Genomic DNA, 72,089 nt, shown 5'->3' on the forward strand with positions numbered 1-72,089 from the left:
GTAAACTACGTAAGTGGACAGAAAGTACAAATACAAATATTAACAAATAATACAAGCAGGGTAAAATTAATTATCACGATATAATATAAATATAAGGAAGAGAACATTGCTAGCTCAGGGGTCCAGAAATAATTTTCAACAGCATCATAGAAACCTTCTTTAAACAAAATATTGAGATACATATAAATGTGCAAAAAAAAAAAAAAACTTAGAGAGGAGTGTACAAACTGTATCAGGAAATGAATTGCTTCTGCACAATAATAATCAAACCCTAAATGTACAAAATGAAGACAGAATATAAAGGATACAAGGGGGAAACACCGAGTAAGATATAAAGACAGACCTGTGAAAATAATTCCTACTTATCAGCAAATAACCTAAAAGCCAGAAAGGCCTGGACAAATGTATTGCAGACTCAGACTCAGAAAGAGTACAGATCACATCCTAGACTATTAAACCCAGCAATTTTAAATCACCATAGATGGTCAAAACAAGATACTCCACAAAAAAAAAAACAAAAAAAACAAAACAAAACAAAAAAAACAGAATTTAAAATGCCTCTATCCACAATCTAACCCAAAAGACTAAAAAAACTCAAGACTAAGAAAAACTCAAAATCAATGAGGTTAACTGCACTCAATATAAAACAAGAAATAAATAATTGAACTATATCAAATCCAAACAAAAGAAAGCAAACACACACACACACAACACACACACACTTGCATACATGTACACACACACACACACACACAAACACACACATACACACACACACAAGTTGCCAACACATACATCAAAATAGCAGGGATTATCAATCATTCGTCATTATGTCTTTCAACATCCATTAATTCAATTTCCCAATTAATAAAAAAAAACAATAACCATCACAGCAGACCACAAACTAACAGAATGAATTCAAAAAGGACCATCAAAATGCTTCTTACAAAAATCATACCTCAGCATCAAGAATATACATTACAACAGAGTAAAGTGCTAGAAAAAGATTTTCCTAACAAATGGATACAAAAAGCACGCTGGTATAACCACTGTAATATCTAACAAATACACTTTCACTCAAAGTTAATCAATATTGGTGGCGTACAGACATCAGATATTCTTCAAGAGAAAAATCTACCAATATAGCATTTCAATTATGAACATGTATTTTCCAAAGACATTGGCATGTACATTCATCAAATTATCATTACTAAATCTTACATCACACATTCAACTCCACAAATTATAGTGAGAGACTTCATCAACCTCACACTCACCAAAAGACATTTCATTCAGGAAATAAGGCAGGGAATTAGTGAAACTGGCAGATCAGAAAAGAGGGAGGGCATAGTAACAATTATCAAAAAAATCACTTCGTCATATTTAAAATACTAATACTGAATGGAGGGAGGAAGCCAGATGTGATAGTCAGGGGAATCTATCAGATGCATTGCTGTCAACCAGGCCTCTTCTGTCCTCTGACTTGCTATCAATTGGATGGCTCTTTATTCATAAAAGTTTCACAGAACGAAGAAAATCTAATGATTGTCCAAATGGTACAGAATATATATCTTACTTGAATTTATGTGTCCAGATTTATAAGCTGAGTTATAATTATGAATTACAAATAGAAGAGAATAATCTTATTTTTATTAAACCTAAATTAAAATTTAAAGAATCTAAGTAATGCCACCTCCAAATCAAACAAATTTAATGAATGACAGCCTGCTTTTAAGGTTGGCAATTTTTGTTGTTTGAAAACACGCCAGACAAAGAGAAAATATCTGATCCAGATTTTTTATGAATAGCAAACAGTAAAAATGACATTCTTTTACTATATACGTTATCATTTACACTATGAATCTGGAGAAGTATATTTTAGTCATTCTTTCTTATTTACTAAATTCTATTCTTACAGAGGTATATGCTGTATGAACTCCTATTTTTAAAGTACATTTTTAGAGACCTCTAAACCTATAATAAAAGAAGACCTTGAATCTGTAACAGATTTTTTTGACCAGTCCGAGTTTTCCATTTTTTTCTATTTAACCTTATTCAGTTATAGTGTTTCAGTTTGCTCAAGGGCAGATACACAGAGAAGAAGCCTGTAGTAATGGCCTGAATTAGGTATGTGCTTTTCTCTCTTTAATGATCTGCAGGGCAAAAGGTAGACTTCAAAGGAATAGACAGATAAAGTTCATGTTAGGATTTCCTAAGCATGATCAGACATAATCTTTCTCAAGTAAAGACAAAAATTTTATCACAAAGCATAAAGTTTTCAATATTATAAAACACCAAAACCCAAAAGTTAGAGAAAGAGTGAGGATGACTGTAACAATCTGCTTGGCTTCAGGAAAACTGTGTCAAAAATTAATGCTAGATTCATGATTTTCACACTTTGCAGTGGATATGATTTTGATAATACAGAAAGAAACAAATACATAGAAACCTCATATATACACAAAAGAGAACATTATAATACATACAAAAAAGATATATGAGGGGTGGAGCCCATACAAAACTTCATGAGAGAGTGTAGTGAGGTCGTATGGTGTTCCTTAGATTCTAAGGCTACTTCTTATTTGTTTCTGAAAATACAGTTGCCCGAAAGAGCAGATTGTCACACACTCAATGTGATGCTATGTGGACCTTTTCAATGGTGTAACTGGTCAATAAACATCTAGATATTCTTATTGGGCAGGGAAGTGAGAAAGCTGGAACTAGAGCTTTGAGTTAGGGTGTTGCAGGTACAGAGAGGAGGGAGGAATCCTGAGGTGAAAGAAGCTGCCCTGTCCAAAAATCCATGTCCAGGAGAAATAACAAGGGCTGTGTAGCTGGAGATTGGTAAGTACAGCTCTAGACCTGCCCAATCTAGAATTATGGTTTTTGAATAAAATAATTGGATACTGTGTCTTTTATATGGGTTTGTTAGAATTAGAGTCTTCCTTACAAATATCTTTTAACAGTACATTGAATTTATTTTGTATTTGTCATCTACTGAAAGATATGGGTCTGCTCGGAATAGTTTTTGTATATCCAGTGAAACTCAATTGGACAAATCTAATTTCCTTTTTGAGAATTTTTCAGTGGGTGATAGCTTCCAGGATAGGGATGGGGTCTTGTGTCTCAACACTAAACCCCATGTGGCTCAGGGCAGAAATACAGTATAATAGGCAAAAAAAGGCACAAAAGTTTTCCAAGGCAGAACAAGGAAAGAAAAAAAAAGCCACAAAAACAGGTAAAAATGAGATACCCATTTGTCTATACACTTAGGATTCTAATAAAAATAAATTAAAATAAATAAAGAATCCCCTGCACGTCCTTATGCAGCTACTGAGATCTTTGAATATGAATCTCTAAGTGTAAAACCTCCAAATATTCCCAGCCATTAGATCGCAGGGAAACCCACAGCAGATGGGACTGAAAGAGGGTAAGAGCCAGAGTATAAGGAGGACACCAGAAATGAGAGACCACCTAAATCACTGAACAGAGGTCATATGCACTCACAGAGACTGAAGCAGCAAACTGAACTGATATGGATCAGCACCAGATCCTCGTTGTATATATTATAGCTTTCATTTTAGGACTACATTTCTCTTTCCTTTCTTTACATTGAGGCTCTCTAGGCTATTTAATATTTTGGTTAATATAAATGGAGCAGAAATGAATATGATTGAGCTAGTATCTCTAATAGGATGGATAGTCCTTTGGGTATATATTCCAAGATGGTATAGAATATTGAGGTAGATCAGCAACATTAATTTTTAAACCATTTTAAATAATGGTTTTAAATGCTTTGACCTCTATTGTAGCCCACCACCCAACAGAGGTCGTGGAAAAGAAAGGATACTGGGAGTTGGGAGATGTGAACCTGTTTTGAATGGTTCTGTTGAGCAACTGTTGTTGGTATTGTCTGGAAATAGTTTAGTTTAGAGTTTAGCAGGCGATGAATGATAGCTCTTTCTACTCACAAACACTTTACAGATACATCAGTAGCCTAATTTCATAGAGGCAGGTTAGTAGCAATGGTCACACAATCTAGAAGAGGCAGCCAGGACTCTGACTCAGGTGGTTTAAGCAGGAAGGGACCAGTAGTAACAACACTAGAAATTTTTGGCTATGACTCTTTCAGGAAAGCAAAGGCCAACAATGATTCAGACCCACAAGTGTTGTACAACTAGCTCTATAACAAGTCTAGCTCAGCCTCTGTCACTCTGTAGAGTCCTATTTGTTCCCTACAAACATCATTTATTCTCTACATGTCAAGCCACAAAACATGTATCTCATGAGCCTGAGTCCAAGGAGTGCTGACCAACGTAGCTTAACAATGTAATGTAAGACAGAGAAATATCCGTATGTGTTTAGCAAAGACTCTTTATCACATGCCCTTTCCTGTGTTTGCTTTAGTGATATACCCTCTCTCCTGTGTCTCTTTTAGTGTAACTTTCTGTCATGAGTCTGTATTAGTCAATCAGCTGTGTCCACTTCAGTAAAGCACTCCTTAAATTGTTTGCCCCAGAAAAATTCCATCCAACACAATTGACTTTTCAAAGAATCCTTAACTTTCTACTTCATAAGTCCATCCCCAGATTCAAGTGAAACAGCCATACCGGCCTCCATAGTGTTCCCCACAGTGGAGTGAGGTGTCTGGGCACTTCATAGCAATTTGTGCAACATGTAACAGACAATTCCTTGAATTCAAATATTACAAGCACTGGACAGAAATCTCCTGGTTTGTTGGAAAGTTACGTTCAATTCAGGATCCAAAAGAGAAGATTTCCTTGATTTCTTATCATTCTTTTGTTTTATAAGTGGAGGAGACATTAGGTTGTTGTAGGAAGTAATTTGTATTTCAAACAGAACTTTAAGTTCAACATAGTTTTGGATCATGTCTAACATAGAATTGACTAAGGGGATTCCTGTCACAATGTATTCACCATGAGTCCTCTTTCATATAAAGCACATGACATACATTTTTTGGGGGGAATGCCTGCTAAAGAAAAAAGCAAAATTAATGTACTGATACACAGAAATATTACTAAATAAAATCCAAAGATTATCAAATACCACCACGTGCCAGTTAAGAGTCAACCATGTATCCAAAGTCGAGTGCTCTACAGAGCAAGTGTGGCCCTATTACCTGTGTGTGACCATGAGAGAAGATGCTTTGTTCTGTATTGGGACTAGGAAGGAAGTAAATATGAAATGATATTGTATGAACTCATTCATAAGTGGATATAAGCCCAAATGTTCGAATTACCCAAGATGCACAGACCATATTAAACTCAAGAAGAATGAATGAAATGCAGATGCTTCATTCCTTCTTTAAAAGGGGAACAAGAATACACATATGAGGGTAAAGGGAGGCAAAGTTTAGAGCAGAGCCTGAAGGAACGCCCATTCAGAGCCTGGCCACATCTGGCCCATACATACACAGCCACCAAACTAGATAAGATGGAAAAAGCTAAGAAGTGCGGGCTGACAGGAACCATATATAGATCTCTCCTGAGAGACATAGCCAGAATATGGTGAATATATAGGCGAATGCCAACAGCAAACCACTGAACTGAGTACGGGACCTCCGTTGAAGGAATCAGAGAAAGGACTGAAAGAGGTGAAGGGTCTTAAGACCCCATATGAACAACAATGCCAACCAACTAGAGCTTACAGGGGCTAAACCAATACCCAAAGACTATACATGGACTCCTGAGCTCCTAATTCATAGGTAGCAATGAATAGCCTAGTTGGGGCGCCAGTGGAAGGGGACGCCCTGTGTCCTGCCAAGGCTGGACCCACAATTAGTGGGATTGTTAGGGTGAAGGCAATAATGGGGGGTGGATGAGAAGGGTAACACCCATATAGAAGGGGAGGGGGAGGGTTAAGGGGTCTGTTGGCCTGGAAACTGGGAAAGGGAATAACATTTGAAATGTAAATAAGAAATACCCAATTTAATAAAGATGGAAGGGAAAATATTTATGTATAATCTCAGACCCTAACTCAATTAACATGTTCATATATTGAGTTGATTAATGGTTTCTATCAGATGTGATTTGATCATCTTATAGAAATTATACTTATGTTACTGTGTACTCTTCTATACATATTTTACATTCTAAAAGACTAGAACTTCTAATAGAAAACACAACCAGAGTTTACAACACTCTTTCAGGTGACTTAAAAATATTAGACAAATTTTATTTGATTAAGTGTTATTTATACAAATTTTAATAGTAAAATCATATTATATTTTATTCAAATCAATTACAACAAAAGTTTCATTACTTGGAATCCAGAGAACTTTTTGTCTGTATATTTTCAGGTTCTGGCAGAGCTCCTCAGGAGACAGCAATATCAATTAAGTGTCAGCATTCAATACTTGGCATCCACAATAGTCTCTGGGTATGGTGGCTGCATATGTGATGGATCCCAAAGTCACCAGTCTCTAAATGGCCTTGCCATCAGTACAGGCTCCACCACTTTATGTTGCTGTAGTTCATCCTGTGAGCATTGTTTCATCTTCTAAAGAAGGATTGAAGCATTCATATTTTGGCTTACCTTCTTCTTGAGCTCCATTTGGAATGTAGATTGTATTGTGGGTATTCCAAATTTTTGAGCAAATATCCACTCATCAGTGAGTGCATACCATGTGTGTGTGTGTGTGTGTGTGTGTGTGTGTGTGTGTGTGTGTGTGTGAGTTTTGATGTGTTTAGCTCACACAGAATATTACCTAGTTCCATCCATTTACTGGAAATTTAATGTAGCCATAGTTGTAATAGATCCATTGTGTAAATGCACCATATTTTCTGTGTCCATTCCTTTGTGGAAAAACATCTGGTTTCTTTCCAGCACATCGCTATTGAAATAAGGCTGGAGCCTATTTTCATGTAATATGTTGGAGCATCATTTGGGTGTATGCTCAGGAGGGGTATAGCTGGGTCCTCAGGAAGCACTGTGTCCACTTTTTGATGAATCAGTGTAATGGTTTCCAGAGTGGTTGTACCAGTTTGCAATACCCTAGACCAACCTGGAGGAGTTTTCCTCTTTATTCACATCCTCACTTGCTTCTGCTGTAAACTGAGATTTTACCCATTCTGATTGTTGTGAAGGGTAATCACAGTGTGGTTTTGATTTGCATTTTCCTAATGACTAAGGGTTTTGAAATTTTGTTTGGGTTGTGCAAAGTCATTCATTATTCCTCAGTTGACAATTCTTTGTTTAGCTCTATACCCCATTTTAATTGGGCTATTTGACTATAGGGCAGTCTAAATATTTACTTCTTTGAATGTATTAGAAATTTATCAGATATTGGGTTGGTGAAGATCTTTTCCAAATCAATTAGTTGCCCTTTTGTACTATTGACAACAGCATTTGACATAAAGAAATTTTGAAATTTCATGATATCCCTTATGTCAACACTTAATCTTAAAGAAAAAGTTATTGGTGTTCTGTACAGGAAATTTTCTCTCATGTCCATGTTGGGAGGATGGATTTCCATATATCAGAACATCCCTACATCACTGGGATTAAACTTTCTTGACCATAATTGATGATCGTTTTTATTTATTCTTGGATTCTGTTTGTGTGAATTTTATTGAGTAAGTTTCATCAATATTTGTAATTAAAATAGGTCTGAAATCCTCTTCCTATATTCATTCTTTGTGTGGTTTACATATAAGCATAATTGTGACTTCATAGAATGAATTGGTGTAGTGTTCAATCTGTTTCTATTTTGTGGAAGAGTTTCATGGGTATTGCTATTAGGAATTCTTTGAAGGTCTCATAGAATTCTGCACTAAACACATCTGGTAATGGGATATATTTTTGGGTTGGGAGGATTTTAATTAATTTACAGGATATGGAACTGTTTAGATGGTACAGGATATGGGACTGTATAGATGGTTTATCTGAACGTGCTTTAACTTTAGTTCCTGTATTTGTCTATAAAACTCCATTTAATCCAGATTTCTAGTTTTGTTGAGTATAGCTTATGTAAGAGGATCTGGTGATTTTTTGAATTACCCAAATTTCTGTTATTATGTCTAATTGTTCATTTCTGATTATGTTAATTTGGATACTAATTCCTGTGCTCTCTTGATAGTCTGGCTAATGCAATATTTATATTCTTGAATTTCTCAAAGAACAAGCTATTGCTTTAGTTGATTCTTTATATTCTTCTTTATATTTCGATATATTAGATTTCAGCTTTAAGTTTGATTATTTCCTATTGTCTACTGCTCTGTGGTCTTTTTAATTCATTTTGTTCTCGAGTTTTCAGTTTTGCTGTCAAGCTGCTAGTAAATACTCTCTGAAGTTTCTCTTTGGAATCCCTCAGACCTATGACTCTTTTACTTAACACTGCTTTTTTTGTGTTCCCTAAGTTTGGGTATGTTGTGCCTTCATTTTCATTGACTTTGAAAAAGTCTTTAATTTCTGTGATTTTTCAGTGATTAAGTTATCACTGAGTAGAGCATTGTTCAGCTTATGTTCATAAGTGGTATTTCTGTCATTTTGTTGCTATTGAAGACAAGTATTAGTTCGTGGTTATATGATAAGATACAGGGGATTTGGTTAATCTTCTTGTGTCTATTGGGTCTTGTTTTATGACCAATTATTTGGGCAGTTTTGGAGAAGGTACCATGAGGTGCTGAGAAGAAGCTACATTCTATTGTTTTGGGATGCAATATTCTATAGATATCTGTTTCATACATTTGGTTCATAACCTTTAGCTTCACTGTATTTATTTTATTTTCTACTTCCACGATCTGTCCATGGCTGAGAGTGGGATGTTGAAGTATCCCATTATTATTGTGTGAGGTGCTTTGAATTTTAGTAAAGTTTCTTTTTATGAATATATGTTTCCTTACATTTGGAGCATAGTAGTTCATAATTGAGAGGGTTTTTTTTTTTAGATTTTTCCTGTATTTTCAATGTCCTTACCTTTTTTTGATAACTTCAGGTTGAACGGTGATTTTATTCAATATTAGGATGGCTATTTGACCTTGTTTTTAGGCACCATATGCTTTGAAATTTTTATCAGCCTTTTACTCTGAGCTTATACCTGTTTTTGTCACTAAGGTGCATCTCATTCATGAGAAAAATACTGGGTCCTGTTTACATATTCAGTCAGTTAGTTTACCTGTCTTTGCTGGGGAACTGATTCCATCGATTTTCAGAGATATTAGAGGGCAATGATTGTTAGTTACTGTTATATTTGTTGTTAGATGTGGAATTACATTTGTGTATTTATCTTCTTTTGAGTTTGTTGAAAGAAGTATTTTTCTTGCTTTTTCCAGGATGTACTTTCTATGCTTTTATTGGAATCTTCCACATATTACCCTTTGTAGGACTGGATTTGTGGAAAGATATTGTGCAATATTTTTGTCATGGAATATTTTGTTTTCTTCGTGTATCTTAATTGCGAGTTTTGCTGGATATTATAGCCTAGGCTGGCATTTGTGTTCTCTTAGGGTCTCTGTGTAGGGTTTGTATGACATTTGCTCAGGATCATCTGACTTTTTCAGTCTCTGTTTCGAAGTCTAGTGTAATTCTGATTGGATTTCCGTTATATTTTACTTAACCGTTTTTCCTCACTTCTTTTAATATTCTTTCATTATTTTAGGCTTTGGGTATTTTGATTTTGATGTGATGGGAGGAATTTCTCTTTATGTGCAGTGTATGTGACGTTCTATAGGCTTTTTTGTATATTCATTGGCATCTTGCACTTTAGATTAGAGAAATTTTCTTCTATAATATTTTGATGTTATTTACTGGCTCTTCCAGTTGGAATTCTTTGCTCTCTTCTGTACCAATTATCCTTGGTTTGTTCTTTTTGAGTCCTGAATTTCCTGGATGTTTTGGGTTAGGAGGTTTTTGCTTTTGACATATTCTGTGACAATAGTGTGAATAATTTCTGTGGTATCTTCCTCCTCTAAGATTTCTCTTCAATTTCTTGTATTATCTTGGTGATAATTGTATACATGAGTCCTGATGCTTTTTTTCTGTTTCTATACAGGGTTATCTGTCTTTGTGATTTATTTGTAGTTTCTATTTCGTTTTCAGATTACTGAGAGCTTTCTTCAATTCCCCCTACCCCTTGTCTCCTCTTTGGTGGAATTTTCCTTTAACTCTTTAAGGGATTTTGGTGTCTCCTGTTTAAGGGATTCTTCCTGATTTCCTGTGTTCTCCTTTATTTGTCTAAGGGACATATTTAATTCCTCCATAAAGACTGTGTTCATCATCATGAGATGTGACTTTACATCTAAATATAGGCTTTCAGATGTTTTGGGATATCCAATAATTGCTATTGTGAGGGAACTCCGTTCTGATGATGCCAAGAAGAGTTGCTTATGTTCTTGAACGTGTCTCTTGACATGTGGTTATATCTGATGTTAGTTGGTCTTGCTATCTCTGATTGGTACTTGTACCTTCTGTGGGCCTCTGGGCCTGTGATCTTAGAAGTGAAAGCACTCTTTAAAGTCCAGCTCTTTATTCCAGATTTTGGGTCTGGAGGGTTCTGGGAAAACCTTAGCTCTGTGTACAATAAGATATTGGAAGGAAGAGTCCTGTACCAGGTCACACAGTACCTCCTACATGCTGCATGCTTATGGTGGGTCTCTCCTTGGAAAGTCGGGAGAGTGAAAGTAGAGTGTCACCTGTGCTCTTAGGGGCAGAGCACTCCAGGGATACCAGGTCTCTCTGGGTACGATTTTCCCAGAGTGCTGCGTGAATGCCTGAGCTCTGGGTACAGACAGATACTGGAAGTGTCCCATTCTAGGCTCCTACATCATCCTGTCCCCTGTGAACTCCAGGCAGGCTCCTCTGTTTTCAAATAGAAAGGTGTGGTGATATATTTGTTTTAAAATTTGACACTCAAAATAGTGAACTCTAAACTTTATTTCTTGAAACATGTTCAATTCTTAGAGCTTATACTTGTAAACTTGAACAACCAACAAAAAGACAACAGAAAGGTAGTTCAGATACAACTGTAAAATATCAAATATTTGTGCATGTAAATCACTACTGACCTGTGATCTGTGTGCACTGAGTGCCTCCTGCAGGTTATGGGTATCTGAACTGGAGGACTTTGTTTATGTTCACAATAAAGATTTCTCACTGTGCTGGTGGACAGTATTATATGGCTGTGTCCTCAGTTTTCAAGTTATCCATTTGCAGGTAGACCATGCTTTGTGAATTATCTCTCGAGGTGGTGAATCTGCCTTTCACTGAATCAGCATAATATGTTGCATAATTGTTACTTTTACTTCTTATGCCAGCAACCCATTCCAGACCCTTTCCTGGAGCCTGGCGAACCCAGTGCATGGCGTAGCTTTCGAAGGTGAATCCAGAGGCTGCACAGGAGAGTTTCAATGACCCTTTAGGCTGCACCAATCCTCCACCAGACTCAACAAGCTGCACCCCACAATGCACACCTGTAAACAAAAAGAATAATGATCAAAGATCAGTGCCCACTGTCATTCTCACATTGACAACTCATGCATGCACTATTGTTTGTTATCTATAATTACCTTGAAAAGAGCAATCACCAAAACCAACTTCAGGACCAACATTCTGCTTAAGGTTCTGTTGTCAGTGCTGAACGGTGAATGGGAAGACAGGACTTGAGTTTCCTGCGAGGATTTCAGGGTCAGGGTTGGGCTAATTTTAATTAGCAGGGAAGGAACATATTTGCATATCTTTCTGCTATATCATTTTTCTGCTGTGTGAGCCTTAGGGATAGCAATATACAGAACAGAATATACAGCAATATCTCAGAATGTCTGAGAGAAAATGAAGTGACTTTACCATGAATTCATTAAAATATCCATTATGTATTTAAAATAATATTACTTATTCCTTAATAATTAATTAATATTTGTCCTTTTCTAAATTAATTAATCTCTGAAATTTCATGTGCGTTTTTATTTTGATTATTGTGAGGATTTTATATTTCTTAGAGGAGACTTAGAGTGGCAGAGATTTGCAAGCTTTGATGTGGATGATAGGAATTGACCATGGGTCCTCTGGAAGATCAGGCATTACCTTAACCATTTCTTCTATCATGTGTACATCATAGGATTGCCACACAGCCCCTTCATACAATGACTCAATTCATAAATGCTTATTTAAAATTGTCAATCTTTCCATAGTAAATAGCTTACTGAAAGTGAACATTACAATTTATTTGAATGTGTTGTTAAGAAAATTTTAGGACAAAGAGATTGTATCCATTTCTCTGAACACCATTGTTAGAGAAGAGACACCTTTAATTAAAAAAAGATTGTTATTCATAAAAAAGTTTTAAAAGAGGCTTTTGTTATATAAAAGAAGCCAGAGCTCTGAAGCCAAAAGTAAGTAGGAAACCCCAAAGGTCAGTAGGAAATGTGTGATACCTCCAAACCTTCTGATTTCTAAGAGGAAAGCACAGTGCTGAGAACCACACTGAAATACTGTATAGCTGAAAACCAAGGCAGTGTCAATATGCACTTCTAGAAGAGTAATAAGTGGTGGTATCTATACTATCCACTCTGTTTCTCTTGTAGGAATGTCTGATTATTGAAGCTGTTTGGGGAAATTGTTAGCCAGTTTTTCATGGAAGGGTTGAATTTTATTAAAGTTTGACTTTAAGAATATGTGTTTCCTTACACTTTGAGCATATATGTTCTTCTGTAAATGTAATTTCGTTAGATTTTTTCCTTTGTTTTTAGTGTCCTTAACTTTTTTGATAAGTTTTGATTGCACGTTGATTTCATTCAATATTTGAATGGCTACTTGACATTGTTTCTTGTTTCATTAGCTTGAAAATGTATTCCTTCCTTTGATTCTGAGGTAGTACCCTCTATTTGTCACTAAGGTGTGTTTGTGTCATGCAGCAAAACACTGGGTCCTGTTTACATATCCAGTCAGTGAGTGTATTTGTTTTTATTGGAGAATTGATTCCATTGATATTGAGAGTTTCTTGGGACCAACAATTGTTGTTTCCTATTATTTTTGCTGTTAGAGGTGCAGTTATATTTGTGTGGCCAACTTCTTTTGGGTTCGCGGAAAGAAGATTATTTTCTTGCTGTTTCTAAAATGTAGTTTCCCTCCTTGTGTTGGAATTTTCCGTCTCTTTCCATTTGTAGGTCTAGATATACAGAAAGACAGTGTGCAAATTTGTTTTTGTGATGGAATATCATATTTTCTTCCGATATCTTAACTGAGAGTTTAGGTGGGCATAGTATCCTGGGCTAGCATTTGTGTTCTCTTACGGTCTATTATTAGGGTCTGTATGACATTTGCCCAGGATCTTCTGACATTGACAGTCCGTGGTGAGAAGTCTAGTGTAATTCTGATTGTTTTTCCTTCATATGTTATTTGAACTTTTTCCCGCATTGTACTTAATATTCATTCCTTTTTTTTTCGTGCATTTGGTGCTTTGATATTTATGTGAGAAAATGAGTTTCAATTTATGTCCAGTCTATTTAAAACTCTATAGTTTTTTCACTTTGTTCATTGGGATCTCTTTCTTTAGGTTCGGGAAGTTTTCTCCAATAATTTTATTGAAGATATTTACGGCCATTAAAGTTGTAATTCTTTTCTCTCTTTTATACCTATTAACTTTGATTTGGTCTTCTCACTGGATCCTAAATTTCTTGGATGTTACGTGTTAGGAGCATTTTGCTTTTTTGCATTTTCTTTGATTATTGTGTCAGTATTTTCTATAGTATCTTCTGTCCCTGAGATTCTCTCTTCAATCTCTTACATTCTCTTGGAGGTACTTGCACGTATACCTCCTGATCTTTTATCTATGTTTCTATCTGAAGGGTTGTCTCCCCCTTGTGATTACTTTATAGTATCTATTTCTATTCTTAGATCCTGGATGGTTTTCTTCAATTCCCTCCCCAGTTCGCTGCGTTTTTCTCCAACACTTTAAGGGATTTTTATGTTTCCTATTTAAGGGTTTCAATCTGATTTCCGGTGTTCTTCCATATTTCTCTAAAAGACCTATTTAATTCCTCCTTAAAGTCCCTTCTCATCATCATGAGATGTGATTTTAAGTATAAATCTTGCCTTTCAGGTGCATTGGGATATCAAATATTTGCAAATATATCAAATATTGCAGTTGTTGGTAACTGAGTTATGATGATGCCAAGTAGTGTTGCATATGTTCTTGTACTTGCCTCTTGATATCTTGTTATATCTGATCTTATTGTTCTTCCTGTCTCTTACTGGAGCCTTCTGGGCCTGTGAGTCTGTGATCTTAGAAGTGAGAGCACACCTGGAAGATAATCTCTTCTGTACAAATGTGAGTCTGGAGGTTTGTGGAACAGCCTTAGATCTAGGACACTGGAAGGAATTGTCCTGTCCAAATCCATCCAGTGGTTCCTGGATGCTGCATGCTTCAGGGGTTCTCCTCTTGGGCAGTCAATGGAGTCAGAGTGGGGTCCCACCTGTTGGCTTAGGAGTGAGACCTTTCCTGGGAGTCCAGGTCTCCGTGGGTTGGTTTCTTGCCAGAAGGATGTCGGACAGGCCCACCGCTGAGTGCAAGTATGTAACAGTGGTGTCACATCCCAGGTTGCTCCAAGGCGCATGTGCCCTCTGAATTCCTGGAGGTCTCTCTGTTTTCTAATAAAAGGGTTTGGTGATATATTTGTTAAAATTTTTTGTCTTAAAAAGTAGTGAACTCTATACTTTATTTCTTGAGATATGCTCAATTTCTAGAGTCTTTAGTTATAAAGTTGAACATCTCCCAAAAAGTCATCAAATAGAGAGTCCAAATACAACAGTAAGGCATCAATTATGTGTGCACGTAAATAGGTACTGGCCTGAGATCTGTGTGTACTGAGTGCCTCTTGCAGGTCATGCGTATCAGAACTGGAGGTTTTTGTCTACGTTCACAATAAATACTTCTCACTTGGTACAGTAATACATGGCAGTTCCCTCAGTTTTCAGGTTATTCATGTGCAGGTAGACCTTGCTTTATGAATCATCACTGGAGATGGTGACTTGGTCTTACACTGAATCAGCATAATATGTTGCATAATTATTACTTTTACTTCTTATGCAATCAACCCATTCCAGGCCATTTCATGGAGCCTGGCAGACCCAGTACATGACAAAGTTATTGAAGGTGAATCCAGAGGCTGCACATGAGATTTTCAATGACCCTTTAGGCTTCACCAATCCTCCACCAGACTCAAAAACCTGTACTTCACAATGTGTCCTTGCAAACATAAAGAATCCCGATTTAAAAAAAAAAAAAAAAACAAATACTAGGAGTTGGGGATTTAGCTCAGTGGTAGAGCACAAGGACCTGGGTTCGGTACTCAGCTCCAACAAAAAAACATAACAGACAAAAAAACAAAACAAAAACAAAAACAAAAAAACAAAACAAAACAAACAAAAAAACTGTCACACATGCCCATTGTCACTCTCACATCTGACAACTCATGCATGCATTATTGTTTGTTATCCATAATTACCTTTAAAAGCAATCACAGAAACGAACTTCAGCACCAACATTATGCTTAATGATCTGTTATCAATGTTGAATGCTTAATGGGAAAGCAGGGCTTGAGTTTTCTGTCAGGGCTTCATTGTCTGGGTTGGGCAGATTTTAAAGAGCTGGGGAGGGACTTTTTCCATATCTTTCTGCTATAACTTTGCTCTGCTCTGTGAGCCTTAGGGATAACAACAGACAGTGCAATTGTCTCAGATAAAACGACGTAAAATAAGAGTGATTTCATTAAAATGTTCATTATGTGTTCAGAATAATATTTCTAGAGCCTTAATTATTATTTGTACTTTTTAAACATTAATTTACTTTTCAAAACTTACATGTACTTTTATTTTGCCTGTATGTGTGAACATTTCACATTTCTTAGAGTGGACTTAGAGTGGCAGATTTGAAAGCTTTGAAGTGAACAATGGGGATTGAACATGCATCCTATGAATGGCAAGTTTGTACTCTCATCATTTCTTCTATAATATATACCTAGTAGTCTTACCATACAACCCCTTCACCAAGGATTCAATTTATGAATGCTTATTCTAAATGGTCAAGCTAGCCATTGTTAATTGTACACTGAAAGTAAGCATTACAATAATTTAGAATCTTCTGTTATGAAAATATTAGTCCAAAGACAGTATATCCATCTTTCTGAACACCCTGGTTAGAGAACAGAAAACCGTAATTTAAAAGAAAAAGAGTGTTATTCTTCAACAAAATTTAAAGAAGGTTTTGTTATATAGCAGGAAGGCAGAACTCTGAAGCTAAGAGTGAAAAGGAAACCCCAAAGGCAACCAGGAAATGGTTGCTACCTCCCAGGCTTATGAATGATAAAAGGAAAGCACATTGGTGAGAACCATCCTAAAATACTGTATAGCTGAAAACTAAGACAGTGTCAAAATGCTCTTCAAGGACAGTAGTATGTGACAGTATCCAGGGTATCCACACTGGTGATCTTGAAGTAATGTTTGTTTCTTGAAGCTGTTTTGGGAAATTTTGAGCCACCATTTCAAGGATGGGATGTAGTTATTGCCATCAGCCCTGCAAATGTATATCAGATAGTCCAGAACCTTTTCTGAGAGCTTACAGAATCAGGTCACACCATGCTAATTACACTTAGTGATAACTCAGAGAAAATAAAGGTCAAGTTATATAATGACTGCAACATCCCATAGTTAGATTACTGCAAGGTAACCAAAGACAAGACAATTGTGTAAGAAAAATAAAGCAGAAGATAAGAATGAAATAGCAGAAGAATATAAAAACTCATCCCTTAAGAAGCATTCAAATGGAGGGACAATAAGCAGGTTGAATATAGAAGTAAGTCTGTCCATGGCTGCACACCAATGATTGTCCAGGCCCAGCTTTTTCTTTCAAACACAGGTTTGGATGAAACCATCAGAGAAATGCATTTCCTTGTCAGTATTAAGATTTATATTTCATGAGGATTCAGTCTTTAATAGGAAAGACAGGAGCTCTCAGGAAAGTTCACTTTTGCTTCCTACGGAAAGTAGCTGTACAATGCAAGACCTAGGTAATTAGTATGCATCAAATCTCACAAGTAGTATATAAATATACCAAGGAAGAAGGAAGAAAGTGATATTTCATGAACTTTACTAATCTGTCAATTTTCTGTCTCATATATTTGAAATTTTATTTTTTCTTCAATCTTTATTAAATTATGTATTAATTTCTCCATTTTATTAAACTGGGTATTTCTTATTTACATTTCAATTGTTATTACCTTTCCCAGTTTCCAGGCAAATATCCCCTAACAGCTCCTCCTCCTCTTCTAAATGTGTGTTCCCCTCCCCATCCTCCTCCCATTATCGCCCTCCCCCAACAATCCCATTCACTGGGAGTCCAGCCTTGACAGGACAAAGGTCTTCCACTTCCATTTGTGCTCCAATTAGGCTATTCATTGCTACCAATGTATTTGGAGCCCAGGAGTCCATGAGTAGTGTTTGGGTAGTGACTTAGTCCATGGAAGCTCTGGTAGGTTGGCATTGTTGTTCATATTTGGTCTCAAGACCCTTCAATCTCTTTCAGTCCTTTCTCTGATTCCTTCACCAGGGATCCCGTTCTCAGTTCAGTGGTTTGCTGCTGGCATTCGCCTATATATTTGCCATATTCTGGCTGTGTCTCTCAGGAGAGATCTACTTATTCCTGTCTGCCTGCACTTATTTGCTTCATCCACCTTATCTAGTTTGGTGGATGTATATGTAAGGAACACATGTGGGGCAGGCTCTGAATGGGTGTTCCTTCAGCCTCTGTTCTAAACTTTGGCTCCCTATTCCTTCCCAAGGGTATTCTTGTTCCCTTTTAAAGGAGTAATGAAGCACTCAAATTTTGATCATCCGTCTTGAGTTTCATGTGTTCTGTGCATCTAGGGTAATTCGAGCATTTGGGCTAATATCCACTTATCAATGATTGCATACCATATGTGTTTTTCTGTGACTGGGTTGTCTCACTCAGGATGATATTTTCTAGTTCCATCCATTTGCTTATGAATTTCATAAAGTCATTGTTTTTGATAGCTGAGTAATATTCCATTGTGAAGATGTACCACATTTTCTGTATCCATTATTCTATTGAGGGGCATCTGGGCTCTTTCCAGCTTCTGGGTATTGTAAATAGAACTGCTATGACTGCTATGAGCATGTTTCTTTGTTATATGTTGAGCATATTTTGGATATATGCCCAAGAGAGTTATAGCTGGGTCCTCAGGTAGTGCACTGTCCAATTTTCCTTTTTTCTTCAATCTTTATTAAATTGTGTATTTCATATTTACATTTCAGATGTTACTCCCTTTCCCGGTTTGCTGTCCATTATTCCCTAATATTTGAAATTTATATTTGTTCTGTATCGTTAGCTTCAACCTTAAAGTGCCCTCAGGTTCTGACAACTTTTTTTTTTCTTTTTTTTTTTCGGGGCTGGGGACCGAACCCAGGGCCTTGCTCTTGCTGCGCAAGCTCTCTACCACTGAGCTAAATCCCCAACCCCTGGTTCTGAAAACTTTATAAACAATATCAGAACACAAAAATTCTGGGCAGAGTGAAATTATTTTTCTGCCCTGTTCTCACAGTTGTTGAGCATCGCAGATGAGAGCATTGTGGGCAGAGGATGCCAGAAGTCTCCCCTTCCTGGCAATTTTCTTCACTGCTAGATAGATATTAATGTACAGAGCATTCTTCTTTCTTCTTGGTAATATGTGTGTTCTATAACTTGGGAGGAATATGAATTGCCTATCTTTGGACAACTTTCGATGTATGTTTTTGAGATAAGTATGATTGAACATAGGGATAGAAGTTTTACTAAAGTACTGAATTCATTAAACAGAGTAACACCCTCCCAAAAAAATCAACTGAATTTTATGATCAAAACATCTTCATATTATTTTCAAACCATTAAAAGATAATGATATCAAGATATTTCTAAAACATGAACATGCATGTAGGACAACATTATAGCAACATTGTAAAGGAGTAATCTAAACATAGACTGGCTAGATGAGAAAGGAGAAATAGATTTCTTTAGGATACTAACTTTCCTGTTGATAAAGAGTGTAAGGTTCCTTGCAGCAAGTCCAATATTCTTATTTATGATATTTTCTTCACTAGTCTCATGGCTCACTATTATTTGACAAACATCAAGTAAAGCAACCGGGAGCAGCAGGGAACAGTAGCAGCTCAAGGAGAACAACCTGCCACCTCAGGACTCTGAAATTTATTCTCTTTCAGCATTGCAATAGTTATAATATCTACAGCTGTATTAAAAATATCAAAAAAAGAAAAAAATGGTCCTCTTATTGCACAAAACAATCGTTGAAAATGGCTTTAAACAAACTTATGCAGCATCATATCCCAAATTTGTGATTAAAAGAAAGCATATTCATATAACAGCGATCAATTAAGCAACTAAAATTCTTTTTTTAATTTTGTTATTAGATATTTTTTTACTTCCATTTCAAATGTTATTCCCTTTCCCACTTTCCTGTCCATAAACTCCCATCCCCACGACCTCCTCCATGTGGGTGTTCCCGACAGAAACACCCCTTGCAGCCCCTCCCACCTTCCCCTGCACTCAGGATCCAATCTTGTCAGGACCAAGGGCTTCCCCTACCACTGGTGCCCCAATAAAGCTATTCCCTGCTACACATGCAGTTGGAGCCCTGGGTCAGTGCATTTATAGTCTTTAGGTAGTGATTTAATCCCTGGAAGCTCTGGTTGTTTGACATTGTTGTTCATATGGGGTTGCAAATACTTTCAGCTCTTTCAAGCCTTCCTCTATTTCCCCCCAAGGGGGTCCTGTTCTCAGTTCTGTACAAACCAAAATTCTTATTACAGGATAATACAGGCCTGAATTGCAGATTTAGATGAAGAGGCCAGAAGGCCAGTGTTGTATGCAATGTGGTTCCTGCATATGGGAAAGGAGGTCCTCAAACTCTTCTGAGACAGAAATTTATCTCTAACCAGGAACAGAGATGTTGCTTTTCAGATGCTTTGTCCATGGAGTATATAAATGGATGGAGGTGTTTTAAGTCTTGACAGAAGATGCAGTGAATGAAGTCATGTTTCCTGAACTCTTTTCAGAAGTCCCTGAGTACCAATCTGGAAGTATGTAAAATGTGATTCTAAAATTACACATATAAATTTAATCCAACAAAATTTTAGACAAAGCTATATACTAAGCACCCTGCCAACATAGGCCAAAAAATATAAAATATTACTGTAAGTTTTGACAAAAATAACACAGCATTTCAAAACAATCCACTGAACAGCTTAATAGTGTTCCAAACTGCAGATCTCCTTTACCAGTAATACACAGATGTAGAAGTTTGGTATATTTTGCTCCCAGGCACTTGATGCCTGAGGGCTCTACAAGACTAACCCTACCAATAGCTTGGGCATTGTTGGAGAGATGGCCCTGGTGGTGCTTTCCAAGAAGGCGATTCATTGGTCAACATCTACAATTCAACTTTCTTTCCTAGATTGGTTGTGATGGAATCATTAATCTGCTCCATTAGCAATGTGTGAAAGCAAACAATCACTCTATTTTAAGTGGCAGTGAAACTGCCCAGTGAGGGTGGGAAAGAGCTCTTAGAATTTCAATAAAATTCTTAGATCAGAAAAGATATAAAATTGTGAATACAACAACAGAGGACTGATTCATCACAGCATGAAGTCTGAAGGGCAGGTAGTCTTCTGTGCTCCCTATTTTTTGTATTTCCTGTACAAGATAATAATTATTTTTAAATTGTCCCTTAAAATGACAGCACATCTATAATTTATAAAGTAACCAAAACTATTCACCCCAGTGTAAGTAATTAGAACCACAGTCTTTTCTTCTTTTTTTTTTATTAACTTGAGTATTTATTTATATTTTGAATGTTGTTCCCTTTCCCGCTTTCCGGGCAAATATCCCCCTAATCCCCCTTCCCCTTCTCTATGGGTGTTCCCTTTCCCACCCTCCCCCTAATGCCACCCTCCCCCCAACAATCACGTTCACTGGGGGTTCAGTCTTAGCAGAACCCAGGGCTTCCCCTTCCACTGGTGCTCTTACTAGGATATTCATTGCTGCCTATGAGGTCAGAGTCCAGGGTCAGTCCATGTATAGTCTTTAGATAGTGGCTTAGTCCCTGGAATCTCTGGTTGGTTGGCACTGTTGTTCATATGAGGTCTCGAGCCCCTTCAAGCTGTTCTAGTCCTTTCTCTGATTCCTTCAATGGGGGTCCTGTTCTCAGTTCAGTGGTTTACTGCTGGCATTCGCCTCTGTATTTGCTGTATTCTGGCTGTGTCTCTCAGGAGAGATCTACATCCAGCTCCTGTTGGCCTGCACTTCTTTGCTTCATCCATCTTGTCTAATTGGGTGGCTGTATAAGTATGGGCCACATGTGGGGCAGGCTCTGAATGGGTGTTCCTTCTGTCTGTTTTAATCTCTGCCTCTCTATTCCCTGCCAAGGATATTCTTGTTCCCCCTTTTAAAGAAGGAGTGAAGCATTCAGGTTTTGATCATCCGTCTTCAGTTTCATGTGTTCTGTGCATCTAGGGTAATTCAAGCATTTGGGCTAATAGCCACTTATCAATGAGTGCATAACATGTATGTTTTTCTGTGATTGGGTTATCTCACTCAGGATGATATTTTCCAGTTCCAAACATTTGTCTATGAATTTCATAAAGTCATTGTTTTTGATAGCTGAGTAATATTCCATTGTGTAGATGTACCACATTTTCTGTATCCATTCCTCTGTTGAAGGGCATCTGGGTTCTTTCCAGCTTCTGGCTATTACAAATAAGACTGCTATGAACATAGTGGAGCACGTGTCTTTTTTTATATGTTGGGGCATCTTTTGGGTATATGCCCAAGAGAGGTATAGCTGGATCCTCAGGTAGTTCAATGTCCAATTTTCTGAGGAACCTCCAGACTGATTTCCAAAATGGTTTTACCAGTCTGCAATCCCACCAACAATGGAGGAGTGTTCCTCTTTCTCCACATCCTTGCCAGCATTTGTTTTCACCTGAGTTTTTGATCTTAGCCATTCTCACTGGTGTGAGATGAAATCTCAGGGTTGCTTTGATTTGCATTTCCCTTATGACTAAAGATGTTGAAGATTTCTGTAGGTGTTTCTCAGCTATTCGGCATTCCTCAGCTGTGAATTCTTTGTTTAGTTCTGAACCCCATTTTTATTAGGGTTATTTGTCTCCCTGCGGTCTAACTTCTTGAGTTCTTTGTATATTTTGGATATAAGCCCTCTATCTGTTGTAGGATTGGAAGAACCACAGTCTTGTTAAAATTGCTTCCTCCTGAATTGCTGTGAAAAATTACTGTGTGGGGCCCAAAAGGAAATTGGAAAATGGTAAGTCAAAATAAAACTGTTTGGCATTCATTATTTGTTCTCTAGTCATAAGGTGTTAAGAAATTACATTGCTTAACTAAAGTCCTGACAAGAAGGCTCTGAATGGCTGGATGATCCATGGTCATCAGAATTTAGCATCCTTTTCTGAAACTGTTCTCAAAGCAAGTCACTGGAAACCACATTGCATGAGACAGAATCATGCAAGGAGCTGGAGCAACAGATCATCGTAGCATCTCCAGTGATAAATTCTGCCTCTTCTGCCTTCTTGGGGTTTCATTCTCTGATATGTAAACCTTACAAGTAATGTTTAGTTCTAGAAAGTTATTTGCATGAACTGTCTAAGCTGCAGACATCAGTTAAGGATGAACATTTGCTGCTTGTTTCAGTGGACAAAAAACTTATTTAAAATTAGTTTGATCATTACGCAAATGGTAAAATAAATCTTCAATAACGTTGTATGAGAGAACGAAGTGAATCTTTAGGATGCTGGGGCCAACAAGGTCCATAGGCTATGCAAATCAGAAGTCGTGGAGAGATATTTTAGGTCTCAGCCAGTTTCAGGACTGTTTCCATAGAGATGAATCATCAAATCATGTTACTGGTAATGTGCGTCTTTTTAATTTTTTTCTTCCTGTCTGCAACTATTTTTTTCAGATGGTCTTTCCCTCTCCCATATATATTTCTACTTCCTAGGTAGCCCAACATGACCCACTACAGCTCCAAGTCCTTTACTTTTTACATATATACTTACAGTATTTGTTTGTTCTGGGTCTGAGTTACCTCACTTAGCATGATGTTCTTTTTCTGGTTCTATTCATTTACCTAAAATATTCATGATTTCACTTTATTTGTTTTCTTTTACTGAATTTTTTCCTTAACTACCTTTTATAATAAGGACATCACTTTTATCGCTTCGATATATTTATGTACAGAATGGAAAACACGAATTAAAATCACATAGAATGAAAAAAAATGTCAGTTATTGGTGTAGGCTTGAATGTGAGATTGGCTCTCTGACTCAGAGACAAATAGCCATCACCAGCATAGAGTTTAGGGAAATTTCATATTGTATCCCCTTTCTCAGATTCCCCTCTGGAAACCCATGATCCCTTCACTCTCCCCTGCTTCTCTGACTGGGCTGCACACACAATGAATTATTCTGTCCTCACTCACTTCCATGGCATTCCCCTACAATGAGTCATAAAGTCTTCAAAGGACCAAGAGCCTCTCCTCCCACAAATGCCCTAAAAGGACATCCTCTCCTAGATATGTGGTTGTAAACATGGGCCACTCCATGTGTACTCTTTGGTTGGTTCTTTAATTCTTGGGAGTTCTGGGGAATGTGTTTGGTTGATACTGCTTGTCTTCCTATATGGTTGCAAAACTCTTAAGGTCTTTCAGTTCTTTTTCTAACTCCTCAACTGGGGACCCCATTCTCAAACCAATGGTTGCCTTCTAGCCACTCACGAGACAGAAATATCAGGTATCTCTCAGCGTGCACTTCTTGGCATCCACAATACTGTGTGGGCATTGTGGCTGCATATGGGAAGGATCCAAAGGTCAACTGTTTCTAGATGGCCTTTCTTTCATTCCCTGCTCTACCATTTTATGTTGCTGTATTTCATCCCATGAGAATTCTCTTTCCAATTCTAAGAAGGAGTGAAGAATTCACATTTTGGTTTTCCTTCTTTTTGAGTTTCATGTGGTCTGTAGATTGTATCTTGGGTATTCTGAGATTTTAGTGGAATATCCACTCATCAATGAATGCATACCATGTGTGTTCTTCTGTGACTATTTTCGCTCATTCAGGATGACATTGAATTGTTAAGTATTTAATGTTGCCATTGTTTTAATAGCTGAATAGTATTCCATTGCATAAATGAACCATATTTTCCTTCTCCATTCCTCCGTGGGAAAAAGTCTGTTTTTCCAGCTTCTGGCTATTAAAATATGGCTACTATAAAAAGATTGGAGCATTTGTTCTTGATATATGATGGAGCATCATTTGGGTATATGCTCAGGAGTGGTATATCGGGGTCTTCGTGTAGTACTATGTCCAATTTTCTGAGAAATCACCAGTTTGAGTTCCAGAGTGGTAGTAACAGCATGCAATAACATCAAAACTGGAAGGGTGTGCCTCTTTTCTCATATACTCACCTACATCTGCTGTAAACTGATATTTTGATCTTAGCCATTCTGACTGGCGGGAGGTGGAATCTCAGTGTGGTTTTGAATTGCATTTTCCTTGATGACAAAGAATGTTGAACATTTCATTAGGAGCTGCAAGGCCATTAAATATTCCTCAGTTGAGAACTATTTTAATTATCTCTAAACCCAAATTTAATTGGCTTATTTGATTCTTGGGAATTCTAACTTCTTTAGTTCTCTTATAAATTGGATATTAGCACTTAATCAGATATAGGGTTGGTGAAGCTATTTTCCCAATCACTTTGCCATTTTTTTACTATTGACAGTGTCTTTTGCCTTACAGAAGTTTTGCAATTCTATGAGGTCCCATTTGTTGAGTGTTGATCTTAAAGCATACATCAATGGTCTTCTGTAAAGGAAAACTTCACCCATGCACATGTGGTCAAGTTTTTTCCCACTTTCTTTTCTATTAGTTTCAGTGTATCTCTCTTTATGTGGGATTCCTTCATGTTCTTGAACTTGAGCTTTGTACAAGGAGATAAGAATGGGTCAATTTGCATTTTTCTACTTGGGGAAAGCTGACAACAGGTTGTCTAACCAGAGTCCCAAGAATTATAGTATCTAAAGACAGCAAAAACATGCCCATCTTAGAGCACAAAATAGTCATTTAAAATAGCTGTGGACAAATTTAAGCATCCCCACTTCCAACATTTGGGGCTAAAAGAAAAGTTATTCACATAACAGGGATTAATTAAGAAACCAAACTTCTTATTAAGGATAATAAAGTGCCTAGATTGTCAGATGTAGAAGAAAAGGCTAGAAGGCCAGAGATTCAAGGAATACTGATTCCTGCATATTGGAAAGGGAGTCAACGGACTCTTCTGAGACAGAACTTCATCTCTAACCAGGAATAGAGTTGCTGCTTTGCAAATGCTTTCACAATGGATGGCATGAAAGGAAGATATTTAAGTCTGTGATACAAGATGCAATGAATTTAGACATTTTTCCTGAACTTTTTTCAGAAGTCCCTGAGTACAAATCTGGAAATGAGGACTATGTGGTTCTAAAATTAATTGTATACATTTAATCCAACAAAATTTTACACAAAGGCAGATACTGAATACCCTGCCAATACAGGCCAAAAATTAAAAAGCATTACTGTAAATTTGTAACAAAATAACACAGCATTTCAGAACATTCCACTGCACAACTTTAGAGTGGTTCACATTGTAAAGAGCAGAGGTAGAAGTTTCTGATCTGCTTTGTTCACAGGGACTGGATGCCTGAGGGAAATGAAGGATTAAAATTACCCATAGCCTGGGCTACCTGGGAGAGCTGGCCCTAGTGGCAGTGGAACAGGATAGATGACCTCACCCCTGGGTATCTCTATTACTCAGGAGAGCATGGCCCACACACTCTGCAAGTTGCCAATGAGCAGGCAACTAGGATATGAGCATGTGAAAGGGAGCCATGCCACTTGTCTCCTGTGCTGGGTTGTGGACAAGGAAGAGTCCTCCTCCCCCCCATCACCCCTCTCCACCTGAAGCAAGGGAGAGAGATGGTCCTGTGGTTTTGAGATCAGGAGAGGTGGCCCTCACCTTCACCAGCTGCTACATTAGGGTGAATGTCCCTCTTAGCACAACTGGGCAGCACTGTATAACTGACCTTGAATATGGGAGTCGTAGGTGAACTGATCATTAGTGTGAGATCTGGAAAGCCAGTGTGCTGACTGGGTTATGGAAATGTCAGGTCCAGATGAAGAGATTTTAAGTGATCCACTGCACCATATCCTCTATCAATGAACTGCAGGAATTCGATGCATGAATCTACAGGAATTCAAAGACAGAGGCCAAGAAAAGGAATTATTGTGTCAAAGTCCCAGGGAGCTTCCAGTAGAAGTTTGTAAAGGAATCTAGAGGTCTTTCCTCATACAAGACCATCAAGTGATTTCACTGAACATTTGCAAGCAAAGAAATGTCAACAGTATGGTACAGCAGGTACCACACCAACAATTGGCATACAGAGACAATTTCTTTGTTTGCAGGAATGTCGCAAGGGTAGAGGGCAGGTATGAATTGTGATGGAAATGTGTGAAATTTGGATCCAGTATTTGAAATTCAAAAAAAAAAACAATAAAATGTTGGCTTTATTTATAAAATCCAGATATAGGCAATGTGAAATTTAATTTAATGTGTATTTCCAATCAGTGTTGAAGGCCAACAGGTTCTCCCTGTACATCAAACTGATATTAAGGATAAATTCAATGCAGAGGGAAAATTGTTAGAAAAAATGAAATCATCATTCTTCAGAAATTCACAAGTGCCTGCAAAGTAAATTTAGAAATACATGATTTGACATCCAGGATAAACTGAGGCAGGTATTAGTGTTTTTTATTTTTTTTGTTTTGTTTTGTTTTTTTTTTTAACACTGCTTTCATTATGTCCCACAACTGGATATATTATGCCTTAACTTTTATTAACTTCTATAAAATCTTTAATTTCTTTCTTTATTACTAAATTGCTTAATTTCCTTATGCAAATTATCAGTGAGTAGTGCATTGTTCAGGTTAAATATATATGTGGGAATTCTGTCATATTTTTATTTTATTGAAGACCAGCCTTAGTCTGTGGTGATCTGCTAGGATATAGGGAATTTAGTCAATCTTCTTGTATCCATTGAGTCGTGTTTTGTGATCAGTTATTTAGTCAGTTTTTTGAGAAGGTACCATGAGGTGCTGAGAAGAAACTATATTCTTTGTTTCTGATGAAATGTTGTATAGATATCTGTAAAAATCCATTGGATTCATAACTTGTTAGTTTCAATTGGACTCTGCCAATTTTCTATTTCTATGATCTGTCCATTACTGAGAGTGGGGTGTGGAAGTCTCCCATTTTTATTGTGCGAGATGCAATGTGTGGTTTGAATTTTAGTAAAGTTTCTTTTTATTAATATGTGTTTTCATGCATTTGGAACATAGGTGTTCATATTTGAGAGTTCATTTTTGGTAGGTATTTCCTTTGTAGATTATTTAGTGTCCTTACCTTTCTTGATAACTTTTGGTTGAAATTTTATTTTATTCAATATTAGAATGTCTACTTGAGGTTCTTTCTTTGCTCCATTTGCTTGGAAATATTTTTCAAGCTTTTATTCTAAGATAGTACTTGTCATTTTCTGTGAGGTGTGTTTCCTTCATACAGCAAGACACTGGGTCCTGTTTACATATCTAGCCAGCTAGTCTACTTCTTTATATTATGGAATTAATTCCACTGATGTTGAGACATATTAGGGGCCAAGGATTGTTGTTTCCTGATTGTTTTGTTGTTATAGGTGGAAATATATTTGTGTAGCTAACTTCTTTTGGGTTACTTGAAAGAATATTATTTTCTTGCTTTTTCCAGAGTGTAGTTTTCTACCTTGTGATGGAGTGTTTAATCTTTTATCCTTTGCAAGCCTGGATTTGTGGAAAGTTAACTTGTAAATTTGTTTTTGTCATGGAATATTTTGCTTTCTTCATGTAACTTAACTTTTGTTGTGTTTTGTTAGGTATAGAAGCCTGGGCTGGCAAGTGTTTTCTCCTATTGTCTCTGTGTAGATTCTGTATGATATTTACACAGAATTTTCTGACTTTTAGAGTCTGCTGCTAAATCTAGTGTAACTCTGATTGGTTTTCTTTATATATTACTTGACCTTTTCCCAGCACTGTTTTCAATATTCTTTCAATGTTTTTTGCATTTGGTGTTTTGATTTTTATGTAAGAGAAGGAGTTTCATTTTATATCCAGTGTATTTGGAGTTCTGTAGGCTTATTGTATGTTCATTGGCATCTCTTTTCTTTAGGTTAGGGAAGTTTTCTTCTATAATTTTGTTGAAGATATTTACTGGCCATTTAAGTTGGAATTGTTTGTTCTCTTCTATACCTATTATCTTTGATTTGGTCTTCTCATTGTGTCGTGGATTTCCTGGATGTTTCGAATTTAGAGCTTTGGCTTTTTGCATTTTCTTTGACTATGGTGTCAATATATTTATGGCATCTTCTTCCCCTGAGATTCTCTCTTCTTCTTTTGTTTTCTCTTGGCTTGCATAAATGACTCCTGACCTCTTTCATGTGCTTATCTCTTGATGGTTGTTCCACTTTGTGATTTCCTTATTGTTTCTAATTTTATTTTTAGATTCATCATGTTTTTGTTGAATTCCTTCAGCTCTTTGGTTGAGTTTTCCTGTAACTCTTTAAGGAATTGTTGGGTTTCCTGTTTAAGGGATTATACTTGTTTACCAGTTTTCTTCTAGTGTCTCTGTGTAGATTCTGTATTTCTTTAAGGAAATTCTTTAAGTTTTCTGTAAAGTCCTCTGTCATTGTTATGAAATGTGATTTTGAAACTAAATCTTTCCTTTACTGTGTGTCAGGATATCCAGTACTTGCTGTTGTGGGAAAACTGTGTTCGGATGATGCCAAGTAGTCTCGGTGACTGTTGCCCATATTCTTGCACATGCCTCTTCACAGCTGGTTATCTCTGATGTTATTTATTCTTGCCATCTCTGACTGGAGCTTGTGACCTCTGTGGGGTTGTGAGCCTGTGTTCTTAGAAGTGAGAGAATTCCTGGAAGATCAGCTCTTCTGTGCAGATTTTGGGTCGGAAAAGTTGTGGGACAGCCTTCGCTCTGGGCATAATTGGATGGTGGAATTAATGTTCCTCTCTCAGGCCACAAAGTGGCACTTGTATTCTGCATGCTCCTGTAGGGTCCCTCCTTGGACAGTCCGTGGAGCAAAAGTGGGGTTCCACCTGTGGGCTTAGGAGTGAAAGCACTCTTGTGAAACCAGGATTCTATGAAGAGCATTTGAATATGGAGTGCTGTGGGACAGATCCAGCACTGGGTGCAAATTGGGACTGCAAGTGTACCATGCCAGGCTGCTCCATGTTCTCTGTGCCCTCTAAACTCCCGGCAGGACTCTGTGTTGTTAAATAGAAGGATTATATATATATATATATATATATATATATATATATATATATAATCATATATATTATATATATATATAATATATATATGTTTTAAAATATGATACTCGAAGTAGTGAACTCTACACATTATATCCCAAGACATGATCAAATTCTTAAACTCTATATCTGTAAAGATAAACAACCATAAAAGCATGCAGATACAAGAGTAAAATATCTAACATGTGTGTATGAAAATTGCTACTGATCTGTTATTTGTGTGCACTGAGTGCCTCCTGCAGGTCATGAGTATCTGTACTGGAGGTTATTGTCTATTCTCAAAATAAAGACTTCTCACTGTGCCTTTGTACAGTAGTACATGGCTGTGTCCTCAGTTTTCAGGTTGTTCATTTGCAAGTAGACCATGCTTTGTGAATCATCTCTGGAGATGGTGAATCTGCCTTTCACTGAATCAACATAATATGTTGCATAATTATAAGCCTTACTCTCTATTGCAGCAACCCATTCCAGACCCTTTCCTGGAGCCTGGCGGACACAGCTCATGGCATAAGTATTGAAGGTGAATCCAGAGGCTGCACATGAGAGTTTCAATGACCCTTTAGGCTGCATCAATCCTCCACCAGACTCAACAAGCTGCACCTCACAATGCACACCTGCAAACAAAAAGAATGCTGATCAAAAAAAATGTCACAAATGCCCACTGTCAGTCTCACATTTGACAACTCATGCATGTACTAATGTTCATTATCCATAATTACCTTGAAAAAGAGCAATCATGAAAACCCACTTCAGCACCAACATTATGCTTAAGGTTCTGTTGTCACTGCTGAATGCTGAATAGGAAGACAGGGCTTCAGTTTTCTGCTTGGATTTCATAGTCAGGGCTGGGCAGATTTTAATGATCAGGGGAGGTACTTATTTGCATATGTTTCTGCTGTATCTTTGATCTGCTGCATGAGCCTTAGGAACAGCAATAAACAGTGCAAATGTCTGAGAGAAAAGGAAGCAACATACCATATTTCATTAAAATATTCATTATGTTTTATGAATAATATTTCTACAGCTTTAAAATGCATTTGTCCTTTGTAAACATTAATTTAATTTTGAAATTTTATGTTCAGCTTTATTTGGCCTATTGGTGTGTGGTTTTCATATTTTTTAGAGGAGATTTAGAGTGGGAAAAGTTTGCACGTTTTAAAGTGGATAATGGGAATTGAACATTGGACCTTTGGAAGGCCACCTAGTACTCTAACTACTCAGCAATCTGCCCAGCCACAGTTTTTTGTTTTTTTCACATACCCACTTTACTCTTTATATTACCATATATTATATGATGAATTCATTTAAGTTTATACAATAAAAATTACAATTTGATAATTTTAGGAAATTGAATGTAAAGAACAATGAATAATGGAGTATATTTTAAATTAAAGTAGCAAAACTGAGCTACAAACATAGGATGGTGGGAGGGGATAATAAGAATAAGGTCTCAGCTTTTATATTCATAGAAGAATAAGTAACATATATTAAATAAACAATACTACTATAAGAGATTATTATTTGAATTATAATAATATATTAAATTTGTTAATACCTATAGTGAGTAAATTTGTTTGGGCTATATTAGGTAACATACTTGAGATACATGCTATTTTTAATGTCTTCAATTAAGTATAGATTTCTTTGCTGTAATTAGAATAGGAAGGGGAACAATCTTTTGCATTGTCTGCAAGCCCATGGTTATAGGACCTCTACTCTCCAATTCCCCTACAAATTTGGTGGCTGGGAACCTTTCTCAATTCTAGCACGCTAGAAATAAGATCCTCGTATTATAAAGAATAATTTTGGACAAATTATTTAAGAATTAAATTAATTGTACCATTAGACAAACTAGGTTTGTTATGTCTAATGAACTGTGACCTTATTTTTTGGCATTTGCAGGAAAATAAATTTCATTTAAAACATGAAAACCTATTAAGCTGGTGCTCTGAAGTCACTTTTGCTGTGGATTCCTTGATTATATTTCTATTACAGTTTTTCTTTAGTTAACTGAGCTATATTTGCCTACATGAAAGGAGTAAATTCTGCCTGGATACATTAATAACCCTTTCTGTACCTTCTTGGCATCTGTTTTTGGGGTCCTGAATCTCTGAGAAGTGAAAATCCCCATCAATGTTCCTACCAATGCATCAAGACTGAGCTGTTAGGAATATTTGCTTCAAATCCAGAATCTACAGAGTTGGCAGAAATCAAACAATACTAGAATGTAGATATTGTACTTCTCCTGCTTGATGTCTTTTGAGCTCTATGCCCATTTTCACAGAATAATGTCATAATCTGAATGAATTTCTTCTCACAAAATTGTTGGACAATACTTATAAAAATCTGCACATAGTTGTACTCTAGTAGTGATCCCTGTAGTTGCATAACAGACTGGAATGGAAATGAAAGCACATAATGAACATAGGACACCAGTCAGAAGACACCAGTGTAACAGCATAATCAACAATGGCCAGAGCAAAATGACATCACCAGTGGCCAGTTACCTGTTACAGCAAGACCTCAATATTTCAGTGCATTGAAACACAGGTATATGGCCTTAAAACTAAGTTTTTGAAGATGGTTCTGAAACTTTATTAGTTTCCTAAGGAAGAAATGAAATTGTCACATAAGGAAATCAAGAAAAACACTAACAAAATGGGGAAAATCAATAAGTCCCTTAAAGCATACAAAAATGGACTAAAAAAGAATGATCAAGTTAAGATGTGTTCAGGACTGGAAAATTAAAATAGATGTAATAAAGAAAATACGAATTGGGGAAGTTTTGGAAATTAAAAAATAGGCAAATGGACAGGAACTTCAAATACAAACATTACCAAAATAATTCCAAAACTATATAATTAATAATCACGATATAATATAAATAGAAGGAAGAGAATTTTTCTAGCTCAGAAATCCAGAAATTATTTTCAACAACACTTAGAAGAAGCCTTCTTTAACCAAAACAATGAGATACTTATAAATGTACAAAATCTTAGAGAAGTGGAAGCACACTGTATCAGGAAAGGAATTACCTCTGTCTAATTATAATCAAACCCTAACTTTACAGAATGAAGTCTGAATTTCAAACCTGCATGGGGGAAAATTCCAAGTAAGATGTAAAGGCAGACCTATGAGAATTATACACACTTGTCAACAAATAACCTAAAAGCCAGAAGGGCCTGGGCAATTGTATTGCAGACTCGGAAAGAGTGTTGATCTCATCCTACACTATTAAACACAGCAAAATTTAAATTACCATAGATGGTAAAAACAAGATATTCCATAACAAATCTAAATTTAAACCTTAACTATCTACAAATCCAGCCCTATAAACAAGACTAAAAGAAAAACTCAAACTAAAGAAGTTAACTGCACTCAATAAAATACATAATAAATAATTGCACTCTACCAAATCCAAACGGAAGAAAGCAAACACACACACACACACACACACACACACACACACACACACACACATTATCTCCAAAAATATAAAAACTAATAAGGATTATCAATTATTGGATATTAATATCTCACAAATACAATGAATTCAATTTCTAATTAAAAAAATAATTTAACTAAGAACACCAAACACAGTAGAACAGGGAGTAACAGAACAAATGCAAATAGGACCATCATAAAACTTCTTAAAAAAGCATAACTCTGCATGAAGAATAGACATTAAAACAGAGTAAAGTGTTAGAAAAACGATTTTCCTAGCAAATGGATACAAAAAGTATGCTGGTGTAACCATTGTAATATCTAACAAATACATTTACCCCCAAAGGTAATCAAATTAGATGGGGGGTATAGATATCACATATTCATTATAAGAAAAATCCACCGAAAAAGCATTTTGATTTTGAGCATTTTGATTTTGAACATGTATTTTCCAAAGCAAGGGTACCCACATTCATAAAAGAAACATTACTGAAGTTTAATGACACATTAACCCTGCAAATTTTAGTGAGATACTTCATCAACCTCAGGCTCTCCAAATATCAGTTCATCAAGAAATAAAGCAGGTGATTAGTGAGACCAGCAGACATTATGTCTCTAATGGAACTAACACCTATCTACAGAAAATTGAATTGAAATAGAAAAGAATATGCATTTTTGTCATCTCATGGGACAATCTCCAAACTTGGCCATATACTTGACCTCAAGTCGTCTCAATAAATAATGGAAAATTTATATAACCATCTGTTTCATATCAGATGTGTATATCAATCCCTGTGGGTTAATGCTGGAATTCAAAAAAAAATATGAAAGAACTCAAGAAAACTGAACAATTATATACTTGATAATGACTGGAAAAAAGATGAAATGAACAAAAAAATGAAAGACTTCAGAGAAATAAATGTAATTTAATGTACAACATACCAAGACTAATGGAATACAATGAAAAAATGCTAAGCAGTAATTTCATACTATGAATGCCTTCATAGAGAATTTATTGAAATCACACAATATCTACATTTGAACATATTTGAAATATCTAGATCAAAAAGAACCAAAAAAAAAAAGAAAACCTGAAAGGAGTAGATAGCTAGATATAATCAATTTGAGGCTATTACTATACTACTATATTATTATTCAATATCCCCAATGAAATATTGAATCCTGAAAGCTCCTAGGTGAACAGAGAATTGTCTTTTTTTTTTTTGTATGTATACCTGTAGTCCCACCAGAGCCCAGTAGACAGTCTACCTCTGATGGATACTTAGACAATCCTAGTACACTCAATGGTTCCAAAAACAGAACAAATTGAAATTGCAATGAATATGGAATGGGACTTATAAGAAGAGGAAGAGGCCTGACAGAAGCAGCATGAAGGTAAGTGGTGGGTGTAATTACATTGTATTATATACATTTATGTAATTGTAAAAACCTAATTTAATTAATAAAAAATCAAATGATTGAAAAAAACAAGTAGAGTATTTTTATACTTTTAGGAGGAATTCTTTCCTTATATTAACACAAAATTTTTGATTGGGAACAAGCTCTAATTTATCTTTCTCCCTCTTTGGCATTGTGTTTAATATTCTTTATAGTTAGTGCTGCTTTACAAAATTCATGAACAGAATTTGAATAAACAGCATATAATTCCAAGAGGCTTCTGGATCCGTTGCCTGAAAATGAATACTATCTCTAGGGATGGGGTAACATAATTCTGGTCATATAACTTCAAGGAGAGCCTACATGCCCTGAAAGAGAAGAGAATCAAATCTGTCTGAAGTATGGAGCTATAACTGAAAACTCTATTAGAATATCAGTTTATCCCTGAAACTGAGCAAATACTAGAGTCAAAAATTGCTATTTCTGTGCAAAAAAATGGCAAGTTCCCTGGCATGGAGTAACCCAGCATGTGTGGGGTTTCCTTGGACGTAGGTCCTCAAAGACTGCATGGGTAAGGTGTTGCCAGTGAAAAACAGAAACAGAAACAAAGCCAGTTTGATTTTGATTGCATTTTGCAGCTTTCAGATGTGGGTTTTTAAACAAGAGCCACAGATATTACAATTCTAAAAGATTTGTTCACTGAAGCAGTTACAAAGAACTATTACCACAATCATCAGACACAAGGAAATATAAAATCATTCAGTTAATACAATTTCCAAAGTGTGGGTTCAAAGAATCAACTACAAATGAAAGAGATATCAGTATCACTTAACAAAATAAAGAAAAAAATCACTTGTAGTTAATAGCAAACTTCAAGAAGTGTGTTCAAGAGATCTTCAGGGAAACTTGTTTAATGATCCTTAGATCCCGAAGAAGTTAAAAAAAAAATCTTCTATGGATAAATCTTTGTCTAACATATAGCTTACGTCTTACAAAAAATCCTCAAAGTTCAATTTATTACTGTACATGACAACAATGGTTTCTATACCAAAATCTCAGAACTCAACTCAATTATAAACACTAGAAGCCATACAAGCCATACAACTTTATATATTGTTGGGAGGAATTTCATCAAAGTACTATTTTAAAAGTCCTGGATCTCTTGGAGAAAAGATCATGGCCAGTGACCCCATCTCAATGGGCGGCTTTATATCCAATTTTCTCATTTAAATTCTCAGCCCAGGTGTCCCGCGCTTCGTCTCGCCAGCAGGAACGACGCGGCACACACAGGATCCTACTACAGAAAAGCTTTAATGCGTCTTGAGAGGGAGAGCATAAGCTTACAATGCGGAGACGGAGAGTGAGGAATAACCGTCCCTTATATAGGAAACTATCCTCGCCTAGGACGTGTCACTCTCTGACTGGTCGCTGCCAATTATGCCAGATGACATACCAAAACGTACGTGTCCCTTTGAGTAGGGAAGTTACCAGGCGCCTGCGTATTGCCCTTTTTACTAGGTGCGTTCTGCCAGATGCCGGTGCCATCTTGTAATGGAGTTTGTGAGGACAGCTCCCCACATATGTGAGGACAGCTCCTCGGACAGCTCCTCACATCTCTGTGAGGACAGCTCCTCGGACAGCTCCTCACATCTCCCCCTTTTCTGTTTTTTTTTTAAGCAAACAGGACACCCAGATATAGGAGGGTGAAGACAGAGGTCATATCCTCGTACAAAGTTGGCGAACCTGTACAAGAGAGATACCCTTAGGCTGTTGTTGGGACCTAGGGCACTCCCGACCCGTCGCACTGCCATTTTTCGAGGGAGGGAAAACTGGGGCAGAAACCCTCATGTAATATGACATGCCTTCCAGGGAGCATATTTGGTAGAACTTCCCTGTGCGATGCTAAGCTCGTCACCCCTCATGGGCTGCTCAAGCCGGACACTCTAATCCTGTGCAATGAACCGAGGTTCTAGGAGTGCAAGAGCTGTTCAGCCGGCGACCTGTTGCTTGAGCATGGTCAACCCGATATCGGCTGACGCTCCTTGTTCAAGGGCTACAAGCGCCTGGGCGATCACTACTTTGTCCTTTCTTGTTTGAGATCTCAATTTGCAAAGAGACCAGAGGAGTAACACTAATCCACAGCAGAGGATCACTCCAAAAGGTCCCACTCCCACCCATTCCTTGAAATAAGAGACTGCTGAGGTGATCCAGGACGACAATCCCTCCGTCAAAGACAGGTCCAGTCGGGTAGAATTTACTTGAATGATGGTCGCTCTCAGCTCCCGAAGTGTCTGTTCAAACTCCGAGGTCCAATTCTGTAACAGATGCTGTGAAAGACTCTTAGACAGATTAGCAGCTCGGGTAAATTTGTCATATTATATAGAGGTGACACAAAGGCCTGGGAGTTTTTGCTCACAGCCAAGCTGGGCCAGTTGCCATAGAATGTCTAATTGCTCTCGGACCAGATCTATACGTTGGTTGACAAGCATAAGGCCTCCCTATATCTGAGTATTGGCTGAGGCCTGTCTGTCCCGAGCCACAGAGATGGTGACCGATAAATCATTGATAGTTTGGGTTCTCTGTACTGAATTTGACAAGGCCAATGCTGAGGCAGTAACCGAGGCAGCGACTGCTGTCGTAGCAATAATGCCAGCAATAATTGCAGAAGTACCAAAATCTCTTTTTCCTCTAAATAAGGTCATGGTCCCCGGGGCATCAACAGGGATCGGGATAAAGCGAGGCATGCGGGTAACTACTGCGATATTTTATATGAGTAGCTGTCCAGACAGAGGCAGCAGGTTTGATGTTCCCCGTCCAGGAAAATGACAACCGTCCCTTTTCGCCCTTTCCTCCAAGTAGCATCGCCATGGGCGTAAGATCAGTGCAGCTACCATTAACGCAATGTAAGGCCACCACCATAGAGAACTGTGGCGTTAGCCACAATGTCCTCCTCACCAGTTCCCCATGTGGCCTCCCTTAACCAAGCAGAAGATTGATTATATAACATAATGCAAGGGAGATCAAAAGATGTTTTGTTGAATATGCCAAAACAAAGGCTGCCCTTAAGGGGAATAGTCCTATTTTCTTTTAGTCGTTCAACCTGTGGATCCTTAGGTAAATAGGCCAACCCTAAATCCCTGTTAGTGGTACATCACCGGCATCGGGAGTGGAAAGGTTGACATTATTCCCCATCGTAGCTCACCCTGCACCGTTGCTGGCATCCATGGAAGAAGAGTGAGGAGGTGCAGGAGTCCCAGTCCCTTCTTGATCACTTGCTGTGATGCTCCGAGTAAGTCGTCCTGGGATCCATATGGGATTTTCATTGTCCTGTGGAAAAACACAGACAGCTCCCCTTGATCTTATTAAAACAGGATCCAGGCCTTTCCATTCATTTGTTAATACATCCTTCCATTTGACTAATTCTTTTGTCCTCTTGGGCTCTGAGCAATGTCGCTCAGCCGCTGTTTGTCCAGCTTCATCAAGATTTAAAAAATTTAAGGTAAAAAGGGCCAGAGCAGTGGCCACTCAGGGTGTTGGGGGGAGTTCTATCATAATTCCCCTTCTTTGTTTTATTAAATATGATTTGAGCGTCCGATGAGCACGCTCTATGATTCCCTGTCTTTGAGGGTTGTAGGGCAGGCCCGTCAGGTGGGTAACCTGCATCTGAGCACAAAACTGACGGAATTTTTGAGATGTGTAGGCGGGGCCATTGTCAGTTTTTACACATTTTGGCTTTCCCCAAGCACTCCATGCTTCAAGGCAGTGCTGAATGACATGTGTTGTTTTTTCTCCTGTAAGTGGGGTGGCATGTAGAATGCCAGAACATGTGTCTATAGATACATGCACATACTGTAATTTTCCAAAAGTAGAATTATGAGTAACATCCATTTGCCAGATTTGCAATGGCTGTATTCCTCTCGGGTTGACCCCGATGTGAGGAACTGGGAGGAACTGGCAGCACTGTTGGCATTGGGTGACTATATCACGTGCCTCTTTTCTAGTTATAGAGAAGAGGCGGCGTAAAGTTTCTGAGGTGACATGGAAATTGCCATGAAAGGCTTTAGCGGCCTCTAAAGGAGAGGCCAGGGCCACAGCTATCATTTTTGTGGCTTTGTCAGCCAAATCATTCTCTGAACTCATTGGACCAGGGAGTCCAGAATTGGCCCGTATATGAGTAATGTATACAGGGAATCTTCTATTTAATAGGATAATTTGGATTTTTCGGAAAATATCTGCCACCTTACTAGTGGTTTTAATTATACCGGCGGTTTCAAGAATACTAACAGCATTAACCACATAGGAGGAATCTGAAACAATATTTAGAGGAATCTGGAATTTTTCAATGACCTCCATGACCACTAGGCATTCTACCACTTGGGGTGAGGTTTCAAAATATTGTCGTGAGAATACTTGGGAGTTTACCACATATGCTCCCACCCCTGTTTTTGACCCATCCGTATACACCGTTATCCCCTCCTTTAATGGTTTGTGGGATGTGATGCGAGGGAAAACAATAGGTTGTGATCTTGCGAAACACAATAGGGGGTGTTTAGGATAATGATTATCTATCTTCCCTGTAAAGGATGTGAGCAGCACTGCCCAATCATCAGAGGTAGCAGCTAGAGTTTGGACCTGGTAGGGTGTATATGGGATAATCAAGGATTGGGGTGGAGTCCCAAAATGACAGATGGCAGCTTTTAGGCCCTTAATAGCCAGATGTGCTACTGCGGCTGGATACCAATCAATAATCTTCACAGGGGAAGCATATGGATGGATCCATAACAGTGGACCTTGTTGCCATAAAACGGCAGTGGGTAAATCCTTGGTCTCTAGTACACAGAGTGAAAAAGGTAGAGACCAATCAATGCGTTGCAATTGGGCCTGTTTTATGGCATCTTTTACTTTTAGTAAGGCCTTGGTTGCAGCGGGAGTTAGCACACGAGGGGAGGTGATGTGGCCGTCCCCTTCCAATATTTCGAACAAAGGTTTTAATTCCGCGGAAGGGATTTTCAAAAATGGTCTCAACCAGTTGATATCTCCCAAGAGCTTCTGAAAGTCATTAAGAGTATGGAGGTGGTCTCTACGGATTTCCAGTTTCTGGGGTATAATCTTATCAGGGAAAATAATGGATCCTAGAAAATGACCTGTGTCAGCAATTTGGACCTTTTCTGTAGCAATATGTAAGTCCCATTGTTTAAGGGTTTTTTGTAATAAGGAATAGGCTTGTTTGAGTAATTCTAAGTCTTTATGACACCTCAATATATCATCCATGTAATGGATTAACAGTAAATTTGGATAGGTCTCCCTGACTGGTTTGAGGGCTTCCTGAACATATAACTGACACATCGTAGGGCTGTTGGCCATGCCCTGAGGTAGGACCTTCCACTGGTATCTTTTATCAGGTTCAATATGATTAATTGATGGAACAGTAAAAGCAAACCTGGGCCTATCTGGGGGGTAAAGAGGAATAGAGAAAAAACAATCCTTGATATCTATTATTACCAAATTCCAATCTTTTTGTAGGGCCGAGAGTATAGGAAGGCCCCGCTGAATGGGTCCAAGGGATTCCATCTGATCGTTAATGGCCCTCAAGTCATGGAGTAGTCGCCATTTTCCTGATTTTTTCCTTATTACAGAAATTGGGGTGTTCCAAGGAGAGGTAGAGGGCTCCAAATGTCCCAATCTTAATTGTTCATCCACCAGTCCTGTAGCTGCCTGTAATTTCTCAGAGGTTAATGGCCATTGGGGAACCCACACTGTGTCCTCCGTCCTCCATGGTATGGGTCGTGCTGCCCCAATGGCGCCTAGGAAAAACCCAGGCCTTGTTTTATGGGGGTTGGCGATCGGTTCAATGGGCATGAGACAACCCTGTTCTAATTGCCCAAGGCCTTTCCCTTCCTTATAGCCCATCCTTGACATCATGTGGGCCACTTGTGGGGGGTATTCATTAGATAAGGTCAGTCCCATGGTCTGCATAACATCCCTCCCCCAAAGATTAACAGGCAGGGGAAGTACATAAGGAATAAATTGTCCCTGTCAGCCATCGGCAGTTGTCCAAGTTAGAGTGGCAGAGCTGATCATAGGGCATGACTGGTAGCCTAATCCTTGTAGTGAGTGAGAAGATTTTGTGGTAGGCCATGATTGAGGCCACCATTTTGAGGAAATTATACTTTTATCAGCCCCAGTATCCAGTATGCCTTCGAATTTCTTTCCATTAATTTCTAAGCTCAATTTTGGGCGGTTGTTAAGGTGAACCACCAAATATGCCGAATCATGACCAGTGGACCCCATGGGTCCCTTAGTATCCTGTATCGTGGCCTGGAAGCATGGAAGGAGTAATAACTGTGCTATTCTATCTCCTTTACTTATGGAAAAAAACCCCATCGGGACTTGAACAAAGAATCTGAATATCAAGAGAGCGCTGAGCTTCAACAAGGCCTGGATGGACTATCAGTCCTTGCAGGGCGAGAGATCCTCTCCCAAGGACAAGGCCTATGGTTCCCGGGGGTAGAGGCCCCACAGTCTGAGCAGGAATTGGCTGAATGCCCATCTGGGGCATTAGAAAGAAGTCTGAGGCGGCACGCAGGTCCAATTTTGTGTCGCCTCTTGGGGGACATCCTCTGCCGGGGTCGTGGCCCTGTGAAAGCGGTTCCCATATCTTTGAGGGCCCTGGGACCGGGGGCCCACCAGCCCGTTTTTTGACATCTCATTAGGTCGAGTCTCCAAAGGAGGGAGTAGTTTGCCTTTAATGTCTCTCACTGATCGGCACTGGTCAGCCCTATGGTAGCCTTTGCCACATCGGACACAGAGGGTTGCAGACCCCCTGTCTCTTTTTGTCATCCTGCAGTCTCTTTTTAGATGGCCTGTTTTCCCACATTGAAAGCATGATCTTTTATCTGTCCCTTTAACGGGGCGTCGCTGGAACTGGAGAATGGCAGCCGCCAGGCCTGAGTTAGTAAGGGGCCCTCCAAGTTCCCTGCAAACTCTAAGCCAATCCTGTAGCCCTTTATTTCTTCGGGGGGCTATGGCTGTTCGGCACTCCTGGGTGGCTTGCTCGAAAACGAGCTGTTCTATTAGTGGTGCTGCTTGTTCAGGATCGCCAAAGATTCGTCCTGCAGCCTCTGTCATTCTAGCTACAAAATCTGAGAAATTTTCCTGGGGTCCCTGAACGATTTTTGTAAGTTGATTATCAATCCATCCTCTCCTGGACAGTGCCTTCCAGGCTCTAATAGCTGTGCTGTAGACCTGAGCATAGGCGCCCCAGTGGTAAGCAGACTGATCAGCTGCAAAGCGGCCCTGTCCTGTTAAGAGTTCGAAAGTCCATTCTTGTTGCTCAGGTATTAAGGCCGTAGCATTTGCTCTGGCCTGTGTTTGGGCTGCCTCATACCAGAGAGCTTTCCATTCCATGTATTGGCCCATGCTGGCAAGGGCTGCCTTAGCAATCATCTGCCAATCAGCTGGTGTCAATGCTGTCATGGCCAACCTGTCGAGTTGTGTTAGAGTAAAGTTGGCCGTGACTCCATACTTTCTAACTGATTCCGCTAATTCCTTAATCTGATTATATTCAACAGGGGCATGGACCCGTCCTCCCTCCGGAGTCTCAAAGATAGGAAATGTCATACTCAGCTTTCTTCTCACCCTCTCGGGGACTAGTGAGAAGGCGCGTGAGCGTGTCTCATATGGAGGAGGCGCCGTTGGTGGCGGCCGTGCTAGAAGGCTTCTATTACTTCCCCTACATTCATCTGGGTAATATCTTTCCTCCTCATATTTAGCTGCTTCCTCATCTAGCTCAGCCTCCTCCTCTGAGTCTAAGGTTTTATTTTCAGAGCTTTCAGAACTGTCGAGGTTCAGCGCTTCTAGCTCTTTCACAGGGTATAGGCTGGCTCCCCCTCCTGGTTTATGTGTAGAGGAGGAAGTGCTGGAATCTGAAAATTTCAACGCTCCCTTGTCTTTGGACTTACCGGGAGGGCACTTTTTTTTTCTTAGGACGTCTTTTTTCTTGCGCGCGCCCAACCTCTCACTACGTTCGGTTTCTGACAGACTTTCTCGGACTACCTCGAGAGTGGCCTGTCCTTCTACTACTGCTGCCTTACACGTTTCATCCTTTAAACAATTCTTAACCAGCTTCCATATAGCTTTGGTCCCTAGGCGCAGATCCTCTTCCGCCAATTTTCTGTCAAGGTCTTTTCCAAGTTTGTTCCATGAGGCAATCGTAAACGAGCCTGAACAGGCAAACCAAGGCACCACCCTCTCCACCTCCTTCACAAAGTTTTTAAGTGTTCCTCCTCCAATTTTGATGTTCCTCTGCTTTAACACTGTTTTCAAGGCTGTGACCACAGACTGTGAGGATCCCATGATGGGCCAGGAACGCCGGCGGCTTATCTACGTCCGTCTGACAAGGCGTGAGGTGAAAGGGTAGAGACGGACCCGCTGCTCTCTTATGTATGGGAGTCTTACACGCGCCTCCCCGGACGGTGCCGCTTATCTACGTCGGCCTTATCGCGTCCTTGTTCCTCAACAGTCAAAATCGAAGGTAAAAGGGAGCTGCGCGAAGCTCACTTATATACGAGAGGCTGAGACGCGCCTTCAGCTGCTGTGATCGTCCTTTTAACAACAAAAACGGTGAGAACAGAACATAAAGAGTAGGGTGGCTCGCAGGACAAATACTATAGCCTCAACAAATCCTTCCCAAGGCGGTGACAACCCCAGACCAAAGTCCAAGAGAGGGCTGCCTCTCCGAACGTATCTACCTGCAGTTCTGAATCCTCCTTGTCGCCAAGGGATCTCCGAAGGTGCTGACGATGGCGACGTATTTCCCGGGTTTTCGGCACCAGATGTCCCGCGCTTCGTCTCGCCAGCAGGAATGACGCGGCACACACAGGATCCTACTACAGAAAAGCTTTAATGCGTCTTGAGAGGGAGAGCATAAGCTTACAATGCGGAGACGGAGAGTGAGGAATAACCGTCCCTTATATAGGAAACTATCCTCGCCTAGGACGTGTCACTCTCTGACTGGTCGCTGCCAATTATGCCAGATGACGTACCAAAACGTACGTATCCCTTTGAGTAGGGAAGTTACCAGGCGCCTGCGTATTGCCCTTTTTACTAGGTGCGTTCTGCCGGATGCCGGTGCCATCTTGTAATGGAGTTTGTGAGGACAGCTCCTCGGACAGCTCCTCACATCTCTGTGAGGACAGCTCCTCGGACAGCTCCTCACACCCAGGCTATCAGGAACATCTCATAAATATAGAAAAGGAAATATAAGATAAAACAGACAGACTGCCATGAGAAGTACGACTCTTTATATTTCTCTGGCTACAGAGTTCCACATCCGGTTGCAGGAGACCTCCTCCTTTTGGAGTCAAAAGTCTCAGTCTGTGCAACTTGTCAGGGATTGGTGTGGCAGTTCCCTGTGTGCTCAGATAGATTCCCACTTTAAAGTTGATCAGGACCAGCAGAGGGTTTTATACATACTCATCATATGGAAATAAGTGGTATAGTAGGTACTCAAAAACATATGTAGAGTAACAGAGCCCTAAGGGACTCTAAGGTATCCTATCCTTACCTTATATAACTGCAAAGATAATAAGATACATGAATCTACTGTGACAAGACTCCAAAGATAGTATAGTAAATATTCTTTGATAATTGAGATTGCAGATATGTTTTTATTTATTATCTGTGGACCTGAGGACTTTTGGTAAAGGAAAAAAGGAATTGCATAAATGTGCACGGTGTCATCATCCATTCATTTTCTTCACCTTCAGCCATAGAATTTTTAAATCTATTTGCATCTTCTTTCCACTATTAGGAAGGATATTAGCTGGAATATATGATTCGACTTGGAGGCACAGTCCTGCATGCTCCATCTACAGTGCTGAACTCATGCAATTCTGCTGCCCAACCATGGGAGACCTGGTTACACGGTGTTGCCACTTGCCATATAAATCCCTCATCTTATTAAAAGTAGAGAAGGAAGAGCAGCTCCTTCAGCCTTCACTTTTTTCCCATCTTTATTAACTTCAGTATTTCTTATTACATTTCGATTGTTATTCCCCTTCCCAGTTTGCAGGCCAACATCCCCCTAATCCCCCCCATCCTTCACTTTTTTTTAACACTCTTGTCTTTATTATATGGTTTGATCACTCATTTTTCTCTGCATATCTTTCCCTAGACCAAATGTTGTTTAGTCAAGCTAGCAATATTATGCCCCAATATATGGTTCTTAGTCATTTGGTAGAAATAAATTAATTTCAGACTGTCCCTGTACACTTTTAGCATTCTAATATCGAAGAAGAGGTGACATTCTTGCCTACACAATACAACTGCCAATTACACATGGATATAGTCAATGTTTCTCATACAGCATTGTAGATAGTGAGAGTAACTTAATCTGTTAAAGTTCTCCAGATCTCTCCCAGGATTATGATATTCACCTTCAATTTATTTGTTTAAGGAATGAAAGTCCTACAATCTGGTGTGAGATGTCCAGATGTTTGCAGTGTATCCATAATACTTTTCAGATTTGCTTCCAAAATATTTTACTATCTGGTTAATATAACAAAATAATATAACATAATATATAATATAACATAATATAATATAATGCAATATATAATAACAATTAGCTGTTTGCTGTTGTATTTTTAGAATATCAGTTTATTGAGATTAAAGCTGATAATCATGAAAACTTCTTATAAGGGATTCGTTTTCTTTTCTAGATAAATGACATTTGACTGTCAAAGGTTCGATTCCCACTTCTTGTTGCTAGGCTGTGTTTCTGCTTCATTACTGTGGTGAATATTCTGAATTGCAAAATTATCCTGCTTCAAGCACACAGTAATTTTTTTTTGAATTCCTCATACACAGGGAATGAAATCTACATTTATAGAATGTTTTATTGGATTGAACTTAAGCATTTTAATTTTGAAATACAAGACCTATACTATTTTCAAATTAATGTTTTATGGGATATTTTTATTTTACATTAAAATATTATTCCCTTACACGGTTTCTTGTCCAAAAACCCCACATCACATCCCCATCCTTCTTGTTCTATAATGTGTACATAATAGGCTTACCATACAGCCCCTTTACTCAGTGACTCAATTTATAAATGCTTACTTAAAATTGTCAATCTTTCCATAGTCAATTGCTTACTGAAGGTGAACATTACAGTAATTTGGAATCTGTTGTTATGATAATTTTAGGCCAAAGGGAGTGCACCCATCTCTCTGAACACACTGGTTAGAGAACAGATACTCTTACTTAAAAAAAAATTGTTACTCATGAACAAGTTTTAAAAGGGGCTTTGCTTATATAACAGGAAGCCAGAGCTCTGAAGCCAAAAGTAAATAGGAAACCCCAAAGCCCAACACAAAATGTGTGCTACCTCCTAACCTTCTGAATTTTAAAAGGAAAGTGGAATACTGAGAACCATCCTGAAATACTATATAGCTAAAAATCAAGGCAGTGTTAATATGCTCTTCAAGAAGAGTAGTAAATGGCTGTATCTACACAATCCACTCTGGTTATCTTGAAGGAATGTCTGACTTTTGAAACTGTTTTGGGAAAATGTGAGCCAGCTCTTCATTGATGGGTTGTACGACTTACCATCATCCCACAAAATGTATATCAGACACACCAGTCCCTTTTCTTAGGGCTTACAGAATCAGGTCACACCCATGCTGGAAGTACTCAGTGATAACTTAGAGAAAATGTAGGTCAAATTCAAGAAGGACTACAAAATCCCAGAGCCAGAATCCTTCAGAGTAACCCAAGACAAGTTAGCTGTATAAGGAAAAAGGGCAGAAGAGGAGGTCGAAATAGGATGACAATAGAAAAGTACATCCCTTTCAAAGCATTCAAATGAAGTGACAATCAGAAGAAGGAATGTGGAATTAAGTCTGTCCTTGACTGCACACCACTGTGGGTCTGGGCCTAGCTTAGACTTTCAAACACAGGGTCAGATGAAGCCGTCAGAGATTTGCATTATCATTTCAGGTGAGACTACAGCTTTATAGTTTGTGAAGATTCAGTCTGTTATAGGAAAGAGAGAAGCTCTCAGGAAAGTTCACTTATGATTCCTATGGAAGTAGTTCTACACTACAAGACCCAAGCATTTAGTATAAGACAAATAAAACAAGTATTATATAAATAGAGCTAGGAATACATGTGCCATCTGCAGGTTGGTACTCCATAATTCCATAGAAGAAAGTGATATCTCATTAACTTTACTAATTGTCAATTCTATCTTATATATTTGTAATTTCATTTATTCTACATGAGAAGCTACGACTTTATGCAGACCTCTGTTTCTGACCACTTCATGTGTCTTTAATTTTTTTATTAGATATATTTCTGTATTTACATTTCAAATGTTATTATTCCCCTTTCCAGTTTCCTGTTAATGAATTTCCTTCCCCTCCCCTCTTGCTCACACATACGGTTATCTCCCATTATTATTCTGTGAGTGGCAATGTGTGCTTTGAATTGTAGTAAAGTTTCTTTTTATTAATATGTGTTTTCATGCATTTGGAGCACAGATGTTCATATTTGAGAGTTCATTTTTGGTAGGTTTTTCCTTTGTTGATTACATTTTTTGTGTCCTTACATTTTTTGACAACTATTCGTTGAATTTTTTTTTTTTTACTCAATCTTAGAATGGTTACTCAAAGTTGTTTCTTTGCACCATTTGCTTGTAAATATTTTCCAGTCTGTTTTTCTGAGATAGTACTTGTGGTTCTCACTGGGGTGTATTTCCTTCATGTAGCAACTGGGTCCTGTTTACAAAATCAGCCAGTTATTCTATGTCTTTTTATTTGGGAATTGATTCCACTGATGTTGAGAGATATTAGGGGCCAAGGGTTGTTGTTTCCTGATAATTTTGTTGTTAGAGGGAGAAATATATTTTTGGGTTAACTTCTTTTGTGTTGATGAAAGCAGATTATTTTCTTGATTTTTCAAGGGTGTAGTTTTCCTTCTTGTGTTAGAATTTTCCACCTATTACCCATTCTTGGGCTGGATTTGTGGCAAGAAGTTGTGCAATTTTTTTGTCATGGAATACTTGTTTTCTTCATGTATCTTAACTGAGAGATTTGCTGGATATAGTAGCCTGGGCTGGCACTTGTGTTCTCTTAGGGTTTCTGTGTAGGGTCTTATGATATTTGCCCAGGATTTTCTAGCTTTTACAGAAAATCCTGTGCTGATCAATCTACTGTTATGATTGGTTTTCCTTTATATGTTACTTTACACTTTTCCTGCACTGCTTTAATATTCTTTCATTTTTCTGTGCATTTGGTGTTTTGATTTTTACATGACAGAAGGAGTTTCATTTCCTGTCCAGTGTGCTTGGAGTTCTGTAGGCTTATTGTATGTTCATTGGCATCTTTTTTCTTAGATTAGAGAAGTTTTCTTCTATAATTTTGTTTATGATATTTATTGGCCCTTTAAGTTTGAATTGTTTGTTTTCTTCTATACCTATTATCTTTGATTTGGTCTTCTGATTGTGTCCTGGATTTCCTGGAGGTTTGAGTTTAGAGCTTTTTGCTTTTTGCATTGTCTTTGACCATATTTTTATGTTATCTTCTGTCTTTAGATTCTCTCTTCATGTTTTGTTTTCTCTTGTCTTGCATAAATTAATCCTGATTTTTAACTTGTTAATCTATACAGAGATTTTCTGCTTTGTAATTTCTTTATTGTTTCTATTTCTATTTGTAGATCCAGCATTTATTTTTTCAATTCCTTTAGCTGTTGGACTGAGTTTCCCTGTTTTGTTTTGTTTCCTCTTTAAGGGATTATACCTGTTAAATAAATGTTCTTAAAAGTTATTAAGTCCTACTTAAAGTCCTCTGTCATCATTATGAGATGTGATTTTAAAGCTAAATCTATCAGTTTCTGTCTGTCAGGATATCCAGTATTTGCTGTGATGGGAGAACTGCGTTTTGATGATGCCAAGTAGTCTTTGTTTCTGTTGCTTTTGTTCTTGCACTTACCTCTGGACATCTGAGTATCTACGATATTATTTGTTCTTGTCATCTCTAACTGGAACTTGTCCCTTCTCTGGTGCTGTGAGCCTGTGTTCTTAGAAGTGAGAGCACTCCTGGAAGACCAGCACTTCTGTGCAGGTTCTGGATCTGGAGGGTTGTAACCAGACTTAGTTCTGGGTACAATTGAATAGTGGAAGGAAGGGTCCTATTCCAGGCCACCCAGTTGCTCTTGTGTGTTGCATGCTCCTGGAGGGGCTCTCCTTGTAGAGTTAGTGGAGCAAGGCAGGTCTCCCTGTTGTCAAATAGAAAGATTTGTTAATATATGTGTTTTAAAATATGATACTCATATTGTTAAACTCTATTGCTGTAAAGATGAACACCCATAAGATCATGCTGATCACAGATTAAAATATCTAATATGTGTGCATGTAAATTGCTACTGATCTGTTATCTGTGTGTACTGAGCGCCTCCTGCAGGTCCTGAGTATCTGAACTGGAGGTTTTTGTCTATTCTCACAATAAAAGTCTTCTCACTCTGATGTTGTACAGTAGTAGATGGCTGTGTCCTCTGATTTCAGGTTGTTCATTTGCAAGTAGACCATGCTTTGTGAATTATCTCTGGAGATGGTGAATCTGCCTTTCACTGATTCAGCATAATCTGTTGCATAATTATTACCTTTACTGTTAATGCTAGCAACCCATTTCAGTCTCTTTCCTAGAGACTGGCGGACCCATCTCATGGTATAGGTATTGAAGGTGAATCCAGAGGCTGCATATGAGAGTTTCAATGACCCTTTAGGCTGCACCAATCTTCCACCAGACTCAACAAGCTGCACCTCACAATGCATACCTGCAAACAGAAAGAATATTAAAAAAAATTTCACGCATGTCCACTGTCACTCTCACTTATGAAAACTCAGGCATGTACTAATGGTTGTTATCCATAATTACCTTGAAAAAGAGCAATCACGAAAACCCACTTCAGCACCAACATTATGCTTAATGTTCTGTTGTCAGTGGTGAACGCTGAATGGGAAGACAGGGCTTGAGTTTTCTGCCAGTATTTCAGGGTCAGGGCTGGGCATGTTTTAATGAGCAGGGGAGGTACTTACTTGCATATATTTCTGCTATATCTTTGATCTGCTGCATGAACCTTAGGAACAGCAATAAACAATGCAAATGTCTGAGAGAAAAGGAAGTAACATACCATATTTCATTAGAATATTCATTATGTGTTATGATTAATATTTCTACCGCTTCAACCTGCATTTTTCCTTTGTAAACATTAATTTAATTTTGAAATTTTATGTTCATTTTTATTTGGCCTATAGGTGTGAGGAGTTCGTATTTCTTAGAGGAGACTTAGAGAGGCAGAGATTTGGGCTCTTTCATGTGAATAATGGGAATTGAACGTTGGTCCTCTGGAAGGCCAGCTAGTATTCTAACCACTCAGAATTCTGCCCAGCCACAGATTTGTGTGTTCTTTTTACATGCCCACTTCACTGTTTACCTTACCAGATACTATATGATGAGTTCATTGAAGTTTATAAAATAAAAATTACAATTTCATAATTTTAGGGAAAAGAATGTAAATACCAATGAATGAGTGCACTTTAAACTACAGTAGCAAAACTGAGCTACAGATATAGGATGGTGGGAGGGGATAATATGAATAAGGCCTCAAGTTTTACATTCATAACTGAAAAAGTAATATTTTTAAATATACATTAATAATATAAGGGATTATTTTTATTTATAATGATATATTATATTTGTTAATACACACATTGAGTATTTTTGTTTGGGCTGTATTTGGTAACATACTTGAGATACATGTTATTTTAAATGTCTTCAATAAAGTATAGATTCCTTTGCTGTAATAAGAATAGGAAAGAGGGGGGTTTGGGGATTTAGCTCAGTGGTAGAACGCTTGCCTAGGAAGCACAAGGCCCTGGGTTTGGTCCCCAGCTCCGAAAAAAAGAACCAAACAAAAAAACAACAAAAAAATAGGAAAGAGAAGAATCTTTTACTTCATCTGCAAGCCAATGTTTATGGGACCTGTACTTTCTCCAATTCCCCTACAGGTTTGGTGGCTGTGGAACCTCTCTCAATTCCAGTAACCTAGAAATAGTTATCCTTGTATTATAAAGAAGAATTTGGGAATAATTATTTAATGTGTAAATTAATTCTACTATTAGAGAAACTGGGTTTGTTATGGCTAAGAGGTCTAATGAACTGTGACCTTATTTTTAGGCATTTGCAGGAAAACAAATTTCATTTAAAACATCAAAACCTATTAAACTGATGCTCTGAAGTAACTTCTGCTGTGGCTTCCTTGACTACATTTTTCTTACAGATTTTTTTTAGTTAACTGAGTTATATGTACCTACATGAAAGGAATAAGTTCTGCTTGGATACAATAATAACCCTTGCTGTACTTTTCTTGGCACCTGTTTATAGGTGAAAATCCCTCGTTATTGTTCCTCCCCATGCATCAAGACTGATCTGTTATTAATATTTCTTTATAATCCAGAATCTGGAGAGAGGACAGAATTCATCCAGTACTAGAATATAGATATTGTACTTCTCCTGCATGGCTTCTTTTGAGCTCTATGCTCATTTTCACACAATGATGTCATCATCTGGATGGATTTCTTCTCACAGATTTGTTGGACATAACTTACAAAAATCTGCACATAGTAGTACTCAAGTAATGATCCTTGTAGTTGCATAACAGACTGGAATTGAAATGAATGCACATAATGAACATGGGACACAAGTCAGAATTCACCAGTATAAAAGCATAATCAACAATGACCAGGGCAAAATGACAAAACCAGTTTCCAGTTATCCTATGACAACAAGCCCTCAATATTTCAATGCATTGAATAACAGATAAACGGCCTTAAAACTAAGTTTTTGAAGATGGTTCTTAAAGTTTAATATTTTATTAAGGAAGAGATTAAAATAAAAAAGTGGGAAAAACCAATAAGGCCCCTAAAGCATTACAAAAATGTAAACAAAAAAAAAGAAACAAATGGGTGAAGAAATTTTCAATATTTGCCAATTAAAATAAAAGTAGTAATGAAAACACAAATTGGGCAACATTTGCAAATGGTAAACTAGGTAAGTGGAAGGAAATACAAATAAAACATTAACAAAAAGTACAAGCTGGGTAAAATTAATATTCACAGTACAATATAGATAGAAGGAAGAGAACGTTTCTAGCTCAGGGGTCCAGAAATTATTGTCAATAACGTCATAGAAGAAGCCTTCTTTAAACAAAATAATGAGATACTTATAAATGTACAAAGGAACGTAGAGAAGAGGAAACAAACTGTATCAGGAAAGGAATTGCCACTGCCTAATAATAATCAAACCCTAAATTTACAAAATGAAGACAGAATATCAAGCATCCAAGGGGGGAAATGTCAAGTAAGATATGAAGGGAGAACTATGAAAATTATTCCTACTTATCAGCAAATAACCTAAAAACCAGAAAGGCCTGGACAAATGAATTGCAGACTCAGAAAGAGTTCAGATCACATCCTAGACTATTAAACCCAGCAAAATTTAAATAAACATAGATGGTGAAAACACGATACTCCAAAAGAACAAAACAAAAGCAAAAACATAAAATAAATTTAAACTGTATCAATCCATAAATCTAACCCTAAAAACAACACTAAAAGAAAACTCAAAACCAAAGAGGTTAACTGCACTCAATAAAACAATAGAAATAAATAACTACATTATATCAAATCCAAACAAAAGAAAGCAAACACACACACACACACACACACACAGATGCACACACAGACACACACACACAAACACACACACAGATGCACACACAAACTGCCAAAACATACATCAAAATAACAGGGATTATCAATCATTCGTCATTAATGTCTCTCAACATCCGTGAAGTCAATTTTCCAATTAAAAAAATAACCATCACAACATAGCACAAATTAACAGAACAAATGCAAAAAAAGACCATCAAAATGCTTCTTACAAAAATCAAACATCGGTATCAAGAATAGACATCACAACAGAGTAAACTGCTAGAAAAAGATTTTCCTAACAAAAGTATACAAAAAGCATGTTGGTGTAACCATTGTAATATCTAACAAATACACTTTCACCCAAGTTAATCAAAATTGTTGGGGGTATAGACATCAGATATTCTGCAAAAGAAAAATCCACCAATATAGCATTTCAATTTTGAACATGTATTTTCCAAAGGCAAGGGCACCCAAATTCATCAAAGAAACATTACTAAAACTTAAATAACACATTCAACCCCACATATTATAGTGAAAGACTTAATCAACCTCATACTCACCAATGACAGTTCATTCAGAAAAAAGGCGGGGGAGTAGTGTACTAGCAGATATTATGTCTCTAATGGACATAACAGATATCTACCGAAAATTCCATCCAAACACCAAATAATATGCCGTTTTCTCATCATCTCATGGAACATCTTCCCAAGTTGGCCATATACTTGAATATTTGACCACCAATCAAGTCTCTACAGATAATGGAAAATGTACTAACTATCTGAATCATACAGATGTGTATATCAATCACTGTGGATTAATGCTGAACTTCAAAAAAATTGGAGAAAGCCCACAATATCAAGGAAACTGAACAATTATCTATGGGATAATTACTGGGTCAAGGATGAAATAACCAAAAAATGAAAGACTTCAGAGAAATCAATTCAATTGAATGCAGAAGATACCCAGACTTATGGAATACAATTAGAAGAGTGTTAAGTGGGAAGTTCCTACTGTGAATAGAGAATTTATTGAGATCACATACTATATAATTTTCAGCACATCTGAAATCTCTAGAACAAAAAGAACCAAAAAAACTTGAAAGGTGTAGTTGACTGCAAATAATCAACTCGAGGCTGAAATCAATAAAATAAAAACAAACAATAATATAAAGAACAATTGGGGCCATCTGGGACCCCGGTGCACAGGGGCCTGGGAAAAGGCAGTGCAGGCCCTCTGGTTGCCACCCTCAAGGAGAGCTCAAAAGAAGCTGCCCAGTAATCACTTCAGTCATGGGACCACAGATAAGACCAACATTTCTGCTCTAAGGGACCTGCCTGATGGACTCAGGACACAGAGAGGCAAAATTCCTCTGGGACTGGACACTTACAGTTTTTCGCTGGAGCCAGAACCTCGTTGCTGATCCCAGCCCACATTCCCTCCTCGCAACCCCCTTGGGAGAGAGAGCTCACCACCCTGATAGGTGGGCACTCCTGAGACTGCAGAGCGGGAGAGACCACGAATACTGCCCAACCCTACCCACATCCCTGGCCCAAGAGGAAACTGTATAGGGCCTCTGGGAACCGGAAGATAGGGGCACCCAAGTGGTAGGTCCCCAGTGGTCTAGACATGGCACAGATCTGAAGGGACCTGATCAAATCCCATGGGAGGGAGAGCTAAACCTTCAGAGGGGCAGACTTGCCTGGGAAGCCGGAAGAGACTACACTCTGCCCACATTTCTGACTCCAGAGGAAAATACCTAAGACCATCTGGGACCCTGGCGTACGGGGGCCCCTGAAAAGGCAGTGCAGGCCATCCTGGTTGCTGCCCTCATGGAGAGCTCAAAAGCAGTCACCCAGGAGCCACTTCAGCTCCTGGGCCACACGTAAGACCAACTTTTCTGCTCCAATCAACCTGCCAGGTGGACTCAGGACACAGGCCCACAGTAACAGCTAAAGACCAGTAGACAGGAAAGACTAAACACCCGAAAGCAGAACACTGTGTTCCCATAAGTGGCTGGAAGAAAACAGGAAAACAGGTCTACAGCACGCCTGACACACAGACCTATAGGACGATCTAGCCACTGTCAGAAATAACAGAACAAGGTAACACCAGAGACAGCCTGATGGCAAGAGGCAAGCACAGGAACCCAAGCAACAGAAAACAAGACTACATGGCATCATCGTAGCCCAATTCTCCTACCAAAGCAAACACTGAATATCCAAACACACCAGAAAAGCAAGATCTAGATTTAAAATCACATTTCATAATGATGATGGAGGTCTTCAAGGGGTCTTTAAGTCTTTAAAGAGCTACCTTAGAGAAATGGAGGATAATATAAATAACCAAGTAGAAGCCTAATGAGAGGATTCACAAAAATCCCTGAAAGAATTCCAGGAAAATACAACCAAATAGGTGAAGGAATTAAAAATGAAAATAGAAGCAATAAAGAAAGCACAAAGGGAGACAACCCTGGATATAGGAAAACCAAAGGAAGAGACAAGGAGCCGCAGATACAAGCATCACCAACAGAATACAAGAGATAGAAGAGGGAATCTCAGAAGTAGAAGATTCCATAGAAATCATCGACACAACTCTAAAAATAATGGAAAATGGAAAAAGCTACTGGTCCAAAACATACAGGAAATCCAGGACCCAATGAGAAGATCAAACCTAAGGATAATAGGTATAGAAGAGAGTGAAGACTCCCAGCTCAAAGGACCAGTAAATATCTTCAACAAAATCAGAGATGAAAACTTCCCTAACCTGAAGAAAGAGATGCCCATGAACACACAAGAAGCCTACACAACTCCAAGTAGATTGGACCAGAAAAGAAACTTTTCCCATCACATAATGGTCAAAACACCAAATGCACAAAACAAAGAAAGAATATTAAAAGCAGTAAGGGAAAAAGTCAAGTAACATATAAATGACAGATGTCATACAGGCCCTAAGAGAACAAAACTGTATCCAGCAAAACTCTCAATTAACATAGATGGAGAAACCAAGATATTCCATGACAAAACCAAATTTGCATAATTTGTTTGTATTACCCTAGATACACAGAACACATGAAACTCAAGAAAGATGACCAAAATGCCAATGCTTCACTCCTTCTTTAAAAGAGGAACATGAATACCCTTGGCAGGGAATAGGGAGGCAAAGACTAAAACAGAGGCAGAAGGAACACTCATTCAGAGCCTGCCCCACATGTGGCCCATACATATATAGCCACTGAACTATATAAGATAGATGAAGCAAAGAAGTGCAGGCCGACAGGAACAAGATGTAGATCTCTCCTGAGATACACAGCCAGAATACAGCAAATACATAGCGAATGACATCATTAAACCTCTGAACTGAGAACGGGACCCCGTTGAAGTAATCTTAGAAAGGACTAAAAGAGCTTGAAGTGGTTTGAGATCCCATATGAACAACAATGCCAACCAACTAGAGCTTCCAGGGACTAAGCCACTACCCAAAGACTATACATGGACTGGCCCTGGACTCCAACTGCATACATAGCAATGAATATCCTAGTAAGAGCACCAGTGGAAGGGGAAGCCCTTGGTCCTGCCAAGACTGAAACCCCAGTGAATATGATTGTTAGCGGGAGAGTGGTAATGGGGGGAGGATGGGGAGGGGAACACATAGAGAGAAGGGGCGGGGGAGGGTTAGGAGGATGTTGGTCCAGAAACCGGGAAGTGGAATAACAATTGAAATGTAATTAAGAAATACTCAAGTTAATAAAGATGAAAAAAATGAATAATTGAACCAAAGAGTTTTTTTCTTTGAGAAAATTAACAAGATTACAAATCCCCTATTCAAATTAACTAAATGACAAAATATCCAAATTGACAAAATCTGAAGAGGGGGTGGGCATAATAACAGACATCAAAATTAACTTGGTCATATTTCAAATAATTATTTTGAGGGGAGGGAGGAAGCCAGATATGATAGTCAAGGGAATATTGCAGATGCACTAGTATCCACCAGGCCTCTTGTCTGCTTTGATTTACTAGCAATTGGAAATCTCTTTATTCATACAATTTTCACAGAACAAAGAAAATCTAATGATTGTCCAAATGGTACAGAATATACATCTTACTTCAGTCACAATTAGAAATAACAAACAGAAAAGAATAATCATACTCTTATTAAACCTATATTAAAATTTAAAGAATCTAAGGAATATCATCTCCAAATCAGACACATTTAATGAAAGACAGCCTGCTTTTAGGTTGGCAATGTTTTGTTTGAAAGCATGCCAGACAAAGAGAAAATATCTGAACCAGTTTTTTTTTATGAATAGGAAATAGTAATAATGATATTCTTTTAATTTATATTTTATCATTTACACTATGAAGAAGGACCAGTATTTTTTAGCCATTCTGTCTTATGTAAGGAGTTATATTCTTGCAAAGGTATACCCTGTATGAACTCCTATTTTTAAAGTACATTTTCAGAGACCTCTAAGCCTATCATAAAAAAACACCTTGAATCTGTAAAGTATTTTTCTGATCAATCAAAGTTTTTTCATTTTTCCCTGTTTATCGTTCATCAATTATACTGTTTGCTCAAGGGCAGACACACAGAAAAGAAGTGTGGAGTAATGGCCTCAATTAGCTATGTCCTTTTCTGTCTTCTATGTTCTGCAAGGCAAAAGGTAGACTTCAAAGGAATAGACAGATAAAGGTCATTTTTTTCATTTTCCTAAACAGGATCAGACATAATCTTTCTCAAGTAAAAACAAAAAAAATTAATGACAAAGCATAAACTTTTCAATATTGCAAAACACAAAAACCCAAAAGTTAGAGGTAGAGGGAGACTCACTGCAGCATTCTGCTTGGCTTCAGTAAAACTGTGTCAACCAGTAATGCTAGATTCATGATTTTCACTCTTTGCAGTGGATATGGCTGTGGTAATACAGATAGCCCCAAATTTGAATACATAGAAGCCTCATAAATATTCAAAAGAGAACATTGTAATACATACAAAAAAGACAGAAGAGGGGTGGATCCCATACAAAACTTCATGAGAGAGTTTAGTGGAATCATATGTGGTTCATTACATTCTAATGCTACCTATTTGTTTTTAAAGATATAGATGCCCAAAAGAAAAGATTGTCACACACTACTAAAAGTGATGTTAGTGAACCTTTTCCATGATGTAACTGGTCAATAAATTTCTAGATATTAATGGGCAGTGACATGAGAAAGCTGGAACTAGAAATTTGAGTTAGGGTTTTGCAGGTACAGAGAGGAGGGAGGAATACTGAGGAGAAAGAAACTGCCCTGTCACAAAACTTCATTGCCAGGAGAAATAACAAATAACAAGGGCTGTACAGCTGGAGAGAAGGTAAGTACAGCTCAAGACCTACCCAGTCTAGACTTATGGATTATGGATAAAATAATTGGATAATGTGTTAGGAGTAGAGTCTTCCTTACACAGATAGTTTAGCAGTACATTGAGTTTATTTTATGTGTCATCTACTGAAAGTCATGGTTCTGCTCTGAAGAGTCTTTGTATACTGAGTGAAACTCAATTGGACAAAGACATGCAGAAACTGAGACCTTGGAACAGGCAGCTCTAAATGTGAACCCTCCAAAGAATCTCACCCATTATATCTCATGGAAACCCACAGCAAATGGGACTGAAAGAGGGTAAGGGTCGGAGTTGATGATGGACACCAGGAACAAGAGACCAACTAAATCAACTGAGCAGAGGTCATATGGACTCAAAAATTCTGAAGCAGCAAATCAAACTGATATGGATCAGCACTAGATCCTCTTTGTATATATTATAGCTTTCAATTTAAGACTACATTTCTCTATCCATTTTGCCTTTGAGGACATCTAGGCTATTTCAAATTTTGGTTAATATCAATGGAGCAGAAATGAATATGATTGAGCAAGTATCTCTAGTAAGATATAGAGTCCTATGGGTATATGCTGCAAAATGGTACAGAATATTGAGGTAGATCTGCAACATTAATTTTTAAACCATATTTTGAATAACGGTTTTTAAATGCTTTAACATAACTTATAGCTCAGCACCTACAGAGGTAGTTGAAAAGAAAGGATACTGGGAGTTGGGAGGAGTGGATCTGTTTAGAATGGTTCTTTCAAGCAACTTTTGTTGGCATTTTCTGTCAATGAATAGTTTAGTTTACTGTTTAGCAGGCAATGAATGATAGCTCTTTCTAGTCACAAACACTTAACAGATACATCAGTAGCCTAATTCCATAGAGGCAGGTTAGTAGAAATGGTGAAACAATCTAGAAGAGAAAGCCAAGCCTCAGACTCAGGTGGAATAAGCAGGAAGGGACCAGTTGTAACAGCAGTAGATATTTGTGGCTATGACTGTCAGGTAAGCAAAAATTAACAATGATTCGAGGCCCACAAGTGTTGAACAACTAGCTCTATAACAAGTCCAGCTCAGCCTCTGTCACTCTGTAGAGTCCTATTTGTACCCTCCAAACATCATTTGTTTTCTACATGTCTTGCAGCAACACATGTATCTAATGAGCCTGAGTCCAAGGAGTGATGACCAAATCAACAATCTAATATAATACAGACCAATATCCATGTTTTTAGCAAAGAATCTGTATCACATATCCTTTCATGTGTTTGCTTTAGTGGAACACACTATCTCTGGTGTCTCTTTTAGTGTAACATTCCGTCATGAGTCTGCCTTAGTCAATCAGCTGTGTCCACTTCAGTAAAACACTCCTTAACATATTTGCCCCAGCAAAACACCATCCAACACAATGACTTTTCAAAGAATCCTTAAGTTTCCACTTAATAGATGGATCCCCAGATTCAGGTCATACAGCCATACTGGTCTCCATAGTGTTTCCACACAGTGGAGAGCTTTGCTGAATGAAGTGTCTGGGCACTTCTATATGATTTGTGCAACATATAACAGACAATTCCTTGAATTAAAGTCTTACAAACACTGGACAGAAATCTTCCCGGTTTGTTTGAAAGTCCCATTCAATTCAGAATCTAAAAAGGAAGATTTCCTTGAGTTCTGATCATTCTTCGTTTTATGGGTGGAGGAGACATTAGGTTGTTGTAGGAAGTAATTGGTATTTCATACAAAACTTTAAGTTCAATGTAGTTTTGTATGATGTCTAACATAGAATTGACCAAGGGGATTCAGATCATAATGAATTTACCATGAGATCACTTTCATATTAAGCACAAGACATACAACTTTTCAGTGGAATGACTAATAAAATAACAAGCAAAATTAATGTTCTGACTACACAGGAATATTACTAAATCAAAACCTTAGATAGCCAAATACCACTATGTGTTAGTTAATAGTCATGAATTTGTCCAAAGTCGCATGCTTTATAGCACAAGTGTGGCCCTAATACCTGTGTGTGACTGTGAGAGAAGATGCTTTGTTCATGTATTGGGACTAGGAAGGAAGTAAATATGAAATGACATGGTATGTACTCATTGATAAGTGGATATTAGCCCAAATGCTCGATTTACCCAAGATGCACAAACCACATGAACCTCAAGATGGATGACCAAAATGTGGATGTTTCACTCCTTCTTTAAAAGGGGAACAAGATTACCCATAGGAGGGGATTGGGAGGCAAAGCTTAGAACAGAGACTGAAGAAAGAGACATTGAGAACCTTTCCCACATGTGGCCCATACACATACAGTCACCAAACTAGGTAAGATGGATGAAGCTAAGAAGTACAGGCTGATAGGTACCGGACATAGATCTCTCCTGAGGGACTGAGCCAGAATTTCGTAAATATATAGGCAAATGCCAGCAGCAAACCACTGAACTGAATGGGATCCCCATTGAAGGAATCAGAGAAAAGACTGAAAGAGCTTGAAGGGGCTTGAGACTCGAACAACAATGCCAACCAACCACACTTTCCAGGGACTAAGCCACTACACAAAGACTGTACATGAACTGATCCTGGGCTCCAAATTCATAGGTAGTAAGGAATAGCTTAGTAGGGTACCAGTTGAAGGGAAAGCCCTGGGTTCTGCCAAAGCTGAACCCCCAGTGAACGGGATTGTTGGGGAGAGGGGGTTATTGGGGTGAGGATGGTGAAGGGGAATACCCATGTAGAAGGGGAGGGAAGGGGATAGGGTTATGTTGGTCTGGAACCCGAGAAAGGGAATAACATTTGAAATGTAAAGAAGAAATATCCAATTTAATAAAGAGAAGGAAAAATATTTCTTTATAATCTCAGACCCTACCTCAGTTAACATATACATATATTGAGTTGATTAATGGTTTCTGTGTGATGTGATTTGATCAACTTATAGAAATTTTACTTACATGACCTTGTAATCTTCTATACATATTTTACATTCTAAAAGGCTAGAATTTCTAATAGACTGCACAGCCAGAGTTTACAACACACATTAAGGTCACTTAAAAATATTAGGCCAGTTTTATTTATCAAGTGTTATTTATGCAAATTTTAATGGTAAAGATCATACTATATATTAGTCAAATCAACTCCATCAAAAGTTTCATTACTTGGAATCGAGAGAAATTTTTTGTCACTATTCTATATCACAGTACTTGCTTTAATATGTTTTATTAAGGAATAAAATCTCCAGTGGATGGGATCACCGGTGAAGGAATTGAGATTGTCAAGGTATAGTATACCATAGTCAACTCAATTGTAATCATTGTATTCATAGCAGTAATGTTAAAAAAATTTACAAAGACTGTGGGGAAAGGAGGAAGTAGACAAATGAGCACTTAGAATGACTAATTTACCATAATTTTCTCAGTAATCTCAGTCCCAGGGCAACTTCCTGCTTTTCTTGGGTTTATGACAGACTCAGTATATGATTGCAACACAGTGTCTTGCACAATAACAATCCCCAGAGTCCTCAGATATCAACGTGTGGAGTTCCATGTAGGCTGTGCTGGAGGATTTGTCTGCAGTCAGCGTGGCCTTCCCCTTGAACTTCTGAGCATAGCCAGTACCACCATTTCCAGGATAAGTAAATCCAATCCACTCTAGGCCCTTTTCATGACTCTGCTTTACCCAGTATATGTTATAGTCACTGAATGTATATCCAGAAGCCTTACAGGGCAATTTCATTGAGGTTTCCAGGCCTCCCCAGCTAAGCCCCAGACTGCTGTAGCTGGACCTGGGAGAGGACACCTGCAAAGAGAAAGGCAGAATAGATGCCATTATTATCTCAGCCACTTTCTCTATTTCAGTGTTGGATTTAGGAGCCCCATACCTGTAGATGCTGCTAATTGAAAAAGGATACAGCTCCATCCCGTGGTGAGGGTCAAAGTATTCAGTGACTGTGGAGAGAACACTGATTACAAACTGTTTGGAGTGTAAATATCTCTATGTAACAACCATACCCTCCTGTAATTTACATATTCATGAGTATTGAACTTCTTAAAGACCTAGTCTATTTGGAGAAGAAGGAGGTAGAGGACACCTGTGTAAGACAGCAGGGTTCGAGGGTCCAAGCCCTAATCCTCTCTGATGAAATACATTCCATAACACTTCCTTGAGCTTTGCTCAGATGCTGTCTGTGGCTGTGTCATCAGGGCTGAAGCTTTTAATACATTTCTGGCCTCAGATTTTTGCTCCATTTTGGACAAATTTATCAGATGCATTTAAAGAAGGATGCTGTAATTATTGTGATGATGGGAAATTTCAAATCCTGACAAGTATGAGAGTTTCCAGCCTCTTTCCTATACATTAAAATATTTGCTTTTATATCAAGTTATATACAAAAAAATTTACCTAAAGGACATAAATGAGACATACCTCAGAAATATTAGCACATCGACCTTTATTGAAGTACTATCTATAAGAACTAAATTATGGAAATAAAATGCATATCTGTGTACAGATGATTATATAAGGAAGGCATAATTATATATGCAATGCAACAGAATTATTTCATCAAAAAGAATAAGAAAATTGTATTTCATTTAGTAGTATCAGATGAATCGTATATAGCAATATTAACAGTGATCTGCAGCCTTGATCACAGGAGTTTAGATATGCAGAATGTAAGGATGGATTCAGAATTGCTTTTTGGTCAAAGTTTTGAGAATGATTGACAGAGGACTCAGACACAGTTGAATCATCTATATCAACCTCCCCACATCATACAAGTACCATTACAAATGAGAGATTGGAAAGAACATAAGATCCAGACAGTGGCGGGGGGAGACAAAAAATACTATCTCAGAAATTGACATGATCATTGCACACATGGACTCGTAGCAGCTATAGTTATCAGCACAAAACCTTGGTAAATTGAGCCAGAAACAGTTAAAGTATGAGAACCCATGATATACCTGAGTAGATAATGTGTTTAATTGTAAGATTCACAATACCATTTTGATTGCTTGGGTCCACATGGTAGAATGTGCAAATTGAATATCATAAATTTTCCTCTCAGGTGAACACGACCACCTTTTTGGATGTTTGGTCTGTTTTCACGACTAAACAAAATATAATAATATTTTAAAAATATTGCAGAACAGTGGTGAGGTACTACCAAGGACACACAGAAGTATTGGATCTATTGGCATTTGATAATTGATGAGAAACCTTTGGAAGGTTTCTAGGTGTTCCTTATGTACTAATGAATGACACACACATGTGTGTATACACAGCATTGATTGGACTTCCTATAATTTTAGTTAGTGAAACAAAAGTGGTCAAGATGTTGGGAGCGAGACTTACTGAAATTTCCCAATGGAAGCCAGAGGGACATCACAGATTAAATATGAACATGATACATTTCATTTGTGAATGAAAATTTGAGAGATTAAGCAGACTAATTATGGAAAATAAAAATGAAATTTTACATATATTTTCAATTTTCATTTAAATGAATATCTTACACTGTGTATATATTCTCCATAATTTCTAATCTTTCATTTCTGTCCTATTTTTTCTCTTTCTTAGGCTAGATAATTCCTTTTATATACTGCTATATATTGCTATACATAATTGTATGTAGCCATGCAATGTAAAAACTACTAATAAGACCCTCATATAATGTCCTTATATATTCAACAATATATAGGAAAGTAAATATCATTAAGTCATTTGTGACTGAGTACTCTGTAATCATTTTCACAACTTTGAGTTGTCATGAATGTCTGCACCAATCATTACACACTGCAGACAGAAGTTTCTTAATCAAAGCTGAGACTAGAAATAATCTACTGCATAAAAGTAAGTATTTATAAGGCAGTTTGTCAAGTTGACTTTTAGCAATATGACCACAGTGTACTAAAGCCTATGTCATTTCTAGCCTTAGGCATCTGGCCATGTTTATTTGGCATAAAGTTTTTCCTAAACAGTAGAATAAAAATGTAATTAGATATCATTTGGTCACTATATAACAGTCAGGCACTAGTGGTTACACCTTACCTGAAAGCTGATATTGGAAACTACAAGGTCAGGCACTGTATAGTAACACTGATGACCTTTTTCTCTCTGCAATGTGCATAATACCTTCCTGCACTACAAAACCTGGTGAATACAGAGAATTTCTAATTCAGTTCAAGGTTGGTTTCCATATGGCCTGCACGTAAAATCCTTATTAATCAAAGAAAAATAGATAAAACTAACTTTAATGTGTAATTTTTACCTCAAAAATAGTGATTATAAGCAAACAAGCAAATTACAACAAAAGCAGACAATGATGTAGGAAAAGTGTAATCCTTATTCACTGTTGATGACTGTGTAGAGACATTAGAAAACAATATATAGTTTTCTTAAAAACTTAAATAAAACTATATTGTGTCCTAGCTATATCCTCCCTAACACTACACTCAACTGACTATATATCTAATTATGGAGACACTTTCACATTCTTGTTTATTGTTGCTCATTTACAATACCTGGAAAATATAATACATACAAATTCATAATAACAAAAAATAGTGTCAGAAAAACCTAGAAAAGACTAAAGACTAACAGTGACCATTCTGAGATGGTTTCACCATGGACTCTGGGCTTCAACGAATGAGCCTTTGCAGGCAAAACACAACAAGTGGCATGCTATTAATATTATAGGCCCATGCTATTGAGCAGATTTTCAGTTGATCAATGAAAATGTACTGTTTTACAGTGTCAATGAACAAAGAGAGGACTTAATTCCCAATAACGATTCTAATAAGACATTCTAAAATAACACTAGTAATTATTAAGTCCTTCATAATAGGACTGCTATCAAAATCATCTCTCAAAAGAAAACTGCAGTTAAAACTTTTTCAGTCTTGCCGTGTAATGAGTTGGTTGCTTCTTAGATAGAAAATAGAAATTTACAACTTAGAATACATTACTTAGAACTGTAAAACAAGGGGTTGGGGATTTAGCTCAGTGGTAGAGCGCTTGCCTAGCGAGCACAAGGCCCTGGGTTCGGTCCCCAGCTCCGAAAAAAGAAAAAAAAAAGAAAAAAGAAAAAAAAAAGAACTGTAAAACAAACGAAGGTCATGAAAAGAGAATTAATGATTTATTGTTGTTGCAGAAACAGAAGATAAAATATTGACTGGATTTATCATCACGAAATTTACACACAACGTTTACAGCTTTAGAAACTCAGTGAAACTCTAGAGCTAGTGACAGATAAAGAGAGTCTACCTGGAAAACTAGTCTTAATGAAAGCACATGTAAGCATCTCTGTTGTGAATTTCTTATTCAAGTTTTGGCCTTAATTTATCTTTAAAAGTTTAATGAACGTTTGTAAAAATAAATGGATGCTTGGATAAACCAAGTGATCTATTCTTTTTGCAAAAAGGTACAAAATCTATGTATCATAAAATTAGGCTGTAGAAGGGTAAAGCATGTATAAAAGAAAGGGGAAGACAGCAAAGTTGAATATCTTAAAAATTAAGAGAACATATAGTCAGATAGCTTTGAAATTTGTTTAAACCTATGATTAACTTGTGAAAATGATAACATGTGATCATGCATTCTGATAAAATGTATAAAGAACTGAGAACAACAAGAAGAAGAGCAGCAGAGATTAATTCAGAAGTCAAGGGGATTAAATTAATTTTAAAATGAAGGGAACAGGTAGTCAGAACACAAAGTCTAATAGGCTTTTATTCCTGTTATTTTCACTTACAAATAAAGATTTTAAAAAAATATCTCATCTTTATTTTCTTCATTTGAGTGATTGCCCTAACTGACAAGAATTTAAATAAACTCTCAGCCAGATGGCCCAGCATAGAGATAAGCTGTGGAGAAAGAAGCAAGGAACTGTTTAATTAAACTCCCCCCTGTTAAGCTACAGATATTAATTTTCCCAGAGGCCTGTAGCTGCTGGCTTCAGAGTAATTTAGAAATTAAGACAAGTAAAGCAGCTTCTTGTCTCAGAGTAATTTAGAGTCAAGACAAGTAAACAGTAATAGTAGAAAACTTTATCTCTTGGAAGACCAAGTCTTTTCCCCACTGATGTTCTTTCCCTTATCTACCTTCAAGGGAGAAGCAAAGCTCCAGAACTACTCTCTGAAAATAGATAATCACAAGGTGTATATAAAGACTGTGGAATATTACTTACTTTTACAACATAAATTATGATATCTATTGTTCTGTGCAAATACTGGGGAAATATGCTGAATGTGGTTACCAAGGTCCATTAAGACAATTGCTTCATATTCTCCCTCATGAGTGTTTCTCAGACATGAGTATTTCATTTGTGTAGTTAATTTGTAGAAGCCAAATGACTGAAAATGGATGACTAGTGTATGAGTAGCTAATATAGAGCATGTAGCAAAATGCAGATAAATTATAGCAGATGGGCATATACTTGAAACAGAAAAGCTCAAACATGAAATGGTGTTGCAAATTAGAGACATTAGATGTTGGTGCAGGGTGAACTAAAACTTAGGGTCATAAGAGATATGATTAAATCTAGGCCATTTAAATAGGAGTAAAAATGAACCATATATAAATTGCATGTGGATATATCACGAGAAATAAAAATCAGAATACTGGGAGTACACAATAGTATATTATGGATTAAAGACAACCTATTAAAAATTTTATTTTCATAAAAGAATTTCAGAAAATAATGAACTATTGATACTTGTCTAGTTTTAAATTTGTAATGTTCTTTGTGTTGATGGAGTAAGTTTGTATTTAGATTATAGTATGTGTTTATGGATCTGCTTCTACATTATTTTGATGTAGAATTTTCATATTTCTTTGGAGACTCAGTTGGGTCATTTGATGTTTTCTTGAAAACTGTCTTATGAGAGTATTTTTTTTACAGAAACATATGAGAAGATGTTTTCAGAGAGTAGACACATGGTATTTTTCTGGAAGCTGCCTGAAAAGTGGAATGTGATGTCTTTTTGGAGAAGATGATGTATGAAAAGACACAGGATATTTGGAAAAGTGTAAGTATAACCCAAAAGACAATAGACAAAGTTTTAGTCTTGCCTTCTTTGCCAATCTTCATTTGTTGTGACTTCCTAGAGAAAAACTCACCCACTAAAATCAGGGAATAAAGAAGGCTGCCCGAGCTCTCTGCTCCCAAACCCCGTGGGAGAGAGACCTCACCGCCTGATCAAGTGGGCACTCCTGAGGCTGCAGAGCGGAGGAGACCACCAACACTGCCCACCCCTGCCCACATCCCTGGCCCAAGAGGCAACTGTATAAGGCCTCTGGGTTCCCGTAGGGGAGGGCCCGGGAGCGGCAGGACCCCTGCGCCTGAGACACTGCCGGAACCTGAAGGAAACAGACCGGATAAACAGTTCTCTGCACCCAAATCCCGTGGGAGGGAGAGCTGAACCTTCAGACAGGCTGACACGCCTGGGAAACCAGAAGAGACTGCACTCTGTGCACATCCAGGCGCCAGAGGAAAACACCAAACGCCATCTGGAACCCTGGTGCACGGAGGCTCCTGGAAAGAGCGGCGCAGATCTTCCCGGTTGCTGCCACAGCGGAGAGGACTTAGGCAGTACCCCACGAGCAAACTTGAGCCTTGGAACTGCAGGTAGGACCAACTTTTCCCCTGCAAGAAACCTGCCTGGTGAACTCAGGACACACAGAGGCAAAATTCCTCTAAGGCCGGGCACTTCCTGTGTTTACCGGAAGTCCCACACCGGCGGATCCCGGACCACAGCAGCTCCCTGCTCCCAAACCCCGTGGGAGAGAGACCTCACCGCCTGATCAGGTGGGCACTCCTGAGGCTGCAGAGCGGAGGAGACCACCAACACTGCCCACCCCTGCCCACATCCCTGGCCCAAGAGGCAACTGTATAAGGCCTCTGGGTTCCCATAGGAGAGGGCCTGGGAGCGGCAGGACCCCTGCGCCTGAGACACTGCCGGAACCTGAAGGAAACAGACCGGATAAACAGTTCTCTGCACTCTTCTACTGATATTCTGGGCTAGAGAAAAACTCATCAAAATGCTTCTACTGATATTCTGGCATCTCCGTGTGATTTCAACAGACTAAGGCCAATTAGTGGAGCCTCATAATTTCTGCTGAATCAAACTTCCAATGCTCATTCTTGAACAGTGTTTGAGAGTGTATCAAACTAAACAGGACTACAACCCCCTTTGCTATATTAATCTTTCCTTTCTTTACTACATCTGGTGTGTTGTGCATTAGAAGGGAGGTTAAAGTGTTTAAGAACTCTCATTAAAGTTGGTTTTGAGAAATCTATGCTTACAGTATTTTTTAACCAAAAAAATTATTAAAGGTGAATGCAAAGCTGGAGATATGTAGACAAGACTTCTGGTTTAATTATTTGTACTGACTTAGAAGGTGTGTTCTGATCTAATTCTATTGTTTTGTAATAAATATGCCTATATAAACCTGAGTAGCAACTTTGTGTTCTTTTTTAATTTGTGGGCCATTGAACACATGTATCCATATGGGTGGACAATTCTGCTCCAAAGAGACACACATTATTAAATGAACATCTCAACTCCAGTCCTGGATAACTCCATATCACTTAATGGTCAGAGAGGTCCCTCATGTGCTGAAGATAGTATGAAATATTGCCATTGTTTGTAGTTGCCCAAGATAACTCCACTGTGAGGCCTTACATGTGAAAAAATAATTCAAAAACTGAATAGACCGTAAGAGCTAGAAAGGTTGCTTCATGCAAAGGAAAGAGTTTTTCAAATCAAAATCAGGACAGATGAACATATGAACTCACAGAGACTGTGGCTTCAGGAAAGAAGGCTTAAAAAAGTCAAGGCTCATGTTGACAGAGTGCAATGACACAGACTCTCACTTGAACCAAGAAGTTTCTGCAGTTGACACTTGCTTGCAAAAATAAATTTAATAGAATTTAATCCATTATATTCACACCACTTAAGGGGGAACACCTGTCAAGTAGCAGATGGTTCAAATGATTCAACCTCAATGTTACTTTTGAAGATACTATGTCTCATATGACATTAATGTTTTCTCTCATTTGTCATACATATGCATATGTCACATATATGAATAGGTATATAATACAATATGATATATATTATATATATATCATGGTTTTATAGTTGTTTTTATGTGCTGCATGTGTGTGTTTCTTGGTGTTCTTTTTGTGTGTTTGCATTTGTATCTTCCTAAATCTGGTTTTAAATTCTATCTTGTTTTTTTTCTCTTTGCTTTCTACAGAGAGAATAAAAGCCTGTATTCTTGAGTGAATGTGGTGGTAGTAAGGACTTAAAAGGACTTAGGGGGGAGGATTCAGTGAACATGATATACTGTATTGATTTTTTCACAAAAATCATAAAATGTAAATTAAAATTGAAAAAATAAATAAGAAAATATCAATCTGTAAGTGGAGCAATGAATCTTCACTGTGTTTGAGCATGGAAAACTCAGAATTCAGCCAGAGCAGGGGTAGCTCAGCTACTATGCCTTTAAGACAGGAATCAACAGAAGATATAGAGTCACTTCCACATCAATTTTATCTTCCTACTGGGGATTATTTGTTCCATTGTGCCTCCTGCTGTACATGAGCTACCTACATGTAAATTTATCAAAGCTTACACTGAAGACCCTCAGCCTGGCTTGAGCAGTAATGTATCCCTGCATCTTCAGGGCTCACATAGCTTGGCTGAAATAAGAAATGATTCTTGTTTACCTGGATATGATAGAGTTGTGCCTATATTATTAACAATGATTTTCTCAAAGAGAGTCTCCTCCCTTGGGGCAGTGGGATCCAGCTCCAACAGTTCACACTTGTAAAAGGTGACAGCTTGAAAGAACCAAGTCTTGACTGCCTTCATCAGGCTCTACCTAGGGCAGAATCCTTGAGCTCAGATGGACTGCAATCAGTCTTATGCTCAGACAAACCTCCCCATGTACTCAGGTATGAATTCTGAAAACACAAACAAAAAGGAGTCAATGAAAAGAGGAGAAATCACTGTGCTACTCACAGAGCATTTAACAACTCTCACATATTTATATCTAGAGGAAATGGAAATCCCATAAATTTAGAATGCTAATTAACCTGTTTCTCTCACTGCATTTGCAGCATTTCTCAGGAATGGGGTAGAGGACATCTCTTTGTTAAGCATCCTCATTGATTGGAAGATATAAGTCCTTAGAAAGATTTATTCCACTGTCTAGCATTCCAAGTTCAAGATCTTCTTATACCAGGACAACACACATGTTTGTATCTTAGTAAAGCTTTTCAGGAACAAATGTTTTCACGATGTAAGATGAATTTGAAAGTTGCTTCCTGGAATGAAAAATGCAATTAGCATATAAGATTGCATAGATTACATAGAAGATTTTTTGTATGTGTGTTCAAATTTATAAAGTGTAACTACATATAGTAATGTAAAAAGTGGATGCTACAGAATCTGAGGACACTCATATATGTTTTACTATGACTTGAGAATTACAAATGAGATGTAACTATTATTGCAGGTGAAAATCAGCTGGAATCAGTTCTATGACTTCTTTTCTCTCACTGGTCATACCAGGTATGATATGTGGATAGTAAAACACCATCAGGACAACATGTTCTTGTAGCAGAACACTTATCTCTAAAAATCAGGGTATGGGATAGGCACTACTTGGCATTTCAGCTTCATAACGGGTCAGAATGATATCAATAAATCTCTTCTTCATAGTTCAGTATGTTGGAATACTGATGGATATCAGATATTAAAATGTATAGGGGTGTTGGCTTCTTTAGTAGGATTTATATAGACATTTTCCTCTCACAAAAGAATGTATTCAAGAAATTATTGGACTCAGGGAGATGGTGGAGAGATGATTCCAGTGTCTTCTTGTAACTTAAACTCATATATTACCGTAGGAGCTGACCTGATGAAATGCCTGTGAAACTGGATACATTTGCTTGAATTCACACAATCTTTGATTTCCAACATTATACAATTTGACTTATACTCTATGGTTTATTTAGCTATTATTCTTTGGCTGAAGCATGTTTTCATTGATCACAAATATCTGTATCTTCAACAAATCCTTCCAGACGAAAGGGATGACTACATGTAGAAGAATGAAAATAGATCCGTACTTATCAGTGTGCTCAAAATCATGCCCCAGTGGATCAAGGACCACCCATGAAACCTGATAAACTGAATCTCATAGAAGAGAAAGTGATAAATGCCCTTGAACACATTACTATAGGAGTCAAGTTCCTGAAAATATATCAATGATTCAGAATCAATGATCAATAATGGATACATGTGACCTCAAGAAACTGCAAAGCTTTTGAAGTCAAAGGGCATTGTCAATAGGACAAATTTATTGGTATAAAAATGGGTTACTAATTTCTTTGAGTTAATTTTGTATCCAGCCACTTTGTTGACATTGTTTATCAGCTACAGGAGCTCTCTGGTTAAATTTTGGCATCGTTTGTGTTTACTATCATATAATTGGCAAATAATGAGGCTTTGATTTTTTCCTTTTTAATTTATATCACTTTGATCTCCTTTAGTTGTCTTATTGCTCTGGCTAGAACTTCAAGTACTATGTTGCATAGATAGGGAGAGAGTGCACAGCCTTATTTTGACCCTGATTTTATTGGAAATGCTTTAAATTTCTCTCAGTTTAGTTTGATGTTGAGTATTGTCTTGCTGTTTATTGCTTTGATTATCTTTAGTTATGTGTCCTGTATCCCTGATTTTTTTAGGAAACCCAGGGTGGCCCCATCCTGCTCAGAGAAGAAGTAGAGGAGAAGGCAGGGAAAGATTTTTGGAGGGTGTGACCAAGAGGTGGTTAATAATTGAGATGTAAAGTGAATAATTTTTTAAAAACTTAGAATTAAATTTAATATAAGAAAAAAAAGATATGATAAGTTTTCCTAGAAGAAACTACTATATAATACAAAACACACACTTAAACACACACACACACACACACACACACACACACACACACAGGCTAAGGTCCAAATACTTTACTTAATTATTTACTATAAATTAGCATTATGCATTTTACATACATGGGAATTCCAGGTAGGGGGAAAGGGCACACTAATGGCAGGGAACAGAAAACAAAATAACCCCCAATCCACTTGTTACAGAACACACATGAAGACCAAGCTGCACATTTGCTACAAAGGAATAGAGGTGTAAGTCCAGCTACTGCATGCTCCCAGGTTGGTAGCCAAGTATCTGTGAGCCACCGTGTCCCATTTCGTTGACTCTGAAAATCTGCCTTTGGTGTCCTTGATGGCTCTTGATAACGTCTCTCAGGAGACAGATCTGCTAGGTTCCTGTCAGCAAGCATATCAGAGAATGATTAATAGTGTCAGGGGTTGACGCTCTCATATGAGACGTATCTCATGTTTGGCATTTGGTAGCAGGATGTTACCATAGTCTCTGTTCAATCTTTATCCCCGTACAGCTTATAAGAAAGAAAAATTTTTGATTGAAACTTTTGGGTAGATTGATGTCCCCTCTCTCTTCTTAAAGTTCTGTCCAGCTACAGGGGGTAGCCTCTTCAGCCTTTATATTCCCCTCTGTTAGGTATCTAAACTAGTGTCACCCTTACA

The 72,089-nt window shown here is 37.9% G+C and overlaps 1 protein-coding gene, 1 pseudogene and 1 gene segment (V, D, J or C); all 3 read right to left on the minus strand.

Annotated features, from left to right (window-relative positions):
• Nucleotides 1-29,781: 29,781 nt before the first annotated feature.
• Ighl15 (immunoglobulin heavy chain like 15) lies at nucleotides 29,782-30,324 on the minus strand. The segment is given in 2 exon segments: nucleotides 29,782-30,101; nucleotides 30,207-30,324. Coding segments are annotated over 2 exon segments (438 nt in total).
• A 10,605-nt stretch (nucleotides 30,325-40,929) lies between these two features.
• Nucleotides 40,930-42,684, minus strand: LOC148005523 (uncharacterized; the record flags this gene model as incomplete). Its single annotated transcript, XM_087555020.1, has 1 exon — nucleotides 40,930-42,684. A coding segment is annotated over exon 1 (1,755 nt), but the record flags the coding sequence as incomplete, so codon positions are not given.
• A 6,163-nt stretch (nucleotides 42,685-48,847) lies between these two features.
• Nucleotides 48,848-49,311, minus strand: Ighl1 (immunoglobulin heavy chain like 1; annotated as a pseudogene).
• Nucleotides 49,312-72,089: the final 22,778 nt, after the last annotated feature.

Source organism: Rattus norvegicus, chromosome 6 (assembly GCF_021556685.1).
Source record: "Rattus norvegicus strain SHRSP/BbbUtx chromosome 6, alternate assembly SHRSP_T2T, whole genome shotgun sequence".
NCBI classification, from domain to species: domain Eukaryota; kingdom Metazoa; phylum Chordata; class Mammalia; order Rodentia; family Muridae; genus Rattus; species Rattus norvegicus.